The sequence below is a fragment of the Stegastes partitus genome, unplaced genomic scaffold (assembly GCF_000690725.1).
Source record: "Stegastes partitus isolate 25-593 unplaced genomic scaffold, Stegastes_partitus-1.0.2 Scaffold351, whole genome shotgun sequence".
NCBI lineage: Eukaryota > Metazoa > Chordata > Actinopteri > Pomacentridae > Stegastes > Stegastes partitus.
The window spans coordinates 492,290-555,536 of record NW_007578082.1 but is presented as its reverse complement, the minus strand read 5'-3'; the positions used below and the strand labels follow the sequence as shown (position 1 = coordinate 555,536).

Here is a 63,247-nt window from a genome sequence, read left to right as displayed (position 1 = left end):
GTTTAGATCAGAGGAAACATGGACGGAGGGCCAGCACCTGCAGCGTGGGCAGATCACATGTGTCCATTAACGTCGGCTGCAAGTTAATTGCCTCTCGCTCTGGGCCTCAGTTGCTTCAATTGTACGTCTAGCATCTTGGTTTGCACTTCAGCTGCTTCTGCCAGCCAGAATCTAAACAGAGAGGGGCTTTACTGTCAGTAAGGGGCACGTGACTGAAGTCTGTTGTCATTTTACCATGGCGACATGGCAGGGAGGAGGCAGCTGGGGTGTTTCTCTTTAACAGGCCTGGCCTCTGCAGTGGCTGGCATGAAAAGAAAGCCAGTGAGCTGGAGACGGATGGCAGAACCAAAACTTCAAAGACCTCTTCTCTCTCCCCCTAGATGTGCTATATAACTCTGAAAGGGAACCTGCTAGTTCACTTTAGCACAAAGACATGCACACACGCATACGCTCTGTCTGTTACGCACACACACACACACACACACCTGGGATTATCAAGACACCCAACAGACGTTTCCTGATTCCTTTTAAAAGGAACAACAGTATATTGGTGCATTATGAAAATACACGCATACGGACACATTGCATTACACACATGCACAACCGCACAGACACAGCAATAATTCGCCACATACCAGACAGATATTTGCCGCAGGCTCTGACACACTAACGTAACATAAACTGCAAGGTAAATTTTGCTCCGTCGTGTGGAGCTAAGGTTGGGGTGTGGCTGCTGACAGAGCAAAGTCTTTTATGTCTAATAGTTTTTTTTTCCCCGTCACAGACAAAATAAAACAGGCCACTATTGTAGTCTTATAAAGAGACTAAACAACCTGGACAAAGGCCGCTGGAGGCATGAAAAACCTGACGTCACAAGTTGTCTTTCAAGTGCACAGCTGACACAGACTCATCACTGGCCCACTTTTTCTCTCTCAAAGTACTCACTTTAAGACCCACATCTCCTTTTATCTCCCCCTCTTCTCACACACATACATCACCTCTCGTGCTTCCTGCGAAAAAGTGCTGACCACGTAAAGGAGATAAGAACAAAACCCCAGGAGAGGAGCTGCTGCCAGCTTGGAGAGTTCCCCCTGCTCTGGCTTACTGTGGCTGACTACCCTCTAGTGGTGCTGATGCTGAATGGCACCTCCACTTCAATCTGCATCCTTGAACCCTCACTGTGCCTCTTTACCAGCCAACAGCTGCAGTTAACCGCAGCTCTGCCACAGGGTGTGACTGCAGGACCCAGATGGGGTGAATGGCAAGTAGGGGAATGGGGTGAGGCAGCTTTTTGTGGGTCGCCCAAGGGGGTCTGCCACAGTCCCCTATCTCCCCACCACAGTAGCCACCGAGCCCCGGAGAGAGAAAGCCAAACTACCACATTTTAATGAGGGCTAACATAAACAATGTGAGCCACACAAAATCCACCCTGACTGGTTGACTGCAGGCACTGGAGCGGAGCAGATAAGCTGGGTTACTCGGTGGTCTGGGAGTTGATTGGGTGGCTGATGCCACAATGAACTCCACTATGAGCTCCACTTGTGTAATGTTGGACCATCGCACTGCCTAAATAATGAGCGAGAGTGTTTGGCATGCTCAACGGAAGACGGATTCTAAAAAAGATTTCACACTGAAAGAACAATCTAGGAGCTTTAAAAAAAAAAAAAAGAAAAGGGTCACTTCGTCAAATTTTTTCCTCACATAACTGTGGCAGTATCTCGCTGTGCATATTTGAGGCTTTCTTTGCCAATGTTTTGAGATATCTGCCTGAGGACTTCTGCTTCAACAAAGGAGGTCAGTGGAATTTTAAATATGCTGCCTATGTACAAATTACATGTACACACAACATTTAGATGTTCCAGAAATAAAGTCCAAGATTTTCTGGATAATCAGCTGAACATGCTTTCAGTACGTTTCAACGCAAGATATATGATGAACTCATAAAACCTGATACACTACAATAGATTACATTACCCAGAAGTACTGTCCATAAAACACTGAAAGTTGGCTCTAACTGGACCAAGTATAATAAAAAAAAATGTCGCTCACGCTTTTCAGCATCAGTAATATTAGTCCAGTCATATCTAAAAGTAAAGACACTTTAAGGGTCATTTTCTTGCAAGTACTAACTTTTAATAATTTCAGTACATTTTGCTAATAATAGATACTTTTGATTAATGAACATTTTAAATGTAGGACTACAGAATAGCTTTACAGTGTGTTAAAAGGAACACAATTTATAGAAAAACATGTTTTCATGTGTTTACCGTTTACAATATTCTTGCCATTCGCATTGTCTGATCTGCAGTTATGAGTCCCACCAACCTCCCCAGTATTTAAGTTCTTTTGTTGAAGCCCGGTTCTGGTGGAGGTCTCTGCCTTTCTAAAGAGAGTTCTTATCCTCCACTGTCACCAACAACATTGCCATTCCATGCATCAATTTTAACAATTTGGTAATGCTCCTAACCAGGGCTGAGCGTTTTGGCAAAAATATCTAATTGCAATTTTGATTTGATTTGCATTATAATCTTGTAAAGTCAAGCTTCGGTCCAATATTCACTGCGTGATAAACTTGAAACATGTGATAGAGCATTGCCACATGAGAAACCATCAAAAGCATGACTGTTGCACAAGAAGGACGACGAATTTGTCAAACCGCTGATGAAACCATTTAAACCCTGCGTCGAACATGCTGCACGACATACGGTCTGAACTGTGATTTCCTAATTGTACTGCTTAGAATTGTGATTTCAATTTGAAATTGATGATCTGTTTAGACCTGGTCTTAACTTAACCTTAACATTAGAACTAAAATAATAAATAAGGTAGTCAAGTCAATTTGTATAATGAATAATACAGAAAAGGCTCAAACAACTTAATGTTTAAATTATTCTGGTAAACATGAATAATATTGTTGGGTCTTTACCTTGATATTTAAAAAAGTCAGGTAAATTTGTATAATAAATAATATTATAAGGGCTTAAACAACTTAATGTTTAATTTAGTCAGGTAAACATGTATAATATTGTTGGGTCTTAACCTTAATATTTAAATAAGTAAGGTAAATTTGTAGAATAAATAATATTGGAAGGGCTCAAACAACTTAATGTTTAAATTATTCTGGTAAACATGAATAATATTGTTGGGTCTTTACCTTGATATTTAAATAAGTACAGTAAATTTGTATAATAAATAATATTGAAAGGGTTCAAACAACTTAATACTGACATCAGTCTGGTAAAGTTTGCAAAATATTGCAGGGTCCAAACTTTAATGTGTAAATTGGTTGGGTAAATTTAGACAACAAACGTTATATCATCTTAAGCTTAATGTGTAAATTAATCAGGTAAATCCCCATTATATATATGGTATTGTAAGGTCGCTAGCTTTAGATGGAAATAAGCCAGGCTGATTTAAATAATAAATAGCATTGTGGGATCTTAATCAAAATATTTAAACTAAGTAAATGTGTATTATATATAATATTGTAGGGCCATATTTAAATTAGTGGAAAAAAATACTACTGTGTGGTCTTAACTTTGGCAGTGAAATCAGTGTTTATACATAAAATATAGCAGGTTCTTAATATTTAAACATGTTAGGTAACTGAAAGTCAGTCTTATTGTTCTAGAAAGACAGCACTTGGCTCTGTTGTGTTAACCGGGCTGCATAAACAAGTGACTGAACGCGGCTGGTATTTGTTTGCTAGCATAAATCTCACACGACAGACACTTGAGAAATGTGATTTGGGGGCGAACTAAACCTTCAAAACACACCTCCTATAAACACGAGAATCATTTATTAAAAGCCTTCACAGCGGATAAAAGGCCAAACTATTGATATTTATTACATTTGAAAGCCAAATACGAGGGCTACTCTCGAGTTTCGCGCTTCCCTCCAGCTTGCCACGCCGCATCACTGTTAGCACACTGAGGTTTGTTCAGGAACTTATCGCAGCATATAGACATGTGAGTCCGCCGCCACCAGACAGAAAAGCCCGAGCTGCTGCCAAGAAAGACACACAAAGCTGATGGGTCGGTGACAGCTCGTACGACTAGAAGAAGTTTGGCAAGAAAAACACACCTTGTCGGAGGATCAGCATACCGTCGGGCGCTCCTGCTTAACCAGCCGCAGACGACGAGCATTTGTTTTTTTTTTCTTGAAGGAGGTGAGCTGATGCCAACATAGTTTGCCAACATTAGTGCAGATGTAAGGAGCTGATAAAGGGCATGGAAAGCATTATGGGGGTCTGTGAGGTCTGCAGTACTTGAGTCTGACAGAAATGCCTCAAGTTCACCGCTGTCCAACAACAACAACAGTCGAGGCCCGAGCCAGGAGAGCAGCTGCTGTTTTCACTCCTGCCGCTCATTAGCTCATTAGCTGCTCTCTCACGTTTAGCCACATTTATGCTAATTTTCTTTTTTCTATTTTTCTTTTTTTTTTTTTTTTTGGCTTAATTTAATAGTACAGGTTGGGGAGAATAATGGGGGAAGGACTTGCAGGAAAAGGTCATGGGCGGGACTCGAACCCATGACCTCTGCCTTGGGGAGTCTCTTATAATGACGTCATATCCGTCCTATTCAACGGTCAGGCTGTGTCCTAAATCATGCCCTATACCCTACATAGTGCACTCTACAGGGTGTTCGCCATTTTGTAGTGTCCTCCGAATGTTAAGTTACAAATGTTACACCCTCTATAGGGCACTCAAAATATCCCACAATGCACTGTGAAAAGTAGTGTAAAGCCTAACCAAGCAATGTGGACCATCATGCATTGCTCGAAAGGCAATGGAAAGACGAATAGGCTGAAAACTTGTCATTAAAATGTAAGTAATTTCCAGTTTATGTTTTGTTAGATTTTATTTGACCATTTCTTAGCTATGCAATCAACTGTGAATTTGATGTTTGTACTACGCTGCGACAGCACAAATCGTGGCTGACGAGCAACGTAATTAATAGCTCGAGTCGTGTCCGAAATGTGACTCTGCCAAGGTGCTCCCTACATAGTTCACTATATCGTAGTGGTCCGTAGATGGGGAGTAGGTAGTGAGTGGATAGTTTCAGACCCAACCTCACTTTGGTTTAAAGCCACTTCTCACTGGTGGTTCTGACCTTTCATAAGCAGGTGGAACTAATAACATGAATTAATGGCTGCGTTCCATTTATGTTTGCCAGTATCCTTCCTCTGCGAGCCAGGCATGCAGCTCCTACACTGGCACACCTGAGTGGAACACAGCCACTATTAATGTTATTAGTTCATTTACAAGTCGCACAAGCGCGCTGTTTTACTGCGTCTAGACAGCTGAGACGTTTTATTTAGGTGTGCATGAGTGTCGTAACTCAAAAATAGGAAATGCATACTTCCATAAGCGCATAATTATCTTTATGGTAATCGCTACATACTGTAATCTCGGTTTGGCTCCAAACCTTGGGGGGATCTGGACCCCACAAGTGGTCCCAAGACAAGAGGGAAAAAATTTTATTTGCATTTTTCCTTCTCACATTTTTGTTTTCATTTTTGTGTTTTTCTTGTGCACGGCAAAATAAAATCACTCTTTGTTTGACCGGATCACAGTCTGTTTACAGATGTTACTGGTGACTTGGGTCACAGGTGACTTCAACAGGTACCAGTCAAGAAGCTTGGGCGTAAATGTCTGCACAGCCTATTTACCAGTATAGATACTGTTTACAGCTAGCCCAACCCCAAGACTGCTTATACACAGATCGGCCAGAGCATGAAAAACAGAAGCCTAACATCGTGTAGGTCCCCCTCATGCTGTCCATTGTCAGATATAGGACCTCTGGGAGTATCTTGGGGTGTCTGGCACCAGAGCCTGGGTCCTGTGGGGTTGCGGGGAGGAACCTCCACAGACGGGGACTGTTCTGGAGAATCGCATTGAACCCTGATTGCATTGGGATCTTGGGAGTTTGGAGGTTGGTCAACACCTTGGGCTCTTTGTCGTGTTCCTTAAGGTGTTCCTGATCAGTTTTCATGATAAGGCATGGTGGGGGAGTGCCGTTGTCATTGAAGGAGAGGGTGCTTGGTCTCCAAAAAGTGTTTATATGTCAAAGGAACATCCAGAAAAATGCCAGGGCACAAGTTTTCCCAGCAGAGCGTTGGATGATAATGATATCATGTTGTCATTCACTCACATGTTGGTGGTTTTAATGTTGTGGCTGATGGGTGGATCTTGAGCGTCTGGGTGCACTCCATGAACTCTTAACACTGGAAAATTGGCTGTGAAAAAAACAACATTAATCTTTTCCCTTAATTTAAGTTGTCATGAAAGAGACAGGGTGTATGAATGGAATATTATGTTCATGAATGGTATTAATAATGTTTTAACATTGGGGTTTGTATAATAATCTGAAAACAATCACAGATTACTCTTTTCTAATTGGGAAAGTCCCAATATTTCTGTAGCCCGAAACGTTAGACAGAGCCCTGTGTGCTGTCAGTCAGCAGTGTAAATCAAATACAAGCAGACCTATAGCCACATCAAATGTCAGGTGCACAGAGTCCATATGCAAAGAAGGTTTTTCACACATTGTAGGTCCAAAACCCAGTTGGGATATCACTGTGTACCCTTGAGCGAGCTACTTTACCAGTGTAAATATTTAGTCAGCTGTATAAATGGGTGTTGTGTAAAAGCTGCAAACTGAACCGGCAGTGTGGAGTCAATGCCAAAAAGGAACGGCTCCACTGAGCTATCGAAGAGTGAAAAATACTCAGCGGGTTGAATTGCATGTTAAAAGTGAAAGCATATTGGCAAAAAAATACCATGTATATTAAGATTAAAGTAACATTATAGAGGAGTTTTTTTGTCATCATAGCAAAGAAAGATCCAAGGAAATGATTGTAAATGTGTCTTCATAGCTTATCTGACTAGTTGGCTCCCTCTCATGGTGTGTAATATAGCCCTGCTATTTCCACAAATGCACACACACACACACACACACACACACACCCTAACCTCAACCTAATTCTAACCTTAACTCTAAAACCAAGTCTTAACCCTCAACCAGTCCTTTGAAGTTCTGTCCAAAAGTGAGAATCAGCCAATATTTCCTCACTTTCCAAAAATGCTTCCAGTTCCAAGGTCTAAAACTCAAGTCGGTCCTCACAAAGATAGACACATCACGCACGCGTCTACAGTCAACATGTTTGAGAAACAACAGCTACTGGCCTCACCTTCATTACCCAATTACACTAATATACTCGCCCTGCTTGTAATGATTGTGCGGTCTGAATGATATCCAGCTCTGTTGTGTCGATTTTTACCTCACACACACCCACACACACACACACACACGTCTGTCTGTTTGCGTCTGGGTGGATTTCCTCTCTGTGCGTTACAAGTGGAGGCCGTGTCTCAGTGTTCAACAGTAAGCAGGGAGTAGAGAATGTCTGAGGCTGAAACATGACACTTTAATGATCTGGAGAGCATCCAAAAACTGTACGCCCCCACACCTTTTTTGTTCTCCTTCTCTTGCGAAACTTTGGCTGCAATCAGCCCTGCAGAATAGACTTGTTTGTGCCTCAGAACAGTAGGGAATTGGCTGAAAAACATCGTCAAGTTTACTGTAAGAGGGTGTCTTCGGGGGGAGGTGGAACCCACAGTGGGTGGACACCCACATGAGACATTCCTTGCAGAAAGAGAGCTGTAAACAAACATGCTTTTGCCCGAGGCATCCCAAACTTTTCTGTTTCTCTGTATGCGTGATCTCCAAATAGATCAACAACAGAGCGCAAAGAAAGGAACTCGACGTGTAATTTTGTATAATATGGATGATATGAAACCATTCCCTTTGTGCATTACCGCTTTCAATTGAGAAATAAAAACTAATTTGACCTTTTATCAGTTTTACTAGGCAGCTTGAGGCCCCAGGGCCCCTTTATGGAAGGCACAAAGGGGCCAGAATGTTCTTTCTGAAAGAAGACCTCAGGTAAAATAGAACAAAATTATACACTTTAATATCAGTTAAGGCCACTTTTAGGAATGATGCCAAAACTCATACATACCTGATTTATGGGGGGCAGGTTCACGGAAGACATTTCAAATTAAATTAAATCCCTTTTATTGTCATTTTACATTGTGCAATCAAATTCAGTTGATGCTCTCTCATATTGTAGCGACAGATAAAAACTGAAAACAACAACATAAAACATGTAGTTTAGAAGAATAGTTGTTTGTCGCAGTCGGAAAAGTGTTTTGTTTTTTTTGTTTTTTTTTAATTCTAACTGAATTTTAATTTGATTTTACCACCAGTGTTTCAGGGTCGGGGCTGCAAGGTGGATCGGTGGTTAGCACCGTTGCCTCGCAGCTAGAAGGTCACCCGGGATCTCTCTGCATGGAGTTTGCATGTTCTCCCCGTGCAGCGTGGGTTCTCTCTGGGTTCTCCGGTTTCCTCCCACATGGTCCAAAAACATGGTGAGGTTAATTGGTGATTCTAAATTGTCCGTAGGTGTGAATGTGCTTGGTTTTCTGTCTCTAAGTGTAGCCCTGTGATAGACTGGTGACCTGTTTAGGGTGTCCTCTGTCTTCACCCTGAGTCAACTGGGATAGACTCCAGCCCCCCACGACCCTAGTGAGGATTAAGCGGTGTATAGATAATGGATGGATGGATAATCTTAAGGGTCATATGAAAGAAAAAAATTGTTTAATTGCAGATTTTTCATCTATTTACCCGCTTTATCCTGCAGAGGGTCACATGGGGTTGGAGCCCTAACCCACCTGGACAGGGTTCCAGTCCATCACAAGGCTAACACAAGGAGACAGTTAACGAAGCACACTCACACCTAAGGTCAATTTAAAATCACCAATTAACCCACCATGTATGTCTTTAGAGTGTGGGAGGAGGTTGGAGCATCCAGAGGAAACCCAGACGGACACACGGGGAGGAAACTCCAGACAGAAAGGTCCCGGCAGGTCTGAACCCAGAGCCTTCGTGCTTTGAGGCAACAGTCCAAACCACTGCAGCACGGTGCCACCCTGGAGGTTTTTCAGTGCCGATCAATAGTCTACTTAAAAAACAGCAGGTCCATCCAAAGTTACTCCCTCTTAGCGAATGATGTCATGGAGATTGCAACTAAAAGCCTCAACATGTCGTTAAATGCTTCAGAAACAAGTATTGAGAATCTGCTAGACAGCTGACGAAGTGAAAACAGTGGCCTCTTCTGTACTGCTGTAGTCACAAGCTGGATTCTATTCACATTAACTGGTTCTTGATGCACATAAAACTAAATTCATCACCAGAGCAGAAAATATTGAGTGTGATACTCTTTTCATCTCTACCAAGAATGAAACAAGTATCTTGGCTTTGGGATTGATAAAGTGACTTTTAAATATCATGTGAGCAAACTTGTGAAGACATTAAAGACCCGTCACTGGTGATCGTTATAATACTGATCATTGTGAGCGCTATGCTGAGGCTCGGTGGCCCTGCTGCTCTGAAAGGCGTGGCAGACACAATGTTTTTATGTATTTGCAAAGCCCTTCCTTTTTTTTTTAGATCCTTTAATAGCTTTGCTGCTTCAGCTGTCACTGAAGTAAGTTGAAATTGACAAAAAGTAATAATACATAAGAAATAATGAAAATCATGACATTGATTTTGAATTGTGGTTCAACAGAAATATATATATATATAAAAACAAGCATGATGGGACCCATAAACTAATATTTTGTCGAACATCTCTTTGAGCCAATCACTGCAATCAAGTGTTTTCTGTAACTCTCAATCAGGTATTTGGATTTTGGCCCACTGCTCATCAGCAAAGTGCTCTGATTTGTCTGGGACAGTTTTATTTTTTTTAAATTATTCTTTTCAACCACAATTCAAAAGCAATGTCTTATTTCATTAAATTATAATTTAGCAAATTTTTATTTATTATTACCTTTTTCAGTTTCTAGTTTTTTAAGTGACTATTGTGAATTTTGTCTTTTCTTTAACGGAAGGGTATGAATAAATATGAGGACTTTTACTTTTACTTTTACTAATTTATCTTTATTATTGTTAAATTTTCCTTTAGTTTTCTTTTAATTGTATGTGTACATTTTCTGTTTGTATGTTGTAAATTAAACCTTTTACCTCATGTAGCTCTCAGTTTAAAGAAAGCTTATATTGGATGTTGCATCTTTCACAACTTATATATTTTTTTCAGCTGGTATTGGACATTGTTTTAGGTTATCAACAGTGATAGAAAAAAATAAAATACTAAATAGAACTGAGTGCTGGAGACAACCCAACCTCTTACTGTGAATTACCAGACAGACGGGCAAAAAACACAAGTCTGAGTGCCAATAAGAAGTTTATTTCAGTTCAGTCAATATTGTTAAAAAAAAAGCCATGTCATAGCTTGGATATTTTCTTTGTACAACGCCACATTCACGTTGTGATGAAGTGATCTCTAAAATAAAAACTACCTTCCTGCAAAACATCTGCAGAGAGAAAGCAAGTAAGGCAAAGAGGAGATGGTGTATCTAGAATTCATATCCAAGCAGGCAAGAAATGGCCCATTTTCCCCTCAAAATTCTGATGAAATGCATTAAATTTACACACTGAAATCTGAGCAATGAAAAACAAATATTTACAATTCCTTTGTATCAGATTTGTTTCATAACAAATGTCTGAAAAAAACAAAACATGGCAAATGGGAGAAAACAAAACAGGTTTTGCTTTGTCCGCACTAAAGCACTTTTGGAAGCTACTGTATCATAGCATATACATTCGCTACCTTGGAGATCAGTCTACATACGGAACAGAAGGTGAAATTTGATCAGGTTCGCTGCTGCTCTCGATTCCTTTTGTCATAAATATCTTTAGTGTCGCTTCTCCTGGTGCACATTAGTGTCCTTCCCTCTGTATGTTATGCAGTAAGTGAGTGTGTGTGGTTTCTTTTCTCGACTTTACTACCAGAGTTGTCCAATCCACAGTGAAACCAGATTAATGTGCCCTCTTTTTGGTCCACGATGTTTAATCCAAACTACGGCTACAGTCGGCAAAGAGAAGACCCTCCCTCCAGAGAAGAGTCAGCGTGCCATTGTTTAAATGGACATTTTTTTTTATGGCAATGCGGTGATTAACAAAAGGCCAATCGACACATCCTTGAACACGTCTGTAAGCTACATGTGGTTGACGATTTCTTAGACCTCAGGTTGTATTGTTCCTGAGTTGTTACATACGCAGTCGGTACAGGAAAGTTCCTACAATTCTACTGAGCTCAGCTACAAGACTTGTTGCTCGTTTGAGTCGACGAGGAAATCAGAGCATGGATACCAGGTAGCTTCACCTGCAAGTTACAATTATCTTGATTTATTTTAAACAGCTCAACATTAAAATAAAGCATCTCTCACTTGATATGTCGACCTCTCGGGTTTGGATTACCTTCAGCTTCTACTTAAACCTATCAAATACTGGAGCCAAAACAAAAAAAAAAAAAAACACTGAAGCTTCAACACTGTTTACAACATCTCTTAATAAGCCAAAAAGACAGAAAAAAAAGCTTCTCAGTGTTCACTTTATAGCAATCCAAGAAAGAGCTACTTCAGGTTTAAACAGACAACAGAAAAAAGAACAGCTCGTGACCTTTCCCCTGCGTGCAGAGAGAAAGGCAGCTTGAAGGTCACTTATCAGGGAGCGCATTCGACGAGGCTCCCGACATTGATAAGCACTGATACACGTGTCTGGCTGCTTCTCCATCGCCATCTCATGGCGCCTCGCAACATTCATCGGCAAATGAAAAAACAAAAGCGATTAATGATAAAGAGGTGGAACGAGGGTGACCGTGGCTGGTTCAACTAAAGAGATCTTCGTAAAAACCGGAGGAAAAAATAGAATGACGAGGAATGGGGTCATGCATTGGGGTGGGGGGGTTTCGCTCTAGATGAGGAGAGAAGGAAAAGAAGTCCAGAGTTTTTTGTTTTTTTTCTTTCTCATGAATGAGCACATCAGTCCTGGTGCTGAGGAGGGGGAGGTGGAGGGGAGTGTATAGCGGAGGGGTTGTGGGGGTGAGGGATGGAGGGAGAGGAGCTTATTTGACCAGCCTCTTGGCTACGTCTCCGTAGGCGATCTCGATCTCCTTGTCACTGGGGCAGGTGTTGGTGAACTCTTCGCGGGTGTAGGCGTTGTTCAGGTACTTCCAGATGAAGGTCATCTCTTTGGGGATGTCGAAGCCTCTGTACTTCTTAGCCACGACCTGAAGAAACAGTTGGAGAGCTTAAGTCATAAATCATATGCTGCAGTCTTCACCAACTCAGCTGTAAACTCTGTGACAAACTCAGTACAGCAACAAGAAAGCAAACAACAAGTTTTCAGTCTAAAGAAATCTCGGCTGGAACTACTTTAATACAACATCAATCGGTTGAGAATTAAACTTCTTCAAGAAAAAAACAATGTGCACGGTCAATTATGTAGTCAATCAAAAGAAGATGAATCTATAATATGCTACTCTAATATTCCCCACCTCCACCTTCATAATAATGAGGGGTGCTGCTTTTCTTTGTCTTGTTCAACCCTGTAGCGCCACATGTTATCATGTACTTGATACATGAGTTTTTGAGCCTCTACATCAGAGTGATTTTTTTCCCACAAAAACCTGATTTGAATCCACCACAGATCAGTAATTCATGCACCAAAAATGCCGGATGCAGCAAATATGATACAAATTTAAACATATGTGCAAATTTAGATGTATTTTTTATCATAATAATTTGTCAGAAAGTTCAATAAACACTCCAGTATTTAAAAAAAATAGAATTTTCTGGTAATTATTTCATGGTTCAGGCTTTACAGGGTTAATAGTCATCTGTTGTCTGGACAAAGTAAGCTATGTGATGACATCATCTTGTGCTTACAGCACAATAACGAACGCTCTTCTGTGGGACAAGGCCTCACAACTGCAGAGCTAAAACAATTAAAACAGGTCAAGCGACTGATTAGCTCCACTGACGGGAAACTGATCCGCAAACAGATTTGATTGTTTGTTAATTTGTTAGGTCAATTATCTTTTCTTTGTCTGCCGTGGTGGAAATGTACAGTTTTTGGCTTTGATCTGTTAGTCAGACAATCTTTGTTTTAATAGTTTTTATGTATCAGTTACTCAAACCGATTAATTGATTATCAGAATAGTTTGGATTAATTGAATAGCTGGCAACTAGTCAATTAATCATTGCAGCTCTACATTTCAATACATAAACTTGGACTCTGTGAAATTGTAGTTGTTTTCTATTTTCCAACATCTATACAATTTTCTGATATAATAGAAGCCAATAAATTAAAATAAAATATCCAGCAAATTAACTGACAGTGAAAACTGAGTATTTGCAGTTCCACAGAGTTGTATAAATATCCTTGCAACAATAGAACATGTAGCTTATGGGAGGGTAGTTTAGTTTTGTAAATTTTAAGAAACATTAAAACCATTAATATCACCAGTGAACGGTGAGAATGGCCGTATTTCCAAACAATGCTTCATTTACGTATCAACCCTGCACCCACACAGGTGTATTCCCTTGTTCTGTCTGACAAGGTGAAGCGATCCTGGGAATTACAATCTCAATTTACCATTAGCTTAAGGTTAGTGCCATCCTTACAAGTGTAACAGGAGATGAGATTTGTGTTCAGTACAGTCTGTACGCTCCCACGCAGTCTTGAGAATACATCCAATTAGATTAATTAACTGAAAGCGTTAGGTCTGTGCTATGCTTATACCACGACCAACATGGTTCAGTGATGTTTAAACAGTAACTTGCTCACCTTGACTATGTGCAGCTTGGGCAGCAGGTTACAGTCAGCCAGGGTCATCTCTTCTCCATCCAAGAATTTGCGAGTGGAGACTTTGACGTCTTCTATGCTGTTGTGGTCGATCTCATCAGGCAGCGGTGAGCGGAGGTACTCATCCAGCTTCTGCAGTGTCTTCAGCAGCCCACGCTCCAGACCTGCAAACATGAATAAGAGATATTTTAAAAACCACGACAATTATTTAACTTTAATGTATTACCATGTGATCTACTTTTTGAGGCCTTTTACTGGAGCTTCAGCCATATGCTGATCAGCCACATGGGGGCAGCATTTCATGACGAGACATCCACAATGTGTACATTTTAAATATCAAATCTTGATCACCTGAACATTATAATAATGCTTGCTGCTGAAAAGCTTGCTACCCACTACACATTTCAAAGGACTGCATTTGACTGAACAGGAGATATTTAGTCCTCCCCCAACATCCATTCATCGGTTTAGAGATTATTCATTAACAAGTCATTCTATTGTTAGAAAATATGACACGAATGTGAACACATGCTAGATCCAGTAGTAAAACGGTAGACTTAACCTGTTGCTTTGCAGAGCACTTATCATTGAACCATGAGATTCTGTCTCAACTCTGTTGACATAGCCTTGGCTTTCGCATCCAGCTCTCCATGGTTCAATATTTTCCCAAGGTGGAGAGCAGCCAACTAAAACATGATATAAAAACCTTTTTTTTTTTTTATACCTGAAACATCCTCCTACCCAGGATGTAACAGAATCTCTAAAATAAAAGATTACATATTTTCCCCAGAATTCCAACAATCTTATCGGTTCTATTTCTGATATGGCCTTTCTTTTACAGGATCTGGGCAACAAAACAGGGAGGATGAGATTGTGAGCACGAGTTCCTTAATTCTCAGGATAGCTGCTGTGTGGTTTCAGGAAAGCTCCAGGTGAGACGGGGAGCAATGGGACAGGAGGCGGCAGCAGAACAAAAGCGCTGTGTTCCTGAGTCAGACCGTAATCCACCAATCAGGGCAGTGCTACCAGCGTCACCTAGCAACCAGAGAGCACTCCCGACACAATGGGAAGTTTTCTGGATCTCCGTCAGTGCACCTACCGTAAGTGTGTGTGTGTGTGTGTGTGTGTGTGTGTGTGCGCCAAAGGTGAGGTGACTTACCCTCATTTGCATCGGGTTTGGAGTTCTTGATGTATGCAGAAAACTTGGCAAAGATGTCCATACCAGCTGTGTTTGACTCAGGATGTCTTGCACCAAGCTTGATGTATCTGCACACGACACATACAAGTAAACACACATATGTGAATGAAGAGGTGAAGGCATAGGTCTGGTGATATTTAAGATTTTTCTCAGTGTCAACACCATTAAAAGCAGACCACTACTACAAGAAACTATCTGACTTAGATTACCCTTTAGTCCTGTGTGTTCCTTGTATCCAATATTAACAATGACCATTGGCAGTGAAGTTCATTTTGAGTAATTCACACGTACATCACCCAAATGCCATAAATATACATTAATGGGACCAATGAGTGTTAATCTGCTTTTGTAAATAGTCCTGACAAATCCACCACTTCCTCATGACAGTTTTGTTCATACAGCCATATATCCATATACATATCCAGACTACGGTGTGTACTGTCAATCCATCTCCCCTCTGAAATTAAATGTCCCTGTGAAATCTGTATCTTTGTCCAACTCCATAAAAGTCTGTGAAAAAGACTAAAACATGGATTTGGTGTTTTCAGGAGATTTACTGACAATAAGAAAAATATCCGCTATTGCCAACCTTAAGTAAAACATTGGTCTAAACTTAAAAGCACCAAAGGTTTCTGCCCCTCATGACATAATCACAGCACACTTAAAGCTGATCTTATGACAGCAGTGCAGCATTGTGTGGTGTATAGGTGTAGCAGTAATGCACTCACTTGGGTGGGCAGAGGACATCCTCAAGAAACTCCTCGATCTTGTTGACATCAGTTTTGACCTCGCCGTTGAAGGTGATGAAGGGCGGGTGTGTGCCAGGGGCCAGGTTCTGGAGGTCTGCAGGCTTCCTGGAGACGGAGCGGAGAGATGTCAGTGTACTGAAGAAAGCAGAAGCAATCTGGCAATGTGGATCTAGCAAGTAAACATAGCTTCTATCCCCACGTAGGCAATGAAAGTACCATAAATGAAACTCATTATTCATAACTGGTTCAATTAAACAAGCGAATACATTTATATGCATGTAGTTCAAGTATCTGAAAGTGCTGTGGTTCTGTTGACACCCTGCCCCTCTTTTAAAAACTTTTCAGGGAGTCATCCAGCCATTTTCCTTCTCCAGCTAGAGCTGCTGTGTCTAACTGTGTGTGTGTGTGTGTGTTTGTCTGTCTCCATGAGTGTTTTTGTGTCCTCCTCTCTCTGCGGCCTTGGAACCAGCACATTTTGTACCAGATGTCTCTGGCAGGCAGATGACACTGACACACAAACAGAAATGAGCATGTGTTGAATGAGTAGTGTGAACACAACCGACTTGTGAAACCCAGACTCCTAAATCCCATCAGGGTAAAAAAAAACATTGCACACAACAGTGACTCAACAGCTCATAGCTTGGTGTACGCCCGGGCATAGTGTGAACAATATTTAGTGGTTAATATTAATATACCTGGCAACAACTTCCATCCACAGACGGCGAGTTTTGAGACAAGCCATTTAAGGGCATTAAAAAAAGGGGGGAAATGACTTCAACTCTTTGGCATGCAAAGGGGAAGTGGTCCCGTCACTGAGTGATATCACTGAGAAGTAACTGCGCAGGGAGTCACAGAAACAAACATGGCAGCCTTTACCCAAGACAAGATGTAAAACATAAAAAACTGTGCTTTACAGCAGTGACATTCATGTCCTTCTACAGGTTTAACAACATGTACTGTGCCTTCATTTAAATAGTACAATAAACGGTCATAAATATGGCAAACATACACCTCCTCTTGCACTACAGTCGTACTATGTTGACCCAAGATAACACACATGCTATATAGCATGGAAAGAGCAAAGCTAGAATCAGCTGTCTCTCCAAAAAAAATAAAAATAAAGCCACAAATCCTTTAGCTAAACATAGGGTTGTTTGTAGAGAAAGGGGTATGAAGCAGTGGACATCATCCATAGCTTTATACTCTCGCGGCCAGAGTACGTAAGGGAAAATATATGCAAAGATACCCAAACTTATGCACTCATGGCGAACGTGCCAGCACGCGTGAAAACCAAACGACTAGTCAAATGTCCACTGCTTTCCTCCTCTGAGCTGCACGGAAAAAAAAGGCCAGGCATCTATCAAGTACATCTCTGTTGTGTATTCAGCAAGCTGTGGTCTCCGTGTCCCGGAGGAGGAGACGCCCAGCGATGAACCTGTTGCCATAAGAACGAAGTGTCAATAATCTTTAATCTCTGAGTCAGAAACACATGACAAGGAAAGACCATAGAAACCAGAAGTGCCATCTGACCATTGGAGAAGGCTGAAAATAATCTGGCACTTGCATGGCTTAACAAGTGGAAAAACATTAAGAGTGCATTTAGATGAATCATACAGGCAGAAACATAGTGGGTTTGGGGTAAAGAGCTTCTGGTGCTGGAATCCACATGTGAATGCACGTTCCTTTGCAGCTGGGAGGAAAAATAAAATTGCAGAGGATCACTGTTTTCTGATCCTAGTGGTAAAAAAAAATAACATGTTGCCCACCAAAATTTAGGCAGGAAGTGAGCGGAGTCAGGAACCTTAAAATAGCCTCTCCGGAGTCTGAATGTTTATTTTTCTCTGATTTTCTCCGGTCTGGGAAGGGGTCATGGGAAAACCAAATAAGCAGTGGGGAAGCAGTGAGCGTGTTAGAGGTGGGGCTGGATCAAAGCTTTACAGAGAAGATCAAGCCTGTGTGAAAACGCCCAGAAAAGCAGAGGGAGGCTATCAAAGGAGGGAAAAAGTGATGATTTTTCTATGCCGGTTGAAAAGGAAATGAAAAAAGGAAAAGCAACAGAAGAGAAGATTAGAATGAGGAGGAAAGAGAAGACTGGGAGCAAGACCCACCTCTTTAGGTCCACTGTGGTGACGTTGAAGACAACTCCCTTAAGCCAAAGTATCATGAAGAGTCTCTGAGAGAAGGGGCAGTTCCCAATGCTCTCGCCATCACTTCCCGCCTGTAATAAACAAACAGTGTGTTAGAAGAGAAGCACATTACCTATCTGCAATATGTTAGAGGGACTATTCCTGAGGACTGTGAGCACAAAAGATGGATGGAAACATCCCAGATTTGATTACTGCAAGCATAAAACACAATCAGACAGACACTTATCATAATAGATCTGCAGGTGGTTTCTATCACTGATAGCACTTATAGAATAGGACGGAACAGAAAAAAGGTTTTTAATATCTTGATAGAGATCCCATCTCTGTTGCACAACCAAGGGTCTATTTCAGACAATGACTCTTTTAGGCTGCCCTCGAAAAGACTCAAGTAGGAGGAAAAGAGTGGAGAACCGACCCCCTTGTCTTAAAGGCATCAGCTCGCTTCCCCTCCATTAGTCTGCAGACCCCTGCCTATGAGTAACAGGAAACTTATGGAGTGATTAAGACTCAGATGGCCTCTTGTTTCCTCTTTTGCTAGAGTGCACAAACACAAGGCTGAGCAGCAGCGGGAAGCAGGCCATTGAAAGTGGCGTGTGCCTTCCAAATTAATGGCAAACGCTCGTCATGAGCGACAAACAAACAAGCTTTGAGAGGATGAAATTAAAATCAAAATCACTCAGTTTTATAAAGAAACGTCCCAATGCTGTTGGATCAGCCTACAAATGATGAGGGAAAGAAAAACAATAGCAGTCATTTTATGTCACCCTCTCAGCAGTCAGAAATACTATTAGAGGGAGCTGCAAACTGTCAGTGATATCTCCTGTTTACCCAGCAGCTATCCACCTCTTTGTTCTGTGCTCCCTGTTCATTCTCTACATCATCATTTGCTCCACTTAATTCATAGCCATGAAGGAACAAAAGTCATCTCGATTCCATATTCGACAGCAATATAAGCTTTTCACTTGATTAACTGAGCTTTGTAAGGTATCTTAATGAAATCTGCTATGCTGACTGGTGCACAGTTATATCCCCTCCAAGACAACCATCTAACTTCATTTAAACCGCATTGAGGCAAAACTGAGAGCCGTCACTGTGAAACTGATTAGATATTGTTCTCAGTTGCACCTTTTAATTCATGGTGCATCACAGAAATTGTCATTTCACTTTCTCTTCAACACTTAAGCCACAAGACATATTACAACCCTCATCCTAGATTTGGTGCAGACTGAGGGGCTCTGTAACTCTGTGGATACCAAGCCTGTGGAGGTATGCCATTCTATTCACAAGGACAAGCATGGAGGTCATTCAAGTATTGGTGCTGTGGAATGCACTTCTTCATTCAGGGTGTTACTGTAGCAGACCCTTCTGTTGTCAGTCACTGCTCATTCCCCATTCACTGCACTTCTCGCTCTTGCAGTAGTCCGGCTTTTCACTCTTTGTGGCAACTAAAGAGTGTCTCTATACGAGTCATGCAACAGACACACACAAATCAACTGAGTTTTTGCACAAACACTGTTACGTTGATGGCAGATTTGCAAACAGCAGTCAATGAAAATAAGATTCTTATCTGTTTTTACTCAAATATCTAACTTAAGAATTTGTTTAATATCATAGATTCAGGTTTTGATTTGTCCTCAAAGGAAGACTTTGTGTGAAGAGTTCAGCCAGTCCAGCAGCTCCTTCTTTGCTGGTGTGGACAGGCTGGCTGCTGTTGTCCTCTGCGTGACGCCCAGTGGGATGGCTCTGTTTGATCTGCCTGCTGGCTCCCATTGTACTGCAACTGTCCTCTCCCGCTCCCTTTCCCCCTCCGAATTCAATATCTGAAAAGCTTGGATTAGATCACTGCCATTGTTCAACAAATGAAAGTCCCCTTTTCACGTTACATGATTCAATTCCAGAATAAAGCTTTGGCCCTGAAGTCTTGGGGGTATCATGGTCCACGGCCAACACTAGACTGGACCAGCATTAGCTGATCCTTAGGGGATCAGAAAGACATCAATGGGGTGATTACTCCATTTTCCCCACAGTGTTACACCTAGAGAGAACCATTCAGTTGTGGATCAAGGGTGGTAATGCAGCACAGCAACTGTTCCCATGGCAATGGCCCGAGCATATGACATGGAAAGCAGAGCACGCAGAGCGAAGGGGATTACCAATTCACAGGTGTACTGTCTGAAGTGAGCTCTCTTTTGGTTGTGATAAAAATGCAAAGCACATGACGGAATGTCATTTGTAAATCAAAAGACGTTTACTGTACTTCCACACAGTGTGCTGCTTTTAAGCCGAGTTCATCTGTGTCTCGAGTGGCCAAGAACAAGGCCACAGCAGCTGAGAAAGACATTTCACACTTCTCTTCCTCTCTCAGTCTGTTTCAGAGTCATGGCAGGGCTCCTACCCTCTGGAGTCTGCAGCACAGCAGACTGCAGTTCTCTGCCAAACACACTGACAGCAGAGATCTCTGCTGCACAAGGAGAGGCGGCAAGAGAGGCAGAGGTATTACGGGAAATGGAAAGGAAATTAGGGATCATATATAGTAGGAGAAGAAGAACAAGCAGTAATAGGTGATTTATGTGGGAAGAGGAGAAAGATAGCAAGCTTTAGAAGTAGTGAGCTCTTTGGCACACTGCTGGTTTCTTCGTCCTCCTCCTCCTCCTCCTCCTCCCCCTCTATCCCTCTCCCCTTATCCTGGGCCCCTCTGTGGAGTCAGAGGGGGGGTTGGGCATTTAGAGAGGAGGGAGAAACTATTCCAGAAATGTCCTGTTACTCCCGCCGAAGAGGGCGCTTTGTTTGGTTTAAGTGATGATGCTGGTGGAGCTGCATTTCCGTTGTGCACTTAACAGCTGCCTAATTTTCTCTGTTTGGACTGAAGTGAGGGGATCAGCAAAAACTGAGCTGAACAACATTAGAACCAGAATTATGACATTTTTCTGTGAGTATGTCCTCTTTAAGTCCACAGAAATATTTTTTAAAACAGCTAGATTTTTACAAGAAACGTATCCAAAACAAGAGGTTTGGGACACCCCTCTAAACACGGTGCTCTTTCACCCAGCTAGCACTTTCCAGAGTGCCATAATTATACTGTGACATTCAGAAAAGGGCTTCTGGAGAACGTTCTATAAAGCAACAACACAAAGCACTTTTTGTTTGTCGAGTTTTAGGCACGTCATCCGTTCGCGAGGAGAGAAAAAAAACCCAATAAAAACACTCAAGTGGAGGGAGAAATTATTTTGGAGCAGGTCCTTAAAAGGCAAAGCTTTCAGTTGAGTAAGATGCAGATTTTCCAAGTTAAACGAGTCATTTCCGAATGCAAGAAGCATAGCAACACTTCACAGTGCCCAGTGTGAGGCCCGTCTGCCGTTTTCAAACTCTTGTGTTAAAAGTGACTCACATTCAGCAGACAGTTGCACCCTCTCTGACAGAGATTTCCCCCTGATGCGAGGCGGCTATAATAATGTCTGAGCCACTGAAGCAGCAACAGCTGACTCCTGCTAACAGACTCTCAAGCTTTATTTAGGCTCAATTGATGCTGAGTGAACAGATGCTTGTTTATTTAATGCCAAGCACACACAGCTGCCTAATGGAGGGAGTTGTTCTACATCGGATGTTATCTAGGAATTAGTGTCCAGGACAGTATGGCCCAGCAAGGGTACAATAAGACTCAGTGAGCCAGGGAGACAGTCAAACACACCATCTCATCTCCAGCACAGTGAGGTCATACCTCTTATCACCTCCTCTATGACTCCTATAGCTGCTGATGCAACAGTCATGAAATCTCAGCAGTCATGAGCATGATTGTAGGCCTCAGCTAATTATCTGACATTATATGGCCACGTGCTAACTTCAAGGTATGTGCTCATTTAGGAGGCACAAACGGCATCTTCTTCTCAAGTCCAGTCCAATAACATTTTACAAGCAAGCACATAAAACGAGCTGTTCACCACGAGCACTCCCCCGCTCTCACTGAGTGAAGGGCTCTCTCATCATTATCTAAGACACACATTCTTTTTTCTCAGCCGGCGATGTGATATCACAGTTACAATAGTCAGCCGTCAGGGAACAATGGATCCTGTTCATGCTGAGTATGGACCTCCCAGTCTCTGCTCCCTGCCTAATTTTAGTTACATGGCGGCCCGTGCCTTCCCCTCCTCTGCACACTTCATATTCTAAATTGGTTGGGCTGCTCAGCAAGTTCAAGCCACACTTGACCGAATAAGGAACTGACGATGTAACGAGCGCCGCGGCTTGCTTCGTCCTGCGCTGACACACAGCAGGAATGTCCGTTTGAGAGTGGGCAGCCATGGTAACGTCATGGAAACGCCTCTCCCCGTTTGCTGGACAAGTACACAGGCTGGGACGGGGTAGAGAGTGTGACTAGACCGGGGAGGTCGACCTAAAAGCTATTTTTTGACCTGGTACGTCAGCTTATGGTGGTCTGGTTGACTTTGCAGAATAAAGCCAGGCTGAGTGACACTTAACGTTCATGAGCCATATGCTTTGTCATACGCCCTGCTTGAAAGGAGGGTCAGAGGTCAGAGAAACAGACCACTACACTCTCGCCTACCTATACTGTATTTTTGAGACAGATGCTCACACTGGTACTAGAACTATATTTGGTTATACATGTGCTGATAATCACTTAAATTACAATAATTAAAAAGAAAACACATAACCCATTTTTACCTTACGTTAGGGTAGTGACAGAGAATAGGGACAGGAAATATGGGGAAAGAGAGCAGGGGAGCAAGGAGTAGTAATGCTCAAGCTGGCTGGTAATTGAACAAGAAACAGTGTTCAATGGTATTTTATATCTACGTGGCGTCTAATCAATTATCAGGCAGCGCCACATACAGTAATCTTGATACAGGTCTTTATTATTTTGACCAAGATACGCACTAGTTGGAACACTTCCTGTTCTTAAAAACAAACTTGGCAGTGTTCTTTGCTGTGGAAACTATAGTATGTAATGATGACACTGTTTCTAAATTACCTTTAACATAGTTTGGAAATTCTGTGCTGCAATTTCTTGTTAGTTATTGGCTTTTATATATACACTGACTTGATATATTGGTAATGTCTTGCTCAAGGGCAAATTTTTGCCAAGACAGAGGCTGAGAACCCAGCCTGAATTACACACTGACATGGCAAAACAAATGCGTTTCTGATAGCTGTCAGCAATGTTTTAAGGTTTACAAAACAAGTATTGCAGATTACAGCCTTCAGGAAAAAGCAACCAGAGTAAAGATGAACCATCTGGGTACGTGAGGGTATAGAGGTGGAACAAGATAGGAAAAAAAATGTCCACTTTGATAAATGAATGCTAATTTAAGTAATTTTATAAACAAATCCACATCCATTGCAGGGTTCTGACTTCTGCAGTAGGAAGGACCAGTTGGTCACATGTGAAATCTGAGGGGTTCATAAGATGCTTGATGTACTGTAAATAAAGAAAAGGGGTTTAGATATGAAGATTTGAAGTCTTGTGTATGCTGTTCTAAAATATATGAATTATGAGACAGTTTTCCTTTTTGTATCCTTGAAAATACATACAAAACTGAAAACAACCTGGCAGGATTACAGGTTATAGCTTGTAACAAAGAGACTTCTGACATCTGTAGTGAGAGGTTGCAAGTAGACACTGCTGTATTTAGAAAGTGTTAACAGAAATTAAGTTTGGTAACCCCTAATGTGGTTATTAAATGAAAAATATTTGGACTATTGGTGGGACAAAATGCCATTTTAATAGCAATTATCTTGGGCATTCTGGGACATTTCATAGACAAGTGAATTACCAATAAACTGTGAAACTAATCAGCTGAAGACAGACAATGACAACAGTTGTGAATAGCAGCCCTGGCTGGGAATTCTTCTTTATTCTAGTCTTAGTCGGATAACTTGTTTTAGTGCCAATAGCAAAGCAAAACTTTTTTTTTTTTAAACATTGAGGACTGCATTCGTGTTTTTCCTTTAAAATTCACATTTCTTAAGTATTTATGCTCTAAACACAAGCAGCCTTTCAAGATCTAAAGTCTGAAAGTGGCAACATTATGATTTAAATTTTTAAAAAGTTTGATCAAACAACCATAAAGCAGAGTATGACCTCCACTAGGAATCCAGTGCCACCTTTCAGTACTAATGTTGAGAGCTACTGTTAGATTTTGGCAAAAAAAAAATATCAAGAGGTTTGGCCACGTGTCGTAATGACTTGGGCCGGACTGGCTGGGTGATGTGTGACCTGGGACCACGGTTTGAAAGATGAGTGTACATAGGAGTCAGATTATACTGGAACATGGAAACGCCATCACATCCTTGGTGTGGTTCTGACTCAGGCTGACGTCACTCAGTGGAAACCTTCAGACTTCCAGGCAGACACAGGCCTACTGTGCTGGAGCACAGGACTGCTATCTAAGAACCATCAGACTCTGTGGAAAGTTGGAGGCTGACATCTGAAACGGGCTTACTGCATAACCATGCTAGGCAATGATGTAAGCTATGTCAATAATGTGATAACCGCTGTATTTAGGCTCAGGGCAGACTAGATAAGACAAACAGCCAGTTCTGCTTTCCCAAGGCACAGGATGAGTGTTGGTGATGAGTAATGCAGATTCAGAATTAGGGAAAACACACAGCCATGTGGGAGACTAGCATTAACCAACAACCGTCCTCGCTCTCAGTTGTCTCTAACACAAACAACAAGCTGCATACTAAAGACGGCCCCAGCTCCACCTCTCCACCCACTTACAGATTCATAGACCCCAGGGCAGACTCATGCATTCACACTTGCTCACCCGCACACAATCCAAACGTCTGTTTAATTCCTGACTGTGTTTCCTCACATTTTCCACAGAAATGGCATGGAAAACTAAGCAACTGTGTACCAAAAAGTATCTTAAAACGTCTTTGAAATCAAATGTTATCACACAAAGTGATAATAACTCAGTTAGACACTGAACCCTGCAGCAATTCCTTCGGAACAAATGTCTCGTCTAGACAACTGTTCACCACCCTTTGGCAACAACACAGTGCCACCATGCCCTTACCATACATGCCAGATATGCATGGCAGCAAAAGCCTGCACCATGGCCACACAAACACTGACTTCATCAGTAATTCTGGTCAGACAGAGCATCCACTTTGACCTGCCAATGACTTGCCTTTCAGTACCAGTCTAGTGACATGTTGCCTTGCGTTGCACATCATAAAAAAGAAAAAAATCCAATATGCAAAATACTGGAACAACTCATGTACAGTAAGTTTGCATGAGTGTAGACTTTATACCTATACACTGTATTTCCAAATATAAACGAGTGACATATGAAGTAGAATATCAACCCAGCCCAGAAACAATAAATTAAATAGGCCCATGTATTACTTCAGTCATCTTATGCAGTTGCTTTTATTGTATTTTTTTTAAAATCAATATTAATTTAATCTCATTATATTTTATATCTATCTTTACATACAAGTTGTAACTGAGATCCAAACATTAACAAGTGAAGTTCCCTGTTAGTCTTCTTAGAAAGACAAAAAGTCTAGATGGCCAACTTGGACACTTGATGCACCCCAATGTAGAGATGATGAGCCAAGAAAGAAGCCCCTCGTCATCCTATCCTCTGCGTTCAGGCACTTCACTTTGGGTTGCATACCCTTCATCAGTCTCTGGTATGAAGAACTCAGCACGTGAAACACAAGCAGACTGGATCATGTTGAGACATGATTGAGTTACATGTTTAGCGAGCGAGGCAGATTCTCCTTATTTGAGAGGTCACACACCTCATCTGACAGTTAGGATGACAACAGAGAAGTAGAGTCAGAGGGTTGTTTTCCCTCTGTATCCTGATCTGGCAGGTTATGATCGCTGCAGGAACTTGTACAGCCCTATTACTTAACAAGTACAACACATCAGTCCATGAACTCACTGACTCCAGAAGGATCTAGTCCTCAAAGTCTGCACTCTGTGTTGCCCTAGGCTGGCCTCGCATCCTGTCCCTGAGTTCACAGGAAAGACGTCTCATTAGCCATCAGCTTCCTGGCTGGGCAGCAGAAATGAGACAGGCTCTTCCGCCTCCTAACAAGCCGAGTTACATTTTCACTGTGGATATAGTGGCACAACATGATTTTATATCTGAGGCATTCACTCAGGCACAACAACAATAGTGGCAATGAGTGTTGCAACAATCCACATTATATTCTACTGACATGAACATAAATTAACATCTCTCCCATTAAAATGCAAGGAGTGATTATAAAGCCTCTCCTCAGATTGGAGTAATAACAAACTGCCAGATCGATTAGGCCAGTGGCCAAGGAGTCAGTCAACCAGAAACAGTTACAGACCAGGTGCTGCAAAAGCATATTCACACTGCAGAAACAACAGTACACAGCAAAAGCACAACGCTCTACAGCAGTTACAAGCCATTAATCTTTGTCCCCTAACTCATGATGCTGACTGCAGCACTGCACTATACTCGGGGAAAATAAAGCGCTCTATTGATTTTCCTATAAAAACAGCTCACTTAGTTGCCTAAAACACCACCCTGGGGTGACAGGAATTATTTATTTTAAGCTAAAGGGAACATGCAAACAATAAGAAAATTGTGCCAGAAATTTAGGCAGGTTAAAGTCTTGGTATAATTGTTGTTCCTCTGATAGAACTGTTAAAATCTATACAAGCCACACTTGGCCTTGTGGACGGAACATTAACTGCAGTAAAGTTACAGCTGAAAAAAGCCATTGTGTGTCTTTAAAAATGGCACATCACAAGGCCTGAGTCTGATTGTCACATGTTGTAGTGCAATATAACTTGAAAGCCTCCTGCTACTAAGGCCAGGGTTGTGAGTAGACACCGATCTGCTGCACATGCGTATGAGAACGCATCCTCCAAGCAGCCTCTGAACTATAAAGAAACATTATTTATAACGTGGTGTCTACAACTGTCCATATGCACATCCACAAGGGAGTTAGTATAATCAAAGCTTAAGGATTTAGTGGTTGGCATATATAGTATAACAGTAAACATAAATATGAGTGGGCACTGAGCTGTGTGTTTGGCATTAATTCCTTCTAGAAAACGCTGACAATGCTTCATCCTCATCAACCCTCTTGAAGCGCTGCATTGTTGGGAGCTCCCACTGGCCTGGTGCAGGCTGCCATCTCCACGGTTCCCATGGGACTGTCTTGAAGGGCATACACAAACACAGATGGGCTCTCATGCTATCCAGACTTAAAAGCACTTCTTAAACATGGTTTCTGGCTGTGTTGTCACTGCTGGCAAGAGTATTGAGGTCTGGAAGAAGCAGAAGGCTTTGCAAACAGACGTGTGACCCTGGCACAGTCTCAGCCAACAGCCACATACACAAGTAGAGATAAAGCCAGTCTGTTTCTCTCGACTCATCTATATTCTGTACACCGTCATACAGTCAGGTCATACGCCGGTGGAAAATGACTCACTTGCATGCAAATTAATACAGGAAACCTTTGTCAGGCTGTGAAAAACTAAACGAAAACATACTGAATTGTACTGATTTAATGAGGAGAATTATGCATGTTAAACAACATCCTTATTACCATCCTGGAAAAGCAACACAAGACAACCACATAACTGTAGTCAGAGCAGCAATGTAATTATACAGAGCTGCATGTCTTTTTATCCTTCATGTGAGGGAAATACATTTCTTGACTATCACAGCACATCCATATGTCAGATTAAGGGTTTCATATTCCCACTTCAGTTTACCAATGCGTGGAAGTGCCAAGTGAAACAGACATGGGTGGATGCTAGGAAGCCACCCTCCTTACACACTGGCACTGACTCCTACTCAGGAGCAAAATGAGATCTTATCTGTCGTGCTTTGATGAGGTCAAGGATCAATCCTCCCTCTTACAAAGTCATTATATCATGCTCATATGCAACTGAGAGCAATAAACATAGACAATTACGAACTTCACCTCCACACCCTCTGCAGTTAGCATGTTAAGTGTTCCTATGGTAATGTGACAACTGTTGCTATAAACACTACCGGAAGAAAGAGTGCAAGATCATCATTAAAGCATCTCTAACTTGGGGCAGTTAGCTATTTTTAATGGGTAAACTGTGCTGTCTCTGCACCATCTATACAGACAGACACTGTGGTAAGTCGTGCTCTGGAGGTATAATTAGTCAGCTCTGATATGTGGCAGTGGCCCAACAGATCTGACACCACTGTGTGTGGAGCGCACACACAGTTTGTTATCAGCTGTTCCCAGAGGCCCAGCTCACAGCAATGTGCCTATGGCAACCTGCATGCCTGCCATTGTCCCCCATGACTGTGTTTAATGCAGCACAGTGAGAACAGCATTAATTATAGACGTGGACATGTCCGACGCTGGTACATAACAGAGTCATGTGAGGGCGACAGAAATGAAAGGCTATCACACCTCTTCACAGACATGTCGAGAAAACACACAATGGAAGAAACTTCTGGCTGCACAGTCCAGAGAGGGAGGGGTTGAGAGGGAAGAGCTGGCCACAAGTGTAAACCTTCCAGGCCTCGGGATGATGTAACCTCTCCTGTAGGCAGTGAAAGGTAGTTATAGAAATGGTGCTGGCTATTTTGTTTCCATCTGCTCTGCCTCTACACTGGGGGGGCCTGTTGCTGAGCCTCACCAGTGCCAACCTACAAAGGCTTCTCTCTAAAGAGTCAACAGGAACAATACAAGTGGGACAAAGGTTTATTGTTTTCCTGCTGAATCTGAAAAGCTGACATAATTAATCTTAAGTGAGTTGGATCGGCAAAGGAGGCAGGTTTTCACAAGTCTCACTTAAACTAATCATACTCTCATCTGCTGCATTTCTAAACGTTTTCAGAGCTGCAACCATCCAACCTTCAGTGTTTGCTGTTCTGATCAGAGCCACCAACAACCTCTTCCCAGTCACTTCAGGACCCTACAGCCTCCTCCCACCACTCGCGTCCCCCCTCGTCCCAGCGTGCGTCTCCCCCCTTTTTTTCTTTCCAATGCCATTTTCCCGCCCTGGAAAGCAACAGGCTGAAGAAAGAAAACAGCCATTCACCACCCTCCGTCGTCATCATGGTGACTGCTGAGGCAGGGATGCAGGATTACAGTTTGCGGGAAGGAAGCTAAATATAAAACCATATAAAGATCTTCCACCAAGCTACCTGGTCCATCACCAGAAAACAACACTACCCCTCTGATGGCATTAAATAGGAGCAAGTGTCAGCACCAATACTATTTTGTCATATACATAAGGTAAACATGCAAAACTGTCTTTCACAGCAAAGTGTTCTGTCCCTCCTTGGCAGAATGGATGATGGGAGGGTGACCCAAACATCAAACTTAACATACAAATGACCGGTTTGTTCCAGTATCCATTAATGGCTGAACAAGAAAGAGCACAATCCATCACTTTTGGGGACACTATGGCCAATCAACTTATTTACATGAATCAACTTAGAAGCATTAAAATGCAGCTGCAGCAGATGCTACATGGGTTGATCTGGCTCTTGGTAACACGGAGCTTTTGTTAACGTATTAGCGCCCAGCTTCCAGCATGGCAGCCTTGTGTCGGTGAAGGAGGGGGGGAGAAGCTGCAGTCCGCCCTGCTTGTGACACTGCAGGCTCCACATGGCCACAATGGCAACGAGGGTTTCGGATGTTAAAGCTAGAAAACAAAAAAATAAACTAAACGCGACGAGAAAGCTTCTTCTATCTATGAAATGTACAAACGGCAACATTAAGCTAGCTCACGCGCTCTTAGCTAAACTAAAAAACCTAATTTGTATGAAGAATAACGGGCGGCGGAGAGAAAAAAATAAAGCATCACAGAGAACTGGTTTAGCAAAAGTAACCTAAAAAAATGACAAACTTCCAGCACTTGTGTCGAGGTCTTACCTTCACAAACAGCTCGATAACGGGCTCGTTATCCGCCTTTACTCCGTTCTGCGGTACCGACAGCGACATTGTGACTTTGAAGTTTTTCCTCCACAAAGATGAGTTTTTTTTTCTTCTCCTCGCTACCACGCCCGACTAGTCCTCTCCACCACCACCTTTTCTTTTTTCCTGAAGCCCAAAAGGCGCTTTTTTTTCCTAATTCTTCTCCCCGCAAGAGGACAGGGAGCAAGACCCGGGAGGCTGCGGAGCTTCTGTCGGACACTATTGTTGCTACGTCGCCGCTCTGTCAGGCTACAAAGCGCCGCTGAGCCGCCGGGCTGTGCTGCTGCTGCTGCTGGAGCAGTGAGGATGAGGAGGAGGCTGCTGAGGAGGAAGAGTGGCCGCTGGGAAGAAGCAACGGGAATATTTAAAGGCGTGATGTCACCAGCAAACATAAAAAAAAAAAATGTGGGCGGGTCTGAGGAGGGAGTCACCGGGCTTGTCCTGGAACACATTTTATTAGTGCTTACAGATAAAATCCTTCAGCACTGTTTCACTTTTCTTTTAGAAATAAAAGCAAAAGCTCCAAAGATAATAGATGTTTTATATGTGCAGTCGTCCTCGAATGTATTCACACCCTTCCATTAATGAAAATAAATCACAATAGTCACTCAAAGAAATAGAAACTGAAAAAGTAGTAATAAATAAAAATTTGCTAAATTATAATTTAGTGAAATAAGACATTGCTTTAGAATTGTGGTTAAATAGAATAACTCAAAAAATAAAAAAATAAAATTTCAAATTAGAGCACAATGCAAAATGCAGAAGTCTGACAGAGTTACAGAAAACACTTGATTACAGTGATTGGCTCAAAGGGTTGTTCAACTAAATATTAGTTTACGGTCCCTTCATGCTTATTTTTTTTATAATTTGTTTGTTTTAATATTTCTGTTAAACCACAATCCAAAAGCAAGGTCATGATTTTCATTTACTTTTTTATTTATTATTACTTTTGTCAATTGGGAGGGTGTGGATACATTTGAGGATGACTGTATTTAAACAGTGCAAACATAAATCAGTTCAAAAAAAATTGTATGGAAACAGATTTATTAAAAAAAGATATAGGAATGAAGAGAGGTAATTGTGGGAGGGGATATTGTACTAAAGGGATAGGTGATTATAAAGTATTGGTTGATTGGGGTTTGTTTTTGTTTGTAAAGAATTGGTGTAAATATGTAAATCGGTGTTCAGGGTAACTATGAGTAGTGGAGTAAGGGGTGGGAATTCATAAGCTTTGGCTTCCTGCTGCTCCCTTTCGGACTTATGGTTTATTTATTCAAATAATGTTGGAGAGTACTTTTTCTCTCTCCTTTAGATTCAACTATTCATGGAGTGGCAACAGAATGTATGTGGGTGTGTATGTAGGTATATGTATATATGTGTATGTATAGATACGGGTATGTATGTATGAAGTCTTATTATTTATTATATTTTTTTTCTCTCTTTTTTTTAATATGTTCAAAATAAAGAATTGAATTCTTCCCTTATTTGCTATTTATCTTTACCTAATGCCATTATCAAACTATGTAAATCTTTATTCAATTTTATCTATAGCTATCAGAGAAAGCTCCACCTTTGTCAGTTTTAAGAGACAGTATAAGACATGGCTGATGAACAATCAAATGTGTGAACATTGAGAAAATCAGACACTTTCACTACATGCACTTTATGACACTCTAGAAAGCACTTTACTGGAATAATAGCACTTTAGGGTGGGTTTAAACCAGTCAGAATTAATTCATCATCATTGTCTTTGTCTTACTATATTGTTGTTTTTTGTTTGTTTTGTTTTTATTATTATTTCTACATATGTATCCCTGTTTGTTTTTCTTTTATGTGTGGGACAATGGATTGAAATCCGACGTATTTACTGTACCCTTGTGTAAACTATTGAGACTGTATGTTTATTAATATGCACTGTCCCATCCAAAGAAAGAAAGAAGGAAAGAAACAAAGGGGATTTACTTTATTTATTTATTTATTTGTTTTAAGTATGTAGCATGTATTAAGAAGAGAACCCAAATGAGGTGAATTATTCCCAAGCATGGCTGTAGATCTCAGTTGAACATGGAGACAGGACCTTTTGAGCTTCAAATGTTTTATTTGCTGCATCCTGGTGAGTTTTTATTTAGCAGCTTGTGCCTTTTCGACTTTAATTGATGGTGGAAAAGTCTTTATTTATGTAAAGGACAATGCAAAATTCAGGCACAATAAGGTACATTTTACTGAATTTTAAATTTTTTTTTAATCATATTTGCTTCTTTCAAAGGTTAATATATTTTTACCAATATGGAAAAAAACAAATGTGTTCTAACTGGTAGCTGGATTGTTACTAATTAAGCAGTGCTAGTTTCATTCACATATTTTATACATTAAAGGAGCCATATTATGTACACCAAGTTTTTCATTGTTTTTAAAGATCATCACGTGTCCCCGAGTGAGTCAAGAGACTCACAAAATATCAGAAAACCCCATCTTCTTGTTTCTTTCCCGTCTCCATGGATCCAGAAGGGCTTTTCTGACTAAGCTGTTGAGGTTTACAGCCTGTTATGATGTCACAAGAGAAAAATCCCCGTCATGGCTGGCTCCTGTGTGCTGGGCTCCTCCCTGCCTCGCTCTGAACAGAACAGATGCAGAGGCTGGTTCCAAGTCGCATACTTTTTACTTTCAGTATGTACTTCAGCTGCCCTTACACAGTGTGTACTGTTTCATGCAGTATGTGTACAAGTGGGACACACTATGTAGTCAGAGCATTGTGCCTTAAACTTTGACCAACACAGTCTGTAGTGCAAAATAAGATGTTATCTGTGTGTTCAAGCTGGCAATTCAAGTCAGAATGGCCATAAAAGCATGCTGTCTTGGCATACTACATTTTACATTCCATGAATTGGAGCATACTAAATGGTTTTATGGTGTATTATAAGTATAGTAGTGAGGATATTGGAACACACCCAGAGAGAGGTGTGACTGTGTCCTTCTTCCTGATAGGTGCAGGCAGCTGCAGCTCAGCTGGAATGAAAACTACAGACACAAAACAAACTGTTTGCAACAGGTCTAAAAGCAGAGGTATCATAGGCATAGTAGACTAAACAATGTTGTGTCTTTTCTTCCATCCATCCATTATCTATACACCGCTTAATCCTCACTAGGGTCGTGGGGAGCTGGAGTCTATCCCAGCTGACTCAGGGTGAAGGCAGGGGACACCCTGGACAGGTCACCAGTCTATCACAGGGCTACACTTAGAGACAGACAACCAAGCACACTCACATTCACACCAATTAACCTCATGTTTTTGGACTGTGTGGGAGGAAGCCGGAGAACCTGGAGAGAACCCAAGCTGCACGGAGAGAACATGCAAACTCCACGTAGAAAGGTCCCGGGTGTCCTCACCGGCATGTGAACCGGTGACCTTCTTGCTGCGAGGCAGCGGTGCTAACCACTGCCCCACCTTGCAGAACATGTCTTTTCCTTATCAATGAAATGTTTTTATGTAAAGTAAAACTCAAAATCTGGATAGTGCATAAGTCACTGTTATTTATAAAGTACAAATAACAGTCCAAGTGCTTTCTGATGAAGAAATAAGACTGATGCTGCACAACAACCAATCAACCTTAAATATGGAGCTACAGAGGTCTGTGGCTTCAGTAATTTGGCTGCAAGGACACTTTCCTGGTAGCTGATTAAAAAAAAAAAGCTGCACCTTACCGTCACTACAGGTTGATACTTTGCATATTTATAAGACTGGAAGCTAACGCCCCCAATTTGAATGACTACACAGTAACTGTTACAACCTCCACCCTAAACCCACAAACAAGTTTTATCTTTTCACGACTTGTTCTCCATTAGCCTGAATCTATATTCTGTTAAGTGATAGGCATGAATGACAAAAACTTACTGTGCTTTAAAGTGGAAAACAAAAAGCAAAACAGATCCTATATAAAAACGTTTTAATTCTGAAAGGATGACAAGATGACAAGAGCCAAGGTTACTAAATACAAATCATATACTAGAGCAGTCCCACAGAGATTAGCTTGATACAAGGGTGTCAACATAAATTGCATATCAATCTGTTTTGAAAAAAAAAAATTAAAGCATTTATCACATTGGATTGTTTTAGTCTTCAAACAAGACAATTTAGGAGTCAGAAAAAAGCAGGTTAAACGATGCCAAACAACTCTATTACAAGTTACAATATGGGATTAGACATTCTGTTACGGCCTCTTAACGGTGCACACAGCAGTGTCACCGTTTCCACTACTAAAAGGCAATAGTAACAGTATGTTACTGTATGGTGGTTTTCCCCTACGCTTCATAAGGTCAGTGGTTCATGCACATCAGAGACAATCACTGCACATGCAATCATTTCTCAATGGAGTCTACTGTAGGCTGTGGAAAATATCAGAAACCTGCCCAACTCAAACCTCAGGGCCTCAACTCATTCCCTGCTCAACAATTTAAAATTATGGACAACACAAGTTTCTTTACAGTTTTAGATAATACACTAACCGACAAATCAAGCTCTTAAAGAAACACACTTTTCAGAATGTACCAAACCAGTAAAAAGAAAACAAGACTCGAGATTTAACAATTTGTACATTCTAAAGCTGAACCAGGTTGATGACAAACATCAAGAGTGAGTGGAAAATTCAAGAGGGAGAAAGCCTCTTGTTTTCAGGACATCTGTGATGGAGACAACTGGGCCTTCCTCATGGAGCGCAGGGCCTTCTCTCTAAGGTGCTTCTCCAGATCATCCAAGCTGTCCTCAACTTCACTGTCTGACTCCTGAATAAGAAGCACGACACATCTATTACGCAATTTAACCACCTGCATAGACATACAATTGGCACAAATATAAGAATCAGAATGTTTTGGTTGCAAACGCTTCAGAATCAGATGTTACCTTTCTCGAATCTCCATCTTCCTCTACGCCCTGGATTTCTGGTCCATCCCCACTCGCAGCGGGACCGCTCTTCTCCTTCTTATGCTTCTTGTGCTTTTTGTGTTTCTTCTCCTTCTTATGTTTCTTTTCCTTCTTCTTCTTCTTTTTCTTTCCACTGCCATCAACATCTGAAGCCTGCAACAAAACAGATTTGTTAAGACGACGCTAAAAAGGGACACTAAATAACAAATATTGAACATCACAGCAATGGAAGACGCTAGTAGCTTTAGCATCAAAGAGAGATCAGACCACAACAGGGTTCCTACACACTTCAGGAACTGTTCAGGAGTGATCTTTTGACTTTCTGTGTTTCAGGATGGATTAAAGGAATTCTAGTGTTAAAGATTCTGAAAAATGTTAAAGAAATGTGATCATGTTGTAGATTTATTCTTTAAAAGCCAACAGTGCTGTAGATTTTCAATTTACTGCAGAACTGCTGAGGCCATTGTGTACAATTTCCTGACTAACTAATAGGGAATATTTTACCTCATCATTTAGCTTTAACCCACTGATGCGCTACATTTTTCTCCATTGCTCTTTTCTATTAAAAACAAACCAACAAACAAAAAAATGTTGCAATAAAATGCTGCTTATATAGGTCAAAAAGCACAAACCTTGCTTGGAGACTGACTGCCAGACCCACTGCTGGCCTTTTTAGCTGGTGGTGGAGACCCACTGGCTGAGCGGGACGGTGAGGGGGAGGCAGACGCAGGGGCTGGACGTTTCTGAGCTGCTGGTTGAGGGGAAACTGATCTGGATCTGGAGGGTGCTCTCCTCATAGGCTGGGGGCTCGGAGACGGTCTGTAAAGAAGATAACATAATGATAGGGGACATTAGAAGACACCCAAAGAGTGATACAAACTCTCACTAATCTACAAAAATATATATGTATAACTACATGGACTGCGCAGTAAATACTTGCTGCTTGTTTACCTCTGGTTGTTGCGTGGCTCTGGTGTGCGGGACACTCTGCGGATGAGTTTACTACTGTGTGAAGGGGACTGCTGTCTCCGCTGGTGAGATGGAGATGCACTGGAGGTTTCAAAACGTCCCTGAGGACTGGGGGAACCCCTGACAATGCGACCGCGGTTCGCAGGGGACGGAGAGAGATGCCTGCCTCCTCCCAAAGGTGATCGTGTGTCCCTGCTTGGCCTGATTGAAGGCAACATGGGGCTCCTCCTGTGTCTGGGTGGAGATGTGGAGGAGGGAGGTGAGCGTCTCCTTGGAGCAGGAGAGCTTCTGCGTTTGGGGGACCTGGAGGGACGTCGCTTGATCCCCGGAGAAGAGCGTTTTGGGGGTGAATTTGACAGCCTCCGCTTCTGTGGTGGCAAAGGTGAAGGGCTGTAGCGACGCTGGATGGGGGGAGAATATCGTTTGGGGGTTGGTGATCTACGGCGGGGTGGAGGGGAGGGAGACCTGGGAAGCACCAAAGTCAGTTGTTGAATAAAACTTTCTGAATTGATGTACTATTTAATTATTTTTGAAATCATAGCACTTAATACAAAATAAAAATGCTTGTACCTGCGTCTAGGAGGAGGAGAGGGTGATCTGCGGCGTCGTGGGGGAGAGGGGGAACGACGTCTGCGTACAGGAGACGGAGAACGTCTTTTCCTGAAAAAGTATCAGTAAAAAAAAATGTTTTTGAAAACTAAATGTTAAGAGAATATATAAATGGAATTCTACATGTTAAACCATTGAGATACTAATGTGTAAATGCTGTGTTATGTATCTGACCTTGGAGAGGCGTCCCTATGTCGCCTCCTAGGGGACGGTGTACGGCTACGTCTTCTCCTCACTTCACCATTTCTGGCACCTGGTCCTGCTGTTGGCCTCTTGGGCCCCTCATCTTCTGAGGAGGAAGACCCTGTGTCTGAAACCACAGAGACAGAAGACATCAACAACTGCTCTACCGTAACCTTGACTGTATGCGGTCAGGAAAAAACACCAAGGTTGGGGTTAGGACACAGCTTCAAAAGTCCATGAGACGATGAGTGCAAGATGACATGGACAGAGACTTGGTTAGAGAGAGAGGGGGTTGGGTATGGGAAAAGAAAGTACGGGGATAAAAACGCTTTTAACCTGAGGACGACTGTCGGTTCTGCCTGCGATACTGACGTCGCTGCTGCACCGAATCTGCTGTTGCCCCTTTCTCATTTTTATCCTCCTCTGAAATGTAGAGCATTGAGTGTCTCGTCAGTGTTAGCAAAGCCGTGAAACAGACTGCCATGGAAATGTTACAGATAATACAGTAAACAGACCTATATCCCTGCTGCCTGAGTTTTCAGCCGGTTTGAACATGGTGACTGTGTATTTCTAGTGCTACTCTCACTTGTGTTTGTGTAGGGTGTGTTTTGCCACATTTTTGTTCACTGTTTGTCGTGACACTATAAGTGGGATGAATACACAAATATAAAAAGTTCTCAAAGCAGGTTAAGAAATGGAAACACTGTAAAGGGATCCATTGGCACAGATTGAATCAACCTTTATCTGTCTCCATTTGCTGCTGTCTAAAATAACAGAAAACAAAAACTACAAGTGGAGAGCCGAAAACAGAGGATTCTTTTTAAAGGATGAAATAGGCTTTGGGTGTTGTCTTTATAGTGTATTTGTCAGGGATCATGTACAAAAACATCTCGGATGATTGAGATGCATTGCACAAGGTTCAGCTACTAGCTTATTTCCATCTGCAGTCCTTGAGCAGGTTGTCTGCAGCTGTAGACCAAACTTTAACCATCAGCTTAGCAAACACAACTTGTGGAGAATTTTCACAAATAATCCTCTTTGCATATAACAGGTATGGTGCGTCAAGTTGTTAAATGACTCCAAACAAGTAAACATCTGTATCCTGGCCCTACCTGCTGGAAACCAGGTGAATTTTACCTTTTCTGACAAGTGGCCTGAAACTCCATTCCATCGGTCATCCCAATTTATGACCTGTAAGGTGAAACACGGGTACAGCTCTGTAAACAGACAGAATTTATTGCTTACCTGACTCTGACCCTTCAGAGGGTCTTGCCTTGGCATTATCAGGCGGAGAATCACCCCTTCCTCCTTGTTTTCGCTTAAAACCTAAAAATAAGGCACAGAAATGTATGACAATCATTTGCTTTTGTTTTAGCCTTTGAAATAACCACTTAGTCCTTAAACCATTTGAAACGCGTAGGAATGGTTGGGCTTTCTATAATTTCATTCACACAAGGCATTTTGCCATCACAACGCTAATTCACTTAGGTATGATATGAAATTTCTGATCCACAGAAAGAATCAAGGACTTGAAAATGTCATGTAGTTTTAAATACAAAAATACAAATATTGTAAATAGTACTTAAAAAACTGTACAGGTCATACCTGCTGATCTTGGAGGGGAAGCAGAGCCCCGACCCCTTCTGCCCCGTGGAGACGGTGATCGCCTGTCTTTCCCTGCGGGGCTAATCGAAGTGTCAAGATGATGGGCCTGCTTTCGGGGTGGTGTGCTAGATATTCTTTTCATTGCTTTTTTCGGTGAGCGAGAGCCTGAGGAGCTGCTGCCAGAGGATGAAGCAGAGCGAGAACGCCTCCTGGAGGACACGTGCACAGTGACAACTTTTGTTTTTTAAATCTGCATGCCACAGATAGTGCATACGGCAGCACCAAGTATTGATATGAAACATATGCCAGTGTAAAAAACCAATAACATAAAATAAAATATCAGACATCATAGGCCAAACCCACAAGGACGGTATCTTAAATAACTACGCCACTGACCTGCGGACAGGGGAGCGCCTGTGTCTGTGTCTGGAGGTGGTGGGGCCACGTCTTGGGGGACTCCTCCGACGAGGAGACATTCTCCTTCTGGGGCTTTGTCTTCGACGAGGGGAGTAAGACCTGACAGGGTAGGTAGGGCAAATTGAGAAAGTTTTAGAACCTTAAACTCTTGAAACCCTAACACCTGCGCGTAACAGAATAAACAAGAACTTACCTTGAACGGGAGCGTCGTCTGCGAGAACGTGAGTGAGAACGGGAGCGGTGGTGAGGTCTTTCCCTTCTGGTGTCCTTCTCTCTTTCACGAGACCTCGGCCTTTCCTCTTTTTTATGACTTTTTTCTGGGGAAGGTTCCTTGACTTCAGTCACGGAGTCTGCTTTTACCACCTCCACAACTGCATCACTACAAAATAAAGCAATACAGTTGAAGAAAGAAAGTCTAAGTTCTAAATGTTACCTGTCAAACTAAAATTAGAAGTCAGAGCAAAGCAAGCTTTCTACTAACCAGGTGGATGAAGCTTCTTGGATAATTGGTTCAGGCATTGCTCTTCCTGATGTATCCGGCTCCACAAGCTGCTCCAAAGGTTTTGTGGGCAGCTGCATCAGTGGTGGAGGAGGTGAGCTGCCACTAATTGGACTGGCTTTACGTCTCGGGGAGCGCGAGGGGCTGCGTTTCCTGTCTCGCTTCACCGGCGACCTTCGCCGTGGTGACGGTGACCTTGTCTTCCGCCTGTACAGAGAAGCGAACATAAGTTTCCATGTTCTGCACTGAATGCATAAATTCAACTTCTGACTGGTGACATTATTAAAAAAATATATAAAAATCAGACCTTCTTGGGCTTTTCGACTGAGCCCTCTCTCTGATGTCCTTGTCCTTTTCCTTCTTATCCTCATCTATCTTCTTCAGAGAAGCAAGCTTCTCCTGTTCAATCTATCAGAAATGGAAGAACGGAGGACAATGTCACAATGACAAACCATTCATCGTCCAACTTGCAACATCCATGTACCATTTTCTGTGGTGCTGAATACAATTGCAATGTTATAGTGTTACTATTTCCACATACAATTCCATTCAGATGTAAAATTCACCCCCTGAAAATAGTATTTTACAAAAACGCTATCTCCAAAGCTAGAGACACTTCCTACTTCAGGCTGTTTTGCACTTAGATCGTTGTCTTATCTTGTCCAGGCAACTACACCCCTGTACAGACAATCCATGAGCCATCTCCCTACCGTATGCAGACGCTCACCTGTCTCTGTTTGATTTCCTCTTTCTTCTGTTCCAGAAAAGCAGAGGGGATGCCAGCAATGTTCTCCTGGGCACTCAGCAGCAGGGGCCACAGGTCCTTCATGAACTCCCGGGCATTCTTTCCATTCAGAAAGCCTGTCAGGTTGATCTGCATCATCTTGCTATCCGGGTGCTGCAACACACACACGAAGGGGGGAGAGAAAAGAAAAAAACCATATGGTCGTTGAAATAATTGAAACCAAATATCTCAGGGAGGTAGGGTCCCACAAAGGGGGCTTCCTACCTTCTACTCCTCTAAACTACACCTGAGACTATTAGTTAACCATATTAAAGACATGTAAGACACTGACAAGTATATTTAATGTCCCTGGGTCCAATATTGGACTCAATTACCATAAAAAAATCAAAGTGTCACTAATTTAAATTGCACTCACAAACTCATAAACTGAGAATGCAAGCTAGCTGAGGGGAGACATATCTAGTGATGTTAAAAAAAAATATGCATGCAATACTTCTGTTGTTAATCCCTGGATATACTATCTACTATTACTGAAACTCCCATAACACAATTTTTATTTTGTCATTATTTGATTCCCTCAGTACTACCCCACACTACATTACATTCCTGTGTCACTGCCCACCCCTTGTTTTCCAGTCTCCCCACAGTCTACACTTCAGGAGTTAAACAAATAGCCACAATACAGAGTGCATTAAAACCCAACACTGCAAGTACAGTTCCGGTGTCTTCAGTGAGTCCCGTGGGATCAGTGGGCACGGAGCTCCCTTGGCTTGCTTCCGCCTCCCTACTGCTTGAGACTCAACCACCTTGAGCTTAATGTTATATCATTTATCTAAATTGCAAGAGACGAACAAGCAATAATGAGTACACAGTTACACAAAAACTGAGTTTTATTTCAACAACTTATTGTGAGATACCGTAATCTCAGTTCTATTACCATTTCTTTCCATTATGCAACAGTACCCTTTAAACTTAGCTGTGACAGTCCACCCCACCCACCAAAAAGCTATGGCAAGCAAAAGATTAAATAAAAAGATCAGAAAATAATATATTCATGTGTGAAGCTGGTGTGACGTATGCAATATTTGATTAAAAACATGTAAACATATTGGAAGATTAAAAATCTTTAGGAGGGTTACTGGTGCCTAAACTTGGAAACTTACTATGGAAATAAAAAATACTGTGTGTAAATTTCTTTGGTTTCTTCATCCACATTTTTTTCTATTGCAAAAAGTAAGTCTGTGCAATGGAAATTACCCATTATCCAGACATCCCAAGTGGTTTGACGCATTAGTGGAGCACAGAGTATGCTTTACAGAAAAGAAAACTTTGTGCCATAATGACTTTATTTAAGCAAAACAGCCTACGGGGTGAAGAACATGCACAATTTAGTCTTTAGAAATGAAATATACAATACCAGCGGGGGCTCTGCATTATAGCTTTACTGTCAAGAAGCATTTTGTTAAGGTCAAAAATATGACGAATACAGATATTTCAATGTAGCAGTGAGCTGAAAAGCACTATTTCTTGTCAACAATCTTATTTTTGCTGACCTCCAGTGGTTGAAGTTCTCAGTTTGGTACAGTGATGTAAAGACACACTCTGGTTGTGTTCTTGGCACCCTCGCATCACTGTAAGGTGTGATTACAAGTGTAACCAGACACACTACTAACCAACTCCAACAGAGGTGCAAAAGACTTGAAACCTTCAACCAGAGGTGGTCAGTCAAATAATAATAATACGTCAGTTTTGGGTTAAAACTACATGTCAAAGAAAGTAAAGATATAGAGTTTCTTTTTTTTTTAAAGGCTGTGATAAATAATCAAATGTTTCCTGTTTTGAGCCTATTGTTCCAGTTACAATCAAAGGGATCTGGGCAGTTTATCGATGCACTGCAAACTACCTACGAAGAATATGATTATGGCATTGTTTAGGTGTGTCTTTCACTGACATGACATAAGTGATCCCTGCATATAACTCACCTCAAACCACACACTGCATCATGAAGGGAGAGTTGGGCTCAGTGACTTTGGGCTCAGGAGAGAGCTAATTAGGTGTTGGTGCTATACTTCTGATGCAAGGTATAACATCCATATTGGTTCAGGCCTTTTAAATCATAAATCACATCATCATTAGAAGACTGCTGAATAAAGGCACTTTGTCACATAACAGCAAAACATGGTAATGTCATAATAATTCAGTTTTACACCAATTGTTACTTTCCCCATTCAATTTCAATTTGACTAGGATGTGTAATTATTTGCTTATATATCCGTTCTTATTGACAAGCAAATTTGTCCTCAAATTTATCACAGTTCTGAAAGAACGACAAAAACAAGTTAAGACATTACCTTCTCCTCAAGCTGGTTAAATATGAACTCTATGACGACGTCATCCTCGAACCCCAGGATCTCTGTCACTCGCTGAGTAATCCAAGGTTTGATGACTTCTAGGTTCACTTTGGTCATGTCCACCTGAGCGGGAAACAAGCAGCCAACAGCATCCAGTTGGTAAAGACAATCGGTGACTTTATATCCAGTGGCGACATCAAACAAGTTCAGTGCTGTCAGATACATGTCTCTACATCCAACATTAGCTGGTACAGTATCCCAAACGTAATCAGCCTTTAACACTGCATCCAAAGAATCACATTAATATTGATGCTCACATACCTTCTTGTCCAGACATTCTGCAAATTTCAGCTGCTTCAGCAGTTTTTTCTGCTTGTTGCTGAAACGGTTGTCTTGCTCCGCACTTGTACCCTGAAAAGTCAATCAAATATTAGTTGGGTGTGTTTTGCTGAGAATCACAAGTACACACACATAAAAGCATGACTGAAACATGCTTTCCACATCATTTGGTTCAGAAAACATACTTGGTATTTCCCCAGCGTTGCACTACTGCACTCTAGCTTACCGTTGTGCAAAAAACTAATTGTCACCCAGTTTATGTGTGGGGCTGCTTTTATCTGGACCAGTCATAATGTGTAAGTGCATAAAACTTCATGTCTGTGGCAAAAGTAAAGGTTCACCTTTATGAAACTTCCCTTGTGACGGCATAATTGCGACCAAAGAAATGTTTGCAATTTATAGTGCAATGAGATACAACATGTAAGATTATATTAGAGCGACAATGATCAATCAATTAGTTATAAACAAAACAATAAAATGCCAACTACTTCAATAATAGAGTAATCGGTTTCATAAAGTCTAAACCAGGGATCTCCAACTCCGGTCCTTGTGAGCTGCTGCCCTGCAGGTGTTAGATGTTTCCGTACTGCAACATACCTGACTCAAATTAATGAATCTCCAACAGCTTCTTGTCAAGTTCTACACAAGCCTGTTAATGATCCATTAATTTGAGTCAGGTGTGCTGCAGTACGGAAACATCTAAAACCTGCAGGATAGTAGCTCACGAGGATTGGAGCTGGAGATCCCTGGTCTAAACTGTCCGACTCCAGCTTGTTGAATTAGAACATTTCATGGCTTGTTTGCTTGACTGTAGAAGTACAGAAAATGTGTTTGGGTTAGGCACAAATCAAGATATTTAAGGACATCATCTTGATTGTTTAATTAAGCCAGAAATAATTGACAGGTTACTCGATAATACAAGTAATTGGTAGGTGCAGCATGAAATTATAAACACTATTATAGTATTAATTTTATGTCTAAAATTCTTGTTTGAACTGTAATTGTCGTTGTGTAGATAAGGGTTGTATATATACAATAAAGATTTTTTTTTGCCGTTGTCCCATATAACCTTTAAAACACAATTCTCTTAAATTAAATTAAATTAAGTCATTTTGATGCAATAATCAAATTTACGTTTCATTGTTGAGGCTGCAGGCACTTCTTGGCAAACAGAAAATTGCATTATATGAGTAGAACCAGTCCATTAAATACGTTTTAACCGGTAGTAAAAAAAAAAAAACACTGGAGTGGTTGTAATCTAGGGCAGGGAGCAGGTAAAATAATACAGACATACGGAGAAATGCTCCCACGGATCAGTTCTGGGCAGACTGACAGTTTTTGGAACAACACGTGTGTTACTGACATCAAAACCAAAACACAGAGATTCAACTTTGTTTGAAAAAATCTCATAACCAGATGGTAGCATGCAATAACTTTACAAATTCCACACGTTAGCTCCAGAAACAACAGCATCGTGTTGATTTTAGTCCGTCAAGCGGAGACAGATATGACATTGATACCATTAGGCTAACATTAGTCAAGCTAACCACCTGCTTAATCCTCCAAGGGAAACTGACGGACTAATATTAGCTGCAGAATGGAGGCTGTTTTGACCGGCAACGAAACTGGCATAGACAGAATAATAAAATATACATAAGTGTCGTTATTAAATAAACCTTTACGTCTACTCGTACGAGCTGGCGTCGGCGTAGCAGCAGTCGTGACTGGTTCGCGGAGACAGAAGCTATGCACCGCCCGGGCGCCATCTTTAGCCAATGCTAATAAGTTAGCTGTAGTTAGCTAGCTAAGCTGCGACGTCTGTTTCTTGCAAATGTGCCTGCAATAAAATATCAAAAGGCTATAGCATGTAAGCAAGATAAGGTTACGTGACGCTACAGGGTAACAAATGTATATTTGATAAACAAAGCGGACTGATGGCGACACCCAAGTGTGTTTCTATCAGGTGATAGACGAAGCCCTGGCCGTACAGTTCTTGACTGTATGGCCCTCCAGCTAAAAACATATGGCACATTAATGTTAGAAACCGCGTGCGTAGCTTCGTGCGACTCAGCAGGAAGGCAGCGAACAGTCAGAAAAAGGTAAAAAAGATCTTACGCGGAAGAATCCCGCGTCCATTATCGGTGAAAATGAATGGTAACAGGCGCTGTCGAGAAAGACGTGTGCAGCTCCGGTGAAATTGTGAGCGGCGACCCGGATGAAGGGAGCGCCCCCGTAGGTAGCAGCAGGTACTGCAGCTGCTGTGATGACAGCGCAGAGAGGAGGCCTCTGACCTGACAAACAAGAAACACAGCGAAAGAATAGTTGCATTTGCATCATCAGCAAAATGCCCCTTTAATGGAACTACCAATACGGAATGGTCCCTTTCTGAGTCTAAAAATACTATACATTTTATAGGTTTACAATCACCCCACTTTGTAGTTTGTCTTCTTCTTGTTGTCATCATTGCCAGTCTCAGGCCAGCCCTAAACTGCCACATGGTTGTGTTGTATTCAAGGCCCAAAAATGTAGTATTTGGAAGGACACATTGTTCAATTACATTTAGTTTTATTCATAAAATTTACAACATGTTATTTGCCCATCGCTCAACATTCTAAGGCATGTGAATCACATCATCCATCCATCCATTCCTCCATTATCTGTAAACCACTTAATCCTAACTAGGGCTGCGGAGGGGCTGGAGTCTATCCCAGCTGACTTACGATGAAGGTAGGGGACACCCTGGACAGGTCACCAGTCTATCACAGGGCTACACTTAGAGACAGACAACCAAGCACGCTCACATTCACACCTACAGACAATTTAGAATCACCAATTAACCTCTACAAGATCTCAACAAGATCTCATAAAAAGTATGGCCAGCATTTTAAAAAANAATGTAGTATTTGGAAGGACACATTGTTCAATTACATTTAGTTTTATTCATAAAATTTACAACATATTTTATTTGCCCATCGCTCAACATTCTAAGGTACATGAATCACATCATCCATCCCTCCTTTATCTATAAACCACTTAATCCTCACTCGGGCCGCGGAGGGGTTGGAGTCTATCCCAGCTGACTTATGGTGAAGGCAGAGGACACCCTGGACAGGTCGCCAGTCTATCACAGGGCTACACTTCGAGACAGACAACAGGTACACTCACATTCACACCTACAGACAATTTAGAATCACCAATTAACCTCAACAAGATCTCACAAAAAGTATGGCCGGCATTAAAAAAAAAAGCAGTCTTAACACTGTACAGGGCTTAGCAAGAAATCTCTCCATCTCATTGATTATTTGTCCAATCATGACAAACTGGATGTTTGAAAATAGATCTACCAAAGTATTTAGAACCCAACCTAAAGCTAAATTAAGTGAGCTTTAGGGCCATCCCTGGTGTAAACTTTAAGTCGCTTTAGGGCTGAGAATGTTCGCTTGCTTAACTTTAAAAAAAACCAAAAAAAAGCCTAACACTTTTACAATAAAGTTTTAGCTTGTGCAGGTTGCTGCAGATACGAATCACTAGCTTTGGCTCAGCTCTCTGACCATCCAATCAGAGGACGTGAAAGTGCTGACGTCATCGTAGGCCAGCTAGCTGGCCCTGGGACCACCAACTCTAAATCTGACTGGTTAAAGCAACAGTTTCATTGCAATGTATTTAAAGTTAAAGGCGCTTCCACTTTTGATTCTGCAGGCCTCAGCGCAGATTTCTTTGATCCCGGCAACACATGACGGCTGAAATATGATTGGATAAAAGCTCTGATATAAACATACACTGCTGGAAGCACCACAGCCCAGAGACACGCTATGACATGAAGAGAATAGACTCTTGGGAATAATGTAAGAAGATTAATGGGAAAAATATTATTACGTAAGTCAGTGAGTCTGATAGAGTTTAGGCCAGCAGAGAAGGCCAAGCAATCCTGATAAAACTCATACGTTCTGTGTGATCTGCACTTACTTTATATCGTGACACTGTCAGGATTGAAGCCCATTTGTTGCTCGACGCTTTAATTTTGGGTAATTATGCTGCTTCCACCTGTTGAAAAAGGTTCGAACTGCAATTTACCTTTTGCAGCTGTATCTTAAGTGTGCACAAAGTTAAGTAAATAACAATAATCAGTGTTGTTTGGGTAAATAACAGCTTTATTAGTCAATGTCTGATTCAAAGTACACTGCATTTTTATACATTGTTTTCCAAAGCATATAAGGCTTCATTTGATATTGGTACTCATTCATAACCAAAGTCACACTGCTGGCAAAAAAGTAAAATAAAGGCTTCCTCTTAGATGCCACAGCAAGGGTAGTGGGGTTGCATACATTATGTGGTTATCATTCGATAGACTACATCATAAAAGGCTGCCAGAATACATGATGTGTCATTACAGTCCAGGGTTAACTGAGCTATTCCAGATGATCCTAGAATCAAAGTATACAACAGATTTGTTACTCTAACTGTGCAACAGGTCCAAGTAGTTTTCGACATTGTAATAAACATTGTCACAGACTGTCGCGTCCATGCATGCGATTAACATGACGTTTGGAAATCTCTGAAGCTTAAGAAATGACTATTTTTCTGTTCAATCTGAGGCAACATACCCATGTGTAAAGTGATGCTCATACCATGATAACAATTAAAAACAACAAAGATGAAGAGAAGGTTTGACAGTATATGATTTCCTGAAAAAGACTGAAATGTGTGTGTTTGTGCACGTGTGTGTGTTCCACTGTATGTTAAGAGGCTCTGATGGAGAGGTCTTACTTCACAATCAGTGCCCAGCACATCACTGTAACGTGCCAGAGAAACAGAGGATACTGGTTGACAGTTTGTAAGAGTGAAGTGAAAGGAAGTGTGTTGTTGGTAAATGGCAGGCAGAAGAAAAGACAGCCGCGGGGCATTGGTCAGTCTTTGTGGAGCAGGTTTTGCTAGCTGACCGGCAAACCCTCGTCGGTCCTCTTGTCTCGAACGGAACGCAGCATGTCCGACACCAGCTCTTCAATCCCGAAGGCTGGTGCCCAGCCCCAGTCCCTCCTGGCGTTGGAGTCATCAAACCTCACAGGCCAGCTGTCTGCTGCAAATTGACAGGCAAGACGACCACGTTAATACCAGTGATTTTAAACTAAAGGACAACAGGGTTCAAAATAAAAACTCAATCTCACAGAAGACAGCTATAATCATACTGATTTTTAAAATGCAACACACTTTAAAATTCCTCTCCAGTCATTGATTTGATCCATTAAATTCTGCATATCAAAGTTATATATATCTAGTTTTTCAATAAAAATAACCCCTTTCCATCTTAAAAGGACTCAGATGTGGCTCTACATCATTGCCTCCTAGAATGTGTGGACCACTAAAGTTCCTGCGTCTCTCTCCTCTTACCTTTCACTACAGCTGGAGCACACCAGCTTACCGAAAACTCTGTTGAAATACTGTGAAACTATTCTGTTACACACTGCAAGTTGTAATATTGGAGTAATTCACCCCACACATGCTGGCACCAGAAACCAAAGACACTGAAGAAGAATAATGACAGAGAAACCCCCAGTGACAGGATTGGTTCCTTATGTTTGTGACATATGAAACCCTGAAAGTCTGAATCTGTGTGATGGCTGATGGCTTGACTTTTGCTGACCTATAAACCTGAAAGTAGTTTTTCAAATGACAAACACGGTGTCATTTATGTCAGCTCTAAGTAGTATATATATTTGTAGATGACCTCAAAGCATTGCAAAGGTCTGTCATCCCACTTTGGTTTTGTATTTGGGTAAGTTTACCGATTGGTGCAGATTTTGGGGGGAAAGCAGGGGATACGTCAGCCTCAGTATTTAACACGTCATCCCAAAGCACAGATGTGTGTGACATTTGGGCAGAAAGTTTTGAACATGAGCTATTAAAGTGCAGGCTTTTGTTAAATAATCACAATAAATTAATTTATAACTGAGGCATATAGATTCCATGTGCACATTTAAAGAGGCTACTGGCAAACAAAAGAACAAAAACAAAAGAGGACAGAAAAGTAGATCCTGCTATATATGTGTGTTCATACAGAGGGGATAATATTAAATGAGAAGAGTTGAGAGAGAGGAAAAATAAATATTTGAAAGCAATACAGAGTGCCTCAGAGCCTTACTGTAGAATATTCTTTTATATTTTTAATTGTTAACTGCAGCCTGGATTTTGTGTTTTCCTCCATAAAGCCTAAATAAATAAAATTCCTCCATAAATGGATGCAGAAAAGGCACACTTTCGTGCATTAAAAATGTTTTTGACGTTACATTATCCAGGGGTGGATCCACAGAGCCCCTGTTTACGGTATTCCCAAATCTACACTCACAAGTGTACCATAAGTCGTACCGATAGTCTGGCGGACAGAGTCGGGATTGTAGGTGACTTTGAGGTGAGGGAGGTGCTTGCGTATTTCTTGGGCCACCTCCTCTGGAGTGAAGCTCATGGCAGCTATGTTGTAGGTGCGCAGGGACAGCTGGCACTCAGGAGCCTGCATGAACTCTACTGTGGCACGGTGGCAGTCAGAGATATGCATCATGGGAAGACGGGTGTCGGGTCGCAGGTAGCACTCGTGGTGACCTGTGCTCAGGGCATCGTGGAAGATTTGAACCGCATAGTCTGTGAAGACAGAAGTCCGCACTTCTTAGTCCAGCTGATTTTGTACTAACACAACATAAGTAGATGTGAGGTGAAGCCATACCTGTTGTTCCTCCACCAGGAGGTGTGTTGACTGATATCACACCAGGGTAACGTAGGCAGCGGAAGTCCAAGCCGTATTTATGATGGAGATACTAAAGAAATAGAAGCTGATTGCTACTGAGATTTGGCAATTGAAATATACAGCTAAGTCATCATACATGTTTCTATATGCATTTTAAGATTTTACCTCCCCCATCAGTTCACCGTGCACTTTAGACACGCCATAGATGGTTCGAGGCCTTTGGACACAGAGGTCAGGGGCCGGGTCACGTGGAGAAGAGGGACCGAATGCTCCGATGGTGCTGGGAACAAAGAGGCGCAGGCAGTTCTCTAAGGCCAAGTCCAGCACATTATGTAGGCCTGCATGAGCAGCAGAAGATCAGGGAGGATCAGTTCAAACTCTAATGACCCTTAAACACTTGGTACATGTCAACTGTGTTGATTTCAAGCAGACCTGTGATGTTGATCTTTCGTGCCAAAGCCACATTAGCCTCACCCACAGCACTCAGCAGAGCGCTATAGTGGACCAGCCAAGTGATACGATTATTTACAATCAGCTCTCGGAGGTGTTTGTAGTCCAACACATCAGCGTACACGAATGGGCCTGTGGGGTAAAGAGAGTGAGTTGAGGATATCATTAGAGCAGTAGTTATACATTCAAGGAAACTGGAGAGAAAATGAAAAGTAGAAAAAAAAAAAAATCTGACTAAGATTTGGCATACCACTGGTGAAAACATGAGGCGGAGGCTTCTTGATATCTGACAGGATCACATTCTCTGTTCCGTACTGTTTCCTAGACATTAATAAAGATATTAGGACATTCAAACTTCAAACACTGTAATAAACTTTACAGTGATATCTCAACATCTCACCTCAGCATCTGTGCAAGTCCCACACCTAACTGCCCCAGACCACCTGCACACAAAAGGCAACCTTTAATATTTTATATAAATGTTATTTAAATGTTTTGAGATGAGAAAACTGTTGAAAATAAAATCCATGTTTTTAGTGGGCCATGTTTCAGCTGGAAAAAAAAAAGCTTTTTGTTTGTTCCAAAGCTTTATCCCAGGACAAAAAGTGATAACAGGCTATTATTCTCCTCACAGTCGCTCATTGGCCCTTTTATGTCGCTAGTACTGTCTGTACGCGCCCTATTGTGATGAATCAATACAGGGTCCTGCCACTAGTGCACAGTGAAAACAACTCAAAAAAAGGCAGCACATGTCTGTAGTATTCCACCCGAGCCATTGATGATAGAACGACAGGAATTCTTCACTCTAATACTCCTGCATTTCATTCCATTTAAAAAGATTTTGTTTGGAAATTATCTGATTCACTCTCATTTAGCAAAAAAACACAGCATCTATTATAACTGTGGCCAACAATGTACAGCAGCAGCTACACAGTGAAAGTGGTAGAAAACAATGGCAGCTTCACAGGTTCAGTGTTTGGGCAGTTGTGGAAAAGTCCATTTTTCCCTGTTTGCTAATGACAGAGAAGTCTATTTAATCACCTGTGATGAGAACACGGGGGTTTTCCTGAGGGGGCAGGGGGTTGCAGGACTCCTCGCTGTTCCACCTGCTCATCTTCCTGGGCAAAGAAGTAAAGCTGCGACCGGTCCAACTCCGCGTCCTGCTGAGGCAGCCTCGGCAAAACAGGCCCAGCACGGGCGCACTGGGCACACAGAGCCGCATACTCGGTTGCATGTCCAGCAGCAGTCCTTAGAGAAGTTACATTCATCAGACCAAAGTGATCACACTGAACTTCTACATCTCTAATGATAACAAGTAGTTTAAGAAGATAGAAGGGGAAAAAATATTACCTGTGTGCTGACAAATTCAGAAATCCCAGACAGGTGATTGTTGATCCAAAGCCAGCAGATGCAACTTAACAAATCCAGAACTATTCCTCTTAACTAAACTACGAAATAAGAGCCGATAAGACGGCATTTAAGTGTGAGAGTTAAAAGATTACCATCCGATTGGTCACCGTTTCAGTTCACCCAGTAAGCACTGGATAAATAAGCAGGTGTAGAAAGTCATGCTGGGCTATGTGGTTCCTGTCCACTTTGTGTGTAATCACCGGGGCTTGTGGCTCTTGACTGAACAGGACTACAGTCTCCAGCTTGCAAAGCTCCATGTGCGCAAACATGCTGACTTGCTGTGCACAGGGATTTGTATTGTAAAGAGTGTTTAGCTGAGCTTAACAGGACTGGGAGGTGTGTTAGTCATACAGTCTTCCTCTATTGATAATATTTATGAGTGAATATCTGTCAAAAAGTATTGACCCCATGGCAATTATGATTAACCCAGGCTGTTATTAGATAAAAATAACACTTACTGAGCTCTGTAAAGCAGCAAAAATATAATAAAATAAAGAAAGCTAAACAATAGTTTTAATGAGACAGTTTGGGGGAAAAATGCTTGTTTGTAGTCTTATGAATAGGCTGATGAGAATGTTTTGTCACTTCTGTCCTTAACATATGAATTTGCAGCCAGGAGATACTAAAAAAAGCTGAAATTTGGCTGATATTAAGTAATCAGTAGGGATGCACGATATCTTGGTGATCACATCGGTATCGGCCGATATTAGTGTTTTTTCCGATATATCAGCATCGGTCCAATGAACAAATTTAGCCGATGTGACAACCCATGATTGTCTAAGATTAGCGCCTTCATCTCTACATTTGATTTTACCTAAATGGTTCTGGACTTGAACGTTAAATATGTTTAAATATGTTTTACTTCTGTTATGTAATAAAGAAGACTATGTGGTCTAATTTGGGCTTCTTCTGAGTAGTTTCTCACAGTGCTTACTTCTACTCATTTTTCTGTGTGAACAAAAATCAAACATCGACATCGGTAATATCGATTATCGGCGATATCAGAAATCTTAATATCGGATATCGGCATCGACCAGAAATCTTAATATCGTGCATCACTAGTAATCAGGCTATGTCTAAAGGTAACAAAGATCACTAATGCAGTTCTAGAAGTCAAATGTCAAGTTTGAGGGACTATTTTTCAGTCATTAACTGAACAGAGTGTTTCCCAAAATATCTTCAATATTAAATGACACAGATACCGTTTTGGTATTACCATTTTTATAAAAGAGTAAAAAATACTGTACAGCAGAACACAGTAGATTAAAACATGTTCAACACATTCAGCTTAACCGTCTTCACTTGTTCATACACGCTGGAGGGGCGTCAGCTGAGCGCCAACTTGCCCCACTCGATCAGCATGTTCCTTATTTCCTCCTGAGCCTCCTCCAGGTGACGAGCCTGCTGGGTCCACCTCAGGAAGAAGCCTGAGGGTTCAGAGCAAGGGAGTCAGAATCCTTTTTAATGTCATTATGCATACGCTTCCACACACATGACGAAATTGTAGTTGGAAGTCTCGGCTTTCAGCAAAAAGAAGAAAAACGGCATGAATAGACTTTCGAAAGTATAAACACAAATAAGAAAGTAATGAACACAAATAAAGTATAAAATATATAAATATAAACATTGTAAACATTCTTAAAAAATGAGTGAACACGTACAGCAACAACACTGTGATTAAACAGGAGGCCACAATACTCAAAAGGCATCACTGTTCATACGGACCACAAGTGTTCAAGTTTGTGCCAATCGAAGCTCACCTCTCCAGAGCTGCAGGGACTGAGGGTGAACCGAGGGCCAGATTGCCAGCTCAGTGGGCTCATACAGCGGGTTAGAGTAGAAATCTCTCTCCCCGGGCCTCAGCAAGGCTTGGAACAAACAGTGAGTCTTATCTTTTATTCCCATAGCACACCTGAATGGGAAAGAGTGCGGAGGAAGGGAAGAAGTTTATACGACTTACACCACAATTCAATTCAATGATGGGTAACACTGTAAAGTTAACCCGACCTTTCCTGATCGCTGTTACACAGGAAGGTGCCGTAGTCAGAGGCGTAGACTTCGGTCGCCAGCCTGATGAGCAGAGCCTCGGAGAAGCCCAGAGCCAGAGGGAACTGACGCCACAGCTGCCACACACAGTCCAGCAGCAGCAGGAACACCGGAGACTCCTGCTGGAGACGAGCGTGGGAGTAGGCCGAGCGGGCACACCGCTGCTGGAACGGGTGTCCGGCCTGCAGAGGGGAACAATTAATCATGTAAACATTCAAACAGCACACACACAAACACACTTTTTCTGCTTTCTGTGTAATGTCAACTTCAGACGTTGAATTTACTTTGCAGCAACAGTCATACACAGTAGTATGCTCAATTTATACAGCTGGGCTCCGACTCGAAAGCAACTCCAAAGCAACAACACACACTTTCCCATCTGCTTTTATGTCTTTTAGTTAAATACATCTGTGTCGTTGTTTTAAATTGAAAATACCACTTCATGGTGTTTATGTGGATGCAGTCAAACAGAATGATGGAAATCTAACACATCATCTAATCCAGGGGCTCCCAAACTGTTCAGCCTCCAGCTCCTGAAATAACAGCGTCAGAGAGTGTCGACCCCCACTGTCCTCGGAGGATGTGCGCAGTCGTGCACATGCACTAATAGGCCTATTCAAACACAGGCAACACAAAGGAACACAAGAGCCTCACAACCATAATATTATTTAACAGTAATTTAGTATAAGCTAGTACGTCAGTTAAAGTAATCTCCATGTGCAAACTGTAGTACTGAGTTAACACACAGCATGTACATGTACATTCAGAGTGCTCAGAGTCCATTGTTTGAGTTGAATTTCATTTCTCTTATTTGGTTTTAATTAATTAAAAAAAAACTTTTTTAACAATTATGCTACAATTATGCTTAAAATGTGCTATTTTAAAAAAAAAATTTAAATTGGAAATCATCTCACAACCAATCTAATACATAAGGTATACTTGTGTTTTATGTATTTTTCTTGTATTAAAAAAGACCAGTTTTCTGCATAATTAAGCAAGATAGCTCATTAATTGGCTTTTTTTTCAACAGCCTGTCTGTTTTTTTCATGCTACATGTCTGCTATCAATTTGAACTGAACTGTAAAGGAGTTATTTCTGTAATAGAAGTGTTACTTCATTATTATGCAAATCTATGCAGCGACACCTAATCAGAACATCTGCTCCATATGGGGTACCTCTGGGGTAAATATGACATTCTGATTATGCATCCTTGTCCTTGAGTTTTTTTCTTGTATTACCATATTTACAGTGTTGCACGCTTTAACAATAAATTTGTTGTAGGAGGTACGGGTCAGTTTTGAAGCAAAACCATCTGTTTGTACCATTTTTATCCACAGCTGAAGACTGTTGGCAGCTAAAACACATGTGGAATAAAACAAACGGAGAGCTGAGGTGATTGACCAACATACTGAAAGTACAGGACGGTGAAGACGACTGTGAAAATGAGTCCGAAAGGGAAACAATTTCCTTCTGAAACACTGAGAAGTATGTTTTATTAAATCTATGCCCGCTGCATGCAGCAGACTGAATATGACTTTTTTTTCTTTTTTTTTTTTTTGTCAAGGCATTTCCTGGCAGGGTTGGACTGTGGAGCAATATCCTTTTAGAAAGAGATTTGGTCATACAGACACGTGAGCTCAGCGGTTAGCTCTGCAGCAATATCGAAAATGTTAAAGTAAACAAAATACCACAACATGCTCTTATGTTGGCTGTATGTGCTTTAGTTAGGATTTATGAACCGGCTTTTATTTTTTGAAATACTTCATTGTGATTTAAATCAGTAACTTATTTAAATGTATTAAGCAATTAACTTTATTCATGTTTTGTATACCCAGTTAGACTGTTTGCATCATATAAAAACCCAATAAAAAATAGTAGGTTTCACGAAATGTAGATGAAAAATAGAGATTTGCAGTCTTTCCTCATGTACTGTGACACCCCTTTGTTATATTACATACAGTTGAAACCAGAAGTTTACATACACTGTATAAAAAGACATTTTTTTCTCACTATCTGACATTAATTCAGACAAAACTTTTCCTGTTTTAGGTCAATTAGGATGACCAAAATAATTTCTATTTGCTAAACGCCACAATAATGAGAGAGAGAATATTTTAGATAATTTTTTACTCCTTTCTTCAAAGTCATAGGTTTACATACATTTCCTTAGTATTTGGTAGCATTGTCTTTAAACTGTATGACTTTGTTGTCCTGAAGCCTCTTTGTAACTAATTTGGTGGTATATTTAGGGTCATTGTCCACCTGGAAGACCCCCTTACACCCAAGCTAGAACTTCCTGGCTGATGTCTTGAGATGTTGCTTCAATATTTCACCCATAATGTTCTTTCCTCATGATACCATCTATTTAGTGAAGTGCACCAGTCCCTCCTACAGCAAAACACCCCCATAACATGATGCTGCCACCCCCGTGCTTCACAGTTGGGATGGTGTTCTCAGGTTTGCAAGTTTCCCCCTTTTTCCTGCAAATGTGTCGATGGTCATTATGGCCAAACAGTTCAGTTTTAGTTTCATCAGATCACTGGACATGTCTCCAAAAATGAAGGCCTTTGTCCCTGTGTGCATTTGCAAACTGTTATCTGGCTCTTTTATGTTGCTTTTGAAGTAACGTCCTCTTCCTCTCTGAGTAGCCTTTCAGCCCATGTTGGTACAGGACTGGTTTCACTGTGGATAATGACTCTCTCTGACCAGCTTCAGCAGCATCTTCACAAGGGCTTTTGCTTTTGTTCTGGGGTTGATTCGCACATTTCACACCAAAACACTTCATCTCTGTATGATGAATGTACATTCCCATGGTGTTTATACTTGTGTATAATTGTTTGAACAGATAAACGTGGAACCTTCAGGTATCTGGAAATTGTACCCAAGGATGAACCAGACTTGTGGAGGTCCACAGTTCTCTTCCTGATATCTTGGCTGATTTCTTCAGATTTTCCATGTTGTCACACAAGGAAGCAGTTTGTTTGAGGTGTGCCTTAAAATACATCCACAGGTGTGCCTCCAATTAACTCAGATGTTGTCAGTTAACCTATCAAAAGCTTCCAATGGCATGACATCATCATCTGGGCTTTGCCACATAGTTTGAAGGCATAGTAATCTTAGTGGATGTAAACTTCTGACTTTGAAGAAAAAGTAATAAAAAAATTCTGTCTCTCATTATTTTGGCATTTAGCAAATAGAAATAATGTTGGTAATCCTAACTGACCTAAAACAGGAAAAGTTTAGTCTAATTTAATGTCAGACAGTGAGGAAAAAAAAGGCTATATGTCTTTTTATAAAGTGGATGTAAACTTTTGGTGTCAGTTGTGTTTCTGTTGCTTTTGCTTCAATCATTTCTGTCCAGGGTTTTACAAAAGAGACATTTTATCATCCTCCCTATCAAATTGGCTTGATATAGAGGTTCCGTTTTAGTCTAGTGATCCATTTAACTTATTGGTTATTTCGTTTTTTTCATATATTTTCAACTAAAGCAAGCATTCTTTTACAATTTGTTTTGGTCTTTGCTTTTTATTTACATTGATTTGTTTATACCTGTAGCCACTCGCGCTCCAGCAGGGCCAGGAAGCCATCCAGTGTACGACAGCAAGGGTCCATGATGAGCTGAGCCAGAGTGCTGATGAGCAAAGAGGAGTCTGTCCCTTCAGAGCCGTGAACCAGAACAGAATGCCCGTCCCTGCAAAAAAACAATACGTACACTACAGTCCTGTTCCTTTTCATGTACAATAAAAGGCCCACATGCATTTATTTTTAAGCAAAACAACCACAGAAACGTCCCTGTTCATGCTGCTGACAGGATTGAAATGTTTGAGTTTTGTTGGTGCTGGAGCTATTTGTTATGCAGCCCTCACGTCTTTGTCCAGCCTTTACCTGTTGTAGTTTTGGAATTTCCTGGTTTGACAGATGCGATACAACTCACACAGGTTACATGAACACTGTGTTGTGTATGCGTTACATTAATAACATAACATTTTTATATTATTTACACATTCTTATTTGTGGACTTTAGTTCCCTCCTATCTAGTTTTCAAAGTGAGTACATATTCAAACAGAAAAACACACAGTTACAGTTATACAAACATGAGATAAGTGCATATTAGTCAAATAAAATGTGTTTTTCAGGGTCGATACCGATACAGTTATCATTAATCAAGCTGACAGATATTTAGAATTGATTCACATTTGCAGAAAAATTAAAATCCTGGTGTCAAAATTTTTAAAAACACCAACTTTATGTTTTACACATATTTAACTAAAAGAGAACTTTTTAACTCTCATCCGTCAATGCGGAAGGTCATTCTGGAGACATTTAAGGCAGGACATTGACACAGAGGGGAACATGGAAGCCAAAGAATTGGTTTTAAAAGCACCAATACCAATAAGAAATCAAAGAAAAAAAGTATTTCTTTGTCGTTCCTACCTCTCAACACACTCCGCCAGCAGGCCGGCGGTCGACAGAGCAGTCTGGACGTGAGACAGCCACTTTGAATTCTCCAGCTTACTGAGCCAGCGGTCCATGTTGTTGGACTCGTCGCCGCAGGCCTCCACCAGTTTGATCAGACTCTCCTGGAGGGCTTTACCTCTGCACACAAACATGATCAACGTGATCATCAAATGAAGCATCCACTTCCATTAAATGGTAAACGGGCTGCACTTATATAGCGCTGTCATCCAAAGCGCTTTATAATGTGTTTCTCATTCACCCATTCATACACCAGCTGACATGCAAGGTGTTGCCTGTCATTGGGAGCAACTTCGGGTTCAGTGTTTTGCCCTAAGACACTTCGACTGTGGAGGGGATCGAACCACCAACGCTCTACCACCTGAGCCGCAGCCACCCCATTATACACTGTTGGCCATAAAGTTGGAATAATTTCTGTTATCAGACTCATTTTTCTTTTTATTTCTGTTTATACATATCAGTAATGACTTTTGACCAGGTGCAATGATTACATACTGAGTCCCTGACCAAAGAGTGGGACGTCCTGCCCATTGATACCATTAACCAGGTTGTGGACAGTATGCCACGATGTCTTAATGCATTGATCCATGTCAGGGGTGGCCATGCTTAATATTAGTGACTCAGTGACATTTGAAAGAGTAATATTAGACATCCCCTTGAATATGTGTTTCCTGTTAAATTGACCAAGATTGGAAAATTGAAGCAAAACCCTTAAACCTATTGATCAACACCCCCAATTTAGTTTAAGTCTGAATACACAGTTTGCAAAAATTAATTGTGGTTTAATGTCTACTGTGATATATATTGTATGTATATTGCAGCATCAATAAAGTTTTCAGAAGATTTATACTTCATCTATCAAGAACAAATCACATTGTCACAATCATTTCATGAGAAGAGGTAAAAAATTATTTTAATGGTGTATATTTCCCTGCATACACACCTGTCCATCTGCCTGTGCAGTCTCTTCCAGTGGCTGTAGCAGGACTTGGACTCGAACCCTCCACCCGTCATTCGGGCCTGTTGAGCCTGCTGACTGGAGCGGGTGTCGATGATGTAACCTTTGTCTGAGCCGTCGATCACAGCCTGGAGGAGGAGCTCGTCTTCCTTGCAGCGCTTCCTATTGGCTCCCATCAGCGGCTGACTGCTGCGCATGATTACCTGAAAAGCGTTGGCCCGGTTAGCAAACATCAGTTACATCAGTGGGCTAACGGTGACCATAAAAACACCTCACCATGCCATTCTTCTTGTGGTAGTAGCAGAGGACAGGGAAGCGTCCTCCCTGCCTGAATTTGGCGACCTTCTTCAGCGTGCTGTCATCGATGCTGTTAGGAACAATGACTGCTGAAGGGTAGGAGGGACACACCGAGTAGTCTCTGTTCACGCTGCTCAGCCTCCACCTCTCACACTGCAAACAGACGAGAGAGAAGGCGATGAAGGACAAGGGCTCACAAGGGGGGACTGGTTGGAAAATTTTGACTTTAGTACCATGTCAAATGTAACAGGAAACTCCCTAACGTTGAGGGTGGTGCTTCAATTTAACTCGTTACTTCATGTAGAAGTCCACATAAGTGCTATTTTCAGGGTAAAATGATTAATCTACAGCATGCACTTCTGCACTAGGCCAGGGGTTCTCAAACGTCCATTCTGCGACCCCCCGGGGGGTCCCGAGGCCCCAAGGAGGGGGTCGCAGAATGGACTTGTTGTGCTCCATGCGTAGTGCCCATCCATCTCATTAGTTGAGCTCAACACTGAAACATAGTTATTTCCAAAACGTAAATTTGCACAGCAACGATGTTCACATGTTCACTCAGTGTCACATGTCGTGGCTGTTACTTTGACTGAGATATTCTTCTGCTTACATAGAAATGAAAGTGTATAAGTCAGTATTTTGCACACGACAGCACGTTTTGTTATGTTTCAGTCACCTTCGGGGATAGTGGGGGTCATCAGTCTCAAGAACCGTTACACCCCATGGGGGTCGCGGGCTGAAAAGTTTGGGAACCCCTGCTCTAGGCTAATCCTTAAAGACTCTTTAGACTAAAGCAGTCAACACTTTTGGTAAATAACCTTTTCTGATTTCTCTGTGAAAGACAGAAACTGAGAAATCAGAACTAATACTACTGTATGATAAATAGAGTAAAGAGCAAGTTAGCTTAGCACATAGACTATAAACAGAAAGAACAGACAGCCTCACTACCAGAGCCTCTAAAGTTCAGTCTCCTTACGTGTCTTTTTGTTTACTGAAGTGTCGAAACGTCTTTCAGTCGCTGTGAATTTGACAACAAGCAGAGACACTTCCAAACAACCCACAGATGACTGTTTTTAGACTTTAGCATTTGAACAGATAAAACACAGACGATATCATATACAAAAGCAGAATGTTTGTGGCAAATTAGCAGCAGAGACATTCGATCGCCAATAAATCTGCCAATGTTGCCCACAAGTGGTAAACTTCCAACACATATACTGACAAGTTCACCATTAGTGCCAAACATGTTGCTGGTGGTTTGCCACCACAGTCTGCCAGTATTTCTGCTTTTAGCCAAATTCTACGGAATTGAAACTTTGATTGCCAGAGTTATGCAGACAAATATATCCGTCTCCCTCGCTAGATGACTACATCCACATTGACTCATTGTGTCAAGAGCAAGAGCAAATAAATCTTTGGATGAGCACGGGCTTGAATTAAATACAAACAAAACTTAGATCAATGTGTTTGGTGAAAAAGAGAAAACAACACCTTAAAGCTTCAGCATTGAAAAGCAAAGACCAAGTCGGAAATCTTGGTGTTCTAAAAGATTTCACCTTCACCAGCCAAATCAAAGAGATGACCAGAACAGCTTCTTAAACATATAGTCGGAGTTGAGGGTTGAGGGTACTGGAATTTTCTCTGAATGGGGCTTCCAAAAAAGACCAGCTGCAACTGGTTCCTAATTCTGCTGCTACAGTGTTGCCCAGAACCAAGAGAACAGAGCACGTTACTCCAGTGGCTCCCAGTGACTTACAGGATAGAGTTTGGCTACTACTGGTATAAAAATCATTTAATGGTTTAGGCTCAGAATACACCTCTGAGATGTTTAATGAATACAAACCAAGCAGGGCTCTTGGATCTATGGACTCAGGTCATCCAGTAGAACTCAGAGTCCAGGCTAAACATGCTGAAGCAGCATTTAGCTCCACGCAGATGGAACAAACTGCCAAAAGCTCGTAGATGTGACCCATGTATAGCTGTTTTTATATCAAGGCCAGAAATGTTTCTCATTTATTGTGTTCATGATTGAGCTATACCTCAGTCCACATGTACTATAATGTTTATTATTGTGTATCTTTTATTAATATTTTTACTTTATTTTATTTTTTATTGTTATTTTTTACTATTACGTTCTTTTGCCATTAATTATGTAAAGTACATTGAATTATCTTTGTGAACAAAATGTGCTGAATCAAATCCAGATTTTTGATGCTGACATTATACACAGTTTGGGCCATTTAAAACATTTTTTAGAAAAGTTAATCAGTATTTTTTTCTGTAACTTTGTTAGTTTAACAACACAGAGAAAACATGTAAAATTGCAGCTGAAAATTCTGTGCCATTTTTCAGTCCTTAATGTACCATTTTTTCTTTCAAATAACAAAAAATATTTGTAAAGCAGTGCTTTTTTACTGATTTAAATACAGTAAAAATATCATAATTTTATATTCAAACATACAAAAGAGCAAATAACTGTTCATGTGTTTGACCTTTTTTTAAATTTGTAAATTAATACCCTTTTCTATGATTTTACCTGTAATTAGCTGTAATTTAACAAAGCAGGATACATCTTTGAAATAACAGTGAACTGTTTAAAACAATACAGGCTAAAATGTACTTTTTCTTTTAGTGTGGATGGATTTCTCACCCTTGGGCAGAGCCAGACTGCTGTTTCCTATGTTTATGATATCTAAGCTAAATGAACTGGCTGTACCTGTCCAGATCAGCCTGATGAACAGTACAGATATCCCACATTCTCTGGGCATTCTGTGCCCATAAAACACATCCAACAATGCTGCCTTCAGGGCCCACCCCTCACCATGGCAACATGTTATTCCCAGAGGAAGACGCTCATGTGTTAAGCACCGATTCAAGCTGTGTGCAGCACATTCTGACGCTCAGAGAAAACAAATGAAAGCTAAGCAACGGGGATATCCTGAATCTCGACCCCTGCATTCAGCTTCCCTGGCATTTTCCTGTCATGTGGCTTTTAGATCATTGTTGGAAAAGGTTGCCTGAGAGACTTTTTCATCTATAGGTTCTATACAAAGTTAGGTTCCTGTAAAGCGGAAAGACAGTTTTATATGACGCTTACAAGCTCCTTCATTTGGCTGTAGTGCTTTTCAGGGGTTGAGAGACCCCACTGGTCCTGCAGGCTGAGGTCAGCAGGCCTGTAAAAGAAAGGGTACATCTCCGACACACAGTCCAGGCAGGACAGGGTCTGCGGAGAGTGGAAGAGAGACTGGAGTGAGACATCAAAACAGATTACGAGACGCAAAGCAGAGATGAAAACGGATACAGTCGTTCAAGAAATAACAGGAAATGCAATGAAATTATACTTTAAGACAGAAAAGCAAATACTGATTTCCTTATTTGTCTGTGCACCTCGCTCCAGGGCTCAGCTGTGTTGTGTTACTGTTCAATATACCTCAATAGAGTGCGCGATGTTGAGACACTGCTCCATGCCCGGGATGTCAAGCTGGAGCACACGCAGATCTTTACACTTGATGGTAATCGTGCCTGACGATCCAGACATCCTAAACACACACAACAGTAGGATTCATACACGGAACGGAAACAAAACCCCCCTCGAAGGCCCACGTTTAGACTCTTTAGCAGTGCAGGAGGCTTGACTTGCAGCAGAAAAGGACAGTCAGCTGGGCCCTAAGGTGTGTGCATGTGTGTGTGAGGAGGGAGATTTCTCTTCCTGATAAATGGGTGTTTGACACCTGCTCTCAGAAATAGCATCCATTGGTTCCAGCAGCGCTTTCACAAAGCTGAGAGAAACCTGTTGTTAGCAGCAAGGTGACACACGACATGAGCGATGAGACAGAAGAGGAGCTGCTGTAATCTTGTTAGCAAATTTCCTTCTGCGCCAGCATGAGAGCAGCAGCAGCAGACACAAGGCAACACCGAGGATGTCCAACCTTTCACTGAGACCTGCGTTAGAGAAGAAGCCCGAATAGCCCAAAAGGTTTTCCACACTGGTTAAAAAAGACGTGAGGGAATCATTAGACAATGGATTATACAGTTATTATTAGTGTGATTATATGATTGATCATGCAAAAGTTGCAATCTTCAAACTAAATCAGTCCTAAATGATCCATAAATACCCCATTAAACATTGTAATTAGGTTTTTTAAGCAACTAAAACATCATTGAGGCTGTTAATTGAGTTGAATTGAGTGTCATGTTTTGGCAGTTTGGCACCAAATGGAACCAAGTGACTGGAGTTTATGTTCTAGTTTGTGATCTTCAGCTCAACTACTTGATATAGTGCCCAATCACTCTTCTGTCCTCTCCTTTCACTCACCTTTTCTCAATTGCATCGATGTTCCTGAGGAGCAGCAGGACCTGCCGGGAGCTGCCCTCCTCCCTGTCCGAGAAGAGCAGGTGGTGGCCGGTGATGCACAGGGTTCCTCTGCTCGGCGGGTGGAGCGGCTGT

At 41.5% G+C, this 63,247-nt stretch overlaps 4 protein-coding genes across 7 annotated transcripts in view; all 4 read right to left on the bottom strand.

The window, feature by feature from the left end:
• Positions 1-10,289: 10,289 nt before the first annotated feature.
• Positions 10,290-30,155, bottom strand: clic4 (chloride intracellular channel 4). The gene is made up of 6 exons (XM_008284219.1): positions 29,753-30,155; positions 17,828-17,937; positions 15,699-15,824; positions 14,932-15,038; positions 13,755-13,936; positions 10,290-12,195 (listed from the first exon to the last, which is right to left on the bottom strand). Exons 1-6 carry the CDS (start codon positions 29,819-29,821, stop codon positions 12,031-12,033), a joined length of 759 nt encoding a protein of 252 aa, XP_008282441.1. The 5' UTR covers positions 29,822-30,155; the 3' UTR covers positions 10,290-12,030.
• Positions 30,156-33,721: 3,566 nt separating this feature from the next.
• On the bottom strand, positions 33,722-44,657 carry srrm1 (serine/arginine repetitive matrix 1). Of its 3 annotated transcripts, none has more exons than XM_008284214.1 (17): positions 44,545-44,657; positions 42,412-42,501; positions 42,091-42,213; positions 39,722-39,892; positions 39,302-39,402; positions 38,977-39,201; positions 38,689-38,874; positions 38,475-38,594; positions 38,079-38,287; positions 37,719-37,799; positions 36,810-36,896; positions 36,465-36,600; positions 36,252-36,341; positions 35,664-36,146; positions 35,345-35,531; positions 34,692-34,865; positions 33,722-34,573 (listed from the first exon to the last, which is right to left on the bottom strand). In XM_008284214.1, exons 1-17 carry the CDS (start codon positions 44,563-44,565, stop codon positions 34,463-34,465), a joined length of 2,595 nt encoding a protein of 864 aa, XP_008282436.1. In that variant the 5' UTR covers positions 44,566-44,657; the 3' UTR covers positions 33,722-34,462. The 3 variants fall into 3 exon arrangements, with proteins under 3 accessions (XP_008282436.1, XP_008282435.1, XP_008282434.1); XM_008284212.1 differs by having other exon boundaries at positions 34,472-34,595; positions 44,545-44,565; XM_008284213.1 differs by lacking the exons at positions 42,091-42,213; positions 42,412-42,501; positions 44,545-44,657 and adding an exon at positions 41,722-42,071.
• A 1,905-nt stretch (positions 44,658-46,562) lies between these two features.
• tdh2 (L-threonine dehydrogenase 2) lies at positions 46,563-50,849 on the bottom strand. The gene is made up of 8 exons (XM_008284216.1): positions 50,657-50,849; positions 50,016-50,058; positions 49,866-49,936; positions 49,598-49,747; positions 49,331-49,503; positions 49,145-49,235; positions 48,793-49,062; positions 46,563-47,506 (listed from the first exon to the last, which is right to left on the bottom strand). Exons 1-8 carry the CDS (start codon positions 50,847-50,849, stop codon positions 47,361-47,363), a joined length of 1,137 nt encoding a protein of 378 aa, XP_008282438.1. The 3' UTR covers positions 46,563-47,360.
• A 1,380-nt stretch (positions 50,850-52,229) lies between these two features.
• Positions 52,230-63,247, bottom strand: part of LOC103359038 (myotubularin-related protein 9) — an 11,396-nt gene continuing 378 nt past the window's right edge. Inside the window, exons 1-11 of one of the 2 annotated variants that reach the window (XM_008284217.1) lie at positions 63,116-63,247; positions 62,730-62,786; positions 62,231-62,339; positions 61,898-62,023; positions 58,783-58,956; positions 58,492-58,709; positions 57,507-57,668; positions 56,621-56,762; positions 53,033-53,253; positions 52,786-52,937; positions 52,230-52,452 (exon numbers count right to left, since the gene is read on the bottom strand). The exon at positions 63,116-63,247 is cut by the window's right edge and continues 378 nt beyond it. In XM_008284217.1, coding sequence (XP_008282439.1) covers positions 52,352-52,452; positions 52,786-52,937; positions 53,033-53,253; positions 56,621-56,762; positions 57,507-57,668; positions 58,492-58,709; positions 58,783-58,956; positions 61,898-62,023; positions 62,231-62,339; positions 62,730-62,786; positions 63,116-63,247 — 1,594 coding nt within the window. In that variant the 3' untranslated portion in view covers positions 52,230-52,351. The remainder of the gene's footprint in view (positions 52,453-52,785; positions 52,938-53,032; positions 53,254-56,620; positions 56,763-57,506; positions 57,669-58,491; positions 58,710-58,782; positions 58,957-61,897; positions 62,024-62,230; positions 62,340-62,729; positions 62,787-63,115) is intronic. The other variant, XM_008284218.1, reaches the window with a different exon arrangement.

Excerpts from the sequence above, each read along its gene's own strand:
- clic4 (XM_008284219.1), bottom strand. The coding sequence starts at position 29,821 with ATGTCGCTGTCGGTACCGCAGAACGGAGTAAAGGCGGATAACGAGCCC. Across the intron at positions 13,937-14,931 it reads CAAACCCGATGCAAATGAGG|GTCTGGAGCGTGGGCTGCTG; the intron begins GTAAGTCACCTC and ends TCATGTTTGCAG. Across the intron at positions 12,196-13,754 it reads CCAAGCTGCACATAGTCAAG|GTCGTGGCTAAGAAGTACAG; the intron begins GTGAGCAAGTTA and ends CTGTTTCTTCAG.
- srrm1 (XM_008284214.1), bottom strand. The coding sequence starts at position 44,565 with ATGGACGCGGGATTCTTCCGC. Across the intron at positions 38,288-38,474 it reads AGGCGCTCCCCTGTCCGCAG|GAGGCGTTCTCGCTCTGCTT; the intron begins GTCAGTGGCGTA and ends CGTGTCCTCCAG. Across the intron at positions 36,897-37,718 it reads CTCTGAAGGGTCAGAGTCAG|AGGAGGATAAAAATGAGAAA; the intron begins GTAAGCAATAAA and ends TCTACATTTCAG.
- tdh2 (XM_008284216.1), bottom strand. The coding sequence starts at position 50,849 with ATGCAACCGAGTATGCGGCTCTGTGTGCCCAGTGCGCCCGTGCTGGGC. Across the intron at positions 49,748-49,865 it reads GCCTCATGTTTTCACCAGTG|GCCCATTCGTGTACGCTGAT; the intron begins GTATGCCAAATC and ends TTTACCCCACAG. Across the intron at positions 49,236-49,330 it reads ACGGTGAACTGATGGGGGAG|TATCTCCATCATAAATACGG; the intron begins GTAAAATCTTAA and ends CTATTTCTTTAG.